At 35.9% G+C, this 72,089-nt stretch overlaps 1 non-coding gene across 1 annotated transcript; it reads left to right on the forward strand.

Moving 5' to 3' along the window:
- The first annotated feature begins 28,883 nt into the window (after nt 1-28,883).
- On the forward strand, nt 28,884-28,989 carry LOC121229952 (small nucleolar RNA R71). The gene has a single exon (XR_005927903.1). It is a non-coding gene; the product is annotated as a small nucleolar RNA R71 (small nucleolar RNA).
- The last annotated feature ends 43,100 nt before the right edge of the window (nt 28,990-72,089 follow it).

Here is a 72,089-nt window from a genome sequence, read left to right on the forward strand (position 1 = left end):
ATGCCCCCACGCCCGAGACCGTCACCGGAGTTGAGCTTGAGGTGTTACCGAACATAATCTATCAAATTAAGAACTTCGAATCATTTGTTTCTACATTCACAGCTTTCTAGTTACCTGCGTCACAGTTACAAGAAAAATCATATCTTGAGTTACGAAACTCAAAATCAAGATCCGTAAATTTTCCCTAAATCTAGACTCATATATCTATTTACTAAATTGTTTTTAGAATTTTTGGTTGGACCAATTAGTACAGTTTATTAGTTAAAATTACCCCTATTTCAGGACTTGGCTGGACTGACCTTTGTTTACTACGAACCATATATCTCTCTGTGAAAAATTTATATACTGTGCTGTTTGTTTATCCTGAAACTAGACTCAATAAGGATTCCAAGAATATAAAATACAACACCTAATTATTTTTGTACAATTTATGGTGATTTCCTAAAGTTGGAACAGGGGATCCAGAAATCACTCTAGCCCTATTTCACAAAAATTCAAATATCTTCTAACATATAATTCCTTTACCTGTTTCGTTTGTTTTATGTGAAAATAGACATATTGGGCTTCAATTTCATATTGAATCCATCACCAATTTCTATTTCTATAATTTTTAGTAAATTTTCAAACTCACGTCAGTGTTGTTGCAATGTTCTATTTATGGCAAATTTCATCTTTTCACGAGTTTTTATGGACTAAATAACCTATTAACTTTCCATGACATCAAACATGGTCTAAATTAGTCATTTCCATGACCTATCATTATCAAGCATTTTCTCAACTAAATCACCACCATATCACAAAATTATTTACACGAAATAGGTATATTGCTATACATGCCATACTTAAGTTTTACAAGCCATTTACCAAAAAATGTCCTTCGGATAGTGTGATCGAACCTTCGACCTGTCCCGATTCCCGAGCCGGCTTGTTCAAAACTACAGTGAATAAAAAGGAGGGAGTAAGCATAAATGCTTAGTAAGTTCATATGCAAATAACAACATAACAATGCAATTATACCAAACAACCTTAGCATAGTATTACCAAAACATATATCACATTTCTAAACATCATTCATCATCTTACCACCTTATCGTTGTTGTATCTATTTTCAACCCGAGGGTTAAGTACATACCTGTCCAAAGTGTCCATTTCACAACACTTACCAAAATGTCACTTGCATCTTAAGTGTTCTTCCATTTCACTAGAAATTTTTACCCATTGAACACATCGGAATATAACTCGGATACATGGATAATTTGCACATAAGTGCCACATATGTAATCAAGAAATCATGTAACCCGCCCCTAAGTGAACTTGGACTCAACTCAACAAGCTCGGGCGTTCGCATCCATAAGTGAACTCGGACACAACTCAACGAGTTCGAACATTCGCATCCGTAAGTGAACTCGGACTCAACTCAACGAGTTCGGATGCTCAACCATCCTAGTGACATGTCACTTGTATCCTAATCTATTCCTAAGGTTCAAACGGGATTTTCATTGAACACATATCCTTGCCATCTTCCGTAAAATACCGAAACCAATACTCGATAGCACTTTATATTTAACAAATAATACACATAATTTGCATTTTATTCGAAAATAACCACAAAGCATATATTTCATGATAAAAACCAGCATATCATATAATTAACATCAATAACTTATAAATAACAATTAAGCTACATTATTCACACATGAACTTACCTTGGTACCAAATATAATGATTTTGCAATTTAGTCCACAATCTTTTCTTTTCCTCGATTCCACGTCTTTCTTGATTATGAAGCTTGAAAGTTGAAGAAACCCTAGCTATGGAGAGAGGGAGCATTTGGCAGCAACTAAGGAAGATGATAACCAATTTTTTTTATTTTTCCCTTTTTATTTCATTTAATATCCAAATGACCAAAATGCCCCTCCTTACTAAACTTTCAAAAAAATTCCTTCCATGTCCTAATTTTGTCCGTGAACTTAAAATTGGTCAAAGTACCATTTAAGACCTCCTAATTAATATTTCAAAGCAATTATTCGATTTAGTCCAGAATGCAAGTTTTGCAACTTATTCGATTTAGTCCCTAACTTTAAATTAAACTCGTTATGCCAAAAATTTCTTCACGAAATTTTCACACAATTATGCAATCATATCATAAACCTCACAATAATGATAAAATAATTATTTCTATCTCGGATTTGTGGCCATGAAACCACTATTCCGATTAGGCCTTAATTCGGGATATTACAACTCTTCCCCCTTTTAAGATTTTCGTCCTCTAAAATCTTACCGGTAAATAAATGTGGGTATTGATTCTTCATAGTTTCTTCGGGTTCCCATGTAGCTTCTTCTATTCCATGCTTTTGCCACAACACTTTCACAAGTGCAATACTTTTGTTCCTTAGCTGTTTGACCTCTCGAGCTAAAATCTTAATCGATTCTTCTTCATAGGTCATGTCTGGTTGTAGTTCAATTTCTGTCGGTGAAACCACATGTGAAGGATCCGAACGATACCGACGTAACATAGACACATGGAATACATTATGAATCTTCTTCAATTGAGATGGCAATGCTAACCGTTAGGCTACCGGTCCAACTCTTTCAATTATTTCATATGGCCCGATAAAACGCGGACTTAATTTTCCCTTCCGTCCAAATCTGAGAACTTTCTTCCATGGAGACACTTTTAAAAATACTTTATCACCAACTTGAAATTCAATGTCTTTTTGTTTTAAATCTGCATAAGATTTCTGTCTATTTGAAGCAGCTTTCAAACAATCTCGAATTATCTTAACTTTTTCTTCGGTTTCTTTTATTAGATCAACTCCATAGATCTGATTTTCCTTGAGTTCAGTCCAATACAATGGCATCCGACATTTACGACCATACAATGCTTCATAAGGTGCCATCTTCAAACTCGTCTGATAACTATTATTATAAGCAAATTCTACCAACGGTAAATATCTTTCCCAACTTCCTTGAAATTCCAATACACAACATCTAAGCATATCTTCAAGAATCTGAATTACTCTCTCTGATTGCCCATCAGTTTGTGGATGGAAAGCAGTACTGAAATTTAACTTTGTACCTAACGCGTCTTGCAACTTTTGCCAAAACCGTGAGGTAAACCTTGGATCTCTATCTGAAATGATCGACAATGGTATTCCGTGTACTCTAACAATTTCTCTAACATACAGTTCAGCCAACTTGTTAAGAGAATAATCCATACGTACCGGGATAAAATGAGCCGACTTAGTTAATCTGTCAACTATTACCCAGATTGCATCTTTCTTTCCTAGAGTCAATGGCAACCCTAAAACAAAATCCATAGTAATCCGATCCCATTTCCATTCAGGAACCATAATAGGCTGAAGTAATCCCGAAGGCACTTGGTGTTCAGCTTTCACCTGTTAACAAATTAAGCATTTTGATACAAACTTGAAAATATCTCTTTTCATTCCACTCCACCAGTACATTTTCTTCAAGTCATTATACATTTTCGTACTGCCCGGATGAACCGCCAAACAACCATTATGTGCTTCATGCAAAATCTTTTGAATCAACTCATCATTTTTTGGTACACAAATCCGATTTTTAAACATCAAGCAACCATCAGAACCGATACTGAAATCTGATCCCGTATCAGCTTCACACTACTTTCTCTTGGCTTGCAAATCTTGATCATTTTTCTGAGCTTCAGAAATCTCTTGTAAAAACATCGGTCTTGCTCTTAACTCTGCTAGAATTGAACCATCATCTGACATTTTCAATTGAGTGTTCATAGCTCTCAAAGCAAACAACAACTTTCTGCTTAAAGCATCGGCAACCACATTCGCTTTTCCCGGATGATAATCAATAACAAGCTCATAATCTTTCAATAACTCTAACCATCTTCGCTGTCTCAAATTCAAGTCTTTTTGTGACATCAAGTACTTAAGACTTTTGTGGTCCGTATATACCCGGCACTTTTCACCATACAAATAATGTCGCCAAATCTTCAAAGCAAACACCACCGTAGCCAATTCCAAATCGTGAGTAGGATAATTCCTCTCATGAGGTTTTAACTGCCTCGAAGCATAAGCCACCACTTTTCCTTCTTGCATAAGTACACACCCCAAACCATTTAGAGAAGCATCACTATACACCACAAATTCTTTACCTGATTCGGGCTATACTAACACTGGTGCCTCTGTTAATAACTTTTTCAATTCTTCAAAACTCTATTGACATTCTTCCGTCCATTCAAATTTAACATTCTTTCGGAGTAGTCTAGTCATAGGAGCAGCAATTATAGAAAATCCATTTACAAACCGCCGATAATACCCAGCTAGCCCCAAGAAACTTCTAACTTCGGTTACATTTTTCGGTGGTTTCCAATCAATAATGGCTGAAATTTTACTAGGATCAACCCGTATACCATCACCTGAAACAATATGACCCAAAAATCCAACTTCCCGGAGCCAAAATTCACTTTTACTAAATTTAGCATACAGCTGCTTATTTCTCAAAGTTTGCAAAACTATCCTCAAATGCTCAGCATGCTCTGTCTCATCTTTTGAATAAATTAAAATATCATCTATAAACACCACAACAAATTTGTCCAAGTATGGCCGAAATATGCGATTCATTAAATCCATAAACATAGCAGGAGCATTTGTCAACCCGAATGGCATAACTAAAAATTCATAATGACCGTACCTTGTTCTAAAACCAGTTTTAGGCACATCCGACTCTTTTACTCGCAACTGATAATACCCAGATCTCAAGTCAATCTTTAAAAACCATGTCGCTCCTTTTAGCTAATCAAACAAATCATCAATTCTTGGCAACGGATACTTGTTTTTGATTGTCACCTTGTTTAACTGGTGATAATCAACACACAACCTCATAGAACCATCCTTCTTTTTCACAAATAACACGGGAGCACCCCAAGGTGAAAAACTCGGTCTCACAAAGCCTTTATCAGTCAAATCTTGCAACTGAGACTTTAACTCTTTTAACTCTGTCGGTGCCATTCTATATGGAGCAATCGAGATCGGAGTTGTTCTCAGTATCAAATCAATACCAAATTCTACTTCTCTGACTGGAGGCAAACCTTCTTCTGGAAATACATCCGTAAATTCACACACAACTGGCACTAATTCAACTTTCTTTTCAACTTCTTTTGTATTAATTACATACGCCAAATAAGCTTCATAACCCTTTCTCAAATATCTTTGAGCCGACATTGAAGAAATCACACTAGACAATGCCTCTGATTTATCTGATTCAACCCGCAGAGTTTCACCATTTTCACACTTTAATTCTATAACCTTTTCTTTGCAATTTATTATAGCATCATGCAACGTCAACCAATCCATACCCAAAATAACATCAAACTCATCAAATGGCAATAACCTCAAGTCGGCCGGAAAGTAATGACCCCGGATCATTAAATGACATTTCTTGTATACTTTATCAACTATCACACATTTGCCTAACGGATTCGACACTCTAATCATAAATTCTGTGTTTTCAACAGGTATATTCATGCTAGACACCAGTTTCATGCATACATATGAATGGGTAGAATCGGGATCAATCAAAGCAATAACATTAACATCATAAAGAGAACATATACCGGTAATCACATCGGGTGAGGAAGCATCTTCACGCACTTTAATAGCATAAGTTCTAGCCGGAGCCCTTCCTTCAGGTCTAACTGCTGCATCTCTGGCTACATTCTTACTGCTTGCTTCACTCCCAGCTTTTCTTGGATACCTTCCCCTCGAATTCGCACCAATTGCTTTTGTATACTGAAATTTTTCTTTCTCAGCTCTTTCTGGGCAGTCTTTAATAAAATGATCCAGAGAACCACATCGAAAACATTCATTTGCTCTGCACGGACCAAAATGATTTCTACCGCACCGCTGGCACTCGGGTTTAACAAATCTCGAGTTCCCTACACTGGCTGCCTAAGTAGTCTGGGACTTAGGACCCACATTTTGCTTCTTAAAATTCCCATATGATTGTCCAGCTGAAACTTGGGGACGAGGATTCATATTTCTTGACTTTCCGGGTTGCTGTGAGGGTGCATTACTCATTGGTCTTTTCTTCCAATTTCGTGTCTCAGATTCTACCTTTTTCTTTTCCTTAAGTAGTTCTTCAGCCTTGCAAGCTCGATTGACAAGTACCACAATTTCTTTTAGTTCAATGATCCCAACAAATACCTTGATGTCTTCGTTGAGCCCGTCTTCAAATCGTCGGCACATCTTGGCCTCTGTAGGAACATATTCTCTGGCATACTTACTCAATCGAACAAACTCTCTTTCATATTCTGTGACTGTCATATTACCTTGCTTCATCTCAAGAAACTCTTTACGTTTCTGATCAATAAATCTTTCACTAATATATTTCTTCCGAAACTCTTCTTGAAAGAATTCCCAAGTTACCCTCTCTTTCGGTACCACCGAAATCAAAGTCTTCCTCCAATTATAGGCTGAATCCCTCAACAAGGATACAACACATTTCAAACATTCTTCAGGTGTACAAGATAATTCATCAAATACCCGGATAGAATTTTCAAGCCAGAACTCTGCTTTCTCGGCATCATCATTAATATTTGCCCTAAATTCTTCGGCCCCTTATTTACGAATTCTGTCAACTGGAGTTCTATGAAATTTTATCATATCCACACCCTGAGGCATCGGGGGTATAGGTTGAGGAATTGGGGGAGGTGGGGGAGGACGTACATTTGGGTTCGTACGAACGAACTCAGTATACCATGCACTCATCATTTGGAGAAAGGCTTCCCGATCCCTTTCTCCTCCTCTCTAACCAACAGTAGGGGGTGGATTTTTAGTCGGCGCTGCTCCTTCAGCCGGAGCTGGCGCATTACTCTCTACTTCATCTGCCACATCTGGATCAGGATCCATTTACTATATAAAAAAGTCATTTAAAAAGGTCAGAAGTCGTCACACTATCACAATTTATACATATGGCATGTATAGCAAAATCCGTACATACAACACATAGTCCAAGAACCGACTAAACCTTTCCTGATACCACTAAATATAACACCCCCACGCCCGAGACCATCACCGGAGTCGAACTTGAGGTGGTACCGAACATAATCTATCAAATTAAGAACTTCGAATCATTTGTTTCTACATTCACAGATTTCTAGTTACCTGCGTCACAGTTACAAGAAAAATCATATCTCGAGTTACGAAACTCAAAATCAAGATCCATAAATTTTCCCTAAATCTAGACTCATATATCTATTTACTAAATGTTTTTTAGAATTTTTGGTTAGGCCTATTAGTACAGTTTATTAGTTAAAGTTACCCCTGTTTCAGGACTTGGCTGGACTGACCTCTATTTACTACGAACCATATATCTCTCTGTGAAAAATTTATATACTGTGCCGTTTGTTTATCCTGAAACTAGACTCAATAAGGATTCCAAGAATATAAAATACAACACCTAATTATTGTTTTACAATTTATGGTGAATTCCTAAACTTGGAACAGGGGATCCAGAAATCACTCTGGCCCTGTTTCACAAAAATTCAAATATCTTATAACATATAATTCCTTTACCTATTTCGTTTGTTTTATGTGAAAATAGACATATTGGGCTTCAATTTCATATTTAATCCATCACCAATTTCTATTTCTATGATTTTTAGTAAATTTTCAAACTCACGTCAGTGTTGCTGCAATGTTCTATTTATGGCAAATTTCATCTTTTCATGAGTTTTTATGGACTAGATAACCTATTAACTTTCCATGACATCAAACATGGTCTAAATTAGTCATTTCCATGACCTATCATTATCAAGCATTTTCTCAACCAAATCGCCGCCATATCACAAAATTATTTACACGAAATAGGTATATTGCTATACATGCCATACTTAAGTTTTACAAGCCATTTACCAAAAAATGTCCTTCGGATAGTGTGATCGAACCTTCGACCTGTCCCGATTCCTGAGCCGGCTTGTTCAAAACTACAGTGAATAAAAAGGAGGGAGTAAGCATAAATGCTTAGTAAGTTCATATGCAAATAACAACATAACAATGCAATTATACCAAACAACCTTAGCATAGTATCACCAAAACATATATCACATTTCTAAACATTATTCATCATCTTACCACCTTATCGTTGTTTTATCTATTTTCAACCCGAAGGTTAAGTACATACCTGTCCAAAGTGTCCATTTCACAACACTTACCAAAACGTCACTTGCATCTTAAGTGTTCTTCCATTTCACTAGAAATTTTTACCCGTTGAACACATTAGAATATAACTCGGATACATGGATAATTTGCACATAAGTGCCACATATGTAATCAAGAAATCATGTAACCTGCCCCTAAGTGAACTCGGACTCAACTCAACGAGCTCGGGCGTTCGCATCCATAAGTGAACTCGGACTCAACTCAACGAGTTCGGATGCCTAGTTACATCTGACGAACTCAGACTCAACTCAACGAGTTCGAACATTTGCATCCGTAAGTGAACTCGGACTCAACTCAACGAGTTCGGATGCTCAACCATTCTAGTGACATGTCACTTGTATCCTAATCTATTCCTAAGGTTCAAACGGGATTTTCATCGAACACATATCCTTGCCATCTTCCGTAAAATACCGAAACCAATACTCGGTAGCACTTTATATTTAACAAATAATACACATAATTTGCATTTTATTCGAAAATAACCACAAAGCATATATTTCATGATAAAAATTCAGCATATCATATAATTAACATCAATAACTTATAAATAACAATTATGCTACATTATTCACACATGAACTTACCTTGGTACCAAAATATAATGATTTTGCAATTTCGTCTACAATCTTTTCTTTTCCTCGATTGGGGTTGATTCCACGTCTTTCTTGATTATGAAGCTTGAAAGTTGAAGAAACCCTAGCTATGGAGAGAGGAAGCATTCGACAGCAACTAAGGAAGATGATAACCAATTTTGTGGTATTTTTCCCTTTTTATTTCATTTAATATCCAAATGACCAAAATGCCCCTCCTTACTAAACTTTCAAAAAATTCCTTCCATGTCCTAATTTTGTCCATGAACTTAAAATTGGTCAAAGTACCATTTAAGACCTCCTAATTAATATTTCAAAGCAATTTCATACTAAAAACTTCTAGAATGCAAGTTTTGCAACTTATTCGATTTAGTCCCTAACTTTAAATTAAACTCGTTATGCCAAAAATTTCTTCACGAAATTTTCACACAATTATGCAATCATATCATAAACCTCAAAATAATTATAAAATAATTATTTCTATCTCGAATTTGTGGTCACGAAACCACTATTCTTATTAGGCCTTAATTTGGGATATTACAGGTTTAGTCGATTCTTAGATTAACATAGCAAGTGTGAGAGTTTAGTTATACATGCCACAAATATGTGATATTGTGATGTCTCCCGACACTAATGAGGACCATTTTGTTTAAAATGAAGTATTCTCCAACCGAGCTACATCTGACCATTTAATAATAATATTGAAGTATTTGAATAAAGTGTAGCTATGATGTGTTAAACTCGGGAAGGTATGAATAAGAATTCGTGATATATGTATATGTGATAATATGCGAGATGAAAGTTTATATAGTGATATATTTATTCATATTTGTTTGGCCTACATATGCTGTTGCATGCTTGACTAAGTTAATTAGTAAATGTAATGCCTAAAGTTATTCAAAATTCATAGAATGTATGAGTGAGTGCACTTGTTTGAAATGAGATAATTGGAAATTTTATGTAAGACAGATATGAATAATAAATTGTTTGAAGTGGATAGTATGATTATAATGACATATGTGGATAATGAAAAAAAATGTGTCATATAGATATATGTCAGAATCGAGTTAGAGACTGTACGACCTCACCCCCTTACCGATGAGTGTATATAACGAAAATTCATGAGAATCATGTTGACTAAGTTCCTAAGTGTGGAATCAAAGAGTTCAGTGATAAAATAATTATAGATATGACTAGAGACTGAGAATGGTTGACAAGTGAAGGACAGAGTTAGAGAAATATCAGAGTTGACTGAGTTATCTTAGGATTCAAATTGATGACAGAGTGTTTCTGAAAGTATCGTCTTGAAAAAAATTAGTTAGTAATGCTAGAAATTATGAGAAAGGTACTAACTTCACTCCGGTAAGATTTTCGAGGATGAAAATCTCTAAAGGGGGGAGAGTTGTAATAGCCCAAAATTGGGTCTAGTTGGAACAGAGGTTTCGAGACCACAAAATCTGAGATAGAAATAATTATTTTATGATTATTTTGAGGTCTATGATATGATTGTATGATTGCGTGAAATTTTCGTGAAGAAATTCCATGCATAAAGTGCTCAATTTGAAGTTAGGGACTAAATTGAATAAGTTGCAAAATTTGCATTCTAGAAGTTTCTAGTATGAAATTGCTTTGAAATATTAATTAGGAGGTCTTAAATAGAAATTTGACCAATTTCTAAGTGATGGAAAAAAATTGGACATGGATGGAATTTTTGAAAGTTTAGTAAGGAAGGGCATTTTGGTCATTTGGTAATTAAAAGAAATAAAAAGGGAAAATAAAGCCAAAATTGACTCATCTTTTCATGGAGGCCAAAATTCGCATGGGGGAAGCCATGGCTAGGGTTTTCAAGCTTTCCAAGCTCAATAGTAAGTCCGTTCTAACCCCGTTTTTCAAGTTCTTTACGTTTTTGGAATCCCGGTAATTTGATTAAGCTTATTCTAGCAATAATTTAAGCTAGGGTTCATATTTGAAAAATACCCATAGGTGAAATGTGTTTATTTTTTTGTTTTATGATAGAATATGAGGTTTAAATTATGTTAGACAACTTGTGCTACTCGATTTTGAGTGAAAATGAGTAAAATGGCTTAATCAGTAAAAATACCTAATAGTCATAAGTATATGTTAGAGTGAGAATTTGATGTTTCCATAGAAGGGAAAAGTGATCAGCATGTCATAAAACATAAGAATAAGGGATGAAGCTTAATTCCCGAGCCTAGGGGAAAAAGTGTAAATATGAAAAAGTTTAGGGGCAAAATTGTAATTTTTCAAAAGTTTGAGTTAAGGAATGTTTTGAATAGTACATTAATTAAATAAGTAAAATATGATGTTTTAGATCCCGAAAAATGAGATTTGAACCTAGAATGATAGAAAAATCAAAAATTGAGAAAGTTGGTAAAATGGTCGTTTTAGTATCGAGGTAAGTTCATATGTATAACAAGCATTAATTTATGCATGTTTCAATGTAAAATTAATATATTTATTATAATTTCCGAGGTGTTGAAAGTATGTAAGTTGGTATGATAATAATACAGCAATAATGCTGTAATTTATATTTGAAAGTTAAATTTAGTGAATTAATTGAATTATGTTAAATTACATGATTATGGTGCCAAGTTTATGAATTGGTTTAAAAATATGTCTATGGTACATGAAGTGCATTGAATTCATACATAAATGTGATTTCTATGATTATGGATATTATGGAAATTGTAAGTTCATATGATTTTTAATAAGGCAATGTGTAATTTAATGTTATTGCCTGGATATTAAATGAGATGTAAGTTTATATGTAAGTAATACATCAATATTACTTGTATTATGATATTTTATAATAATATTGGAAATATGTTTGTGGATAATTACTTGATTGGTGAAATTGTTGGAAAAGAGAGAGAAATCTCGGTTGAACATTCGAAAAGATTGAATAATATAGATGGAACGTAGCTAGGTCACATGTATGGTGCTGAGTGCACATCATGTGTATAAGGGAGCTACAAACATTATAATGTAGCTAGGTCGCATGGGTGATGCTATGTATACACCATGTAGACAAGAGAGCTACGGGATATATGTAGCTAGGTCACATGATGGTTCCAGGTGAAGGACAGCATGTAGACAAGGGAGCTACGAGATAAATTGGCTAGGTCACATGGGTGGTACTGAGTGTTCACCATGTGTACAAGAGAGCCGAACTATATGATGGGTGGACCTATGTGCTGAAACCACCAAGTATCAAGGATTGATTCGAAGTGTTCAACGGGAGACTCTCTATGTATTGCCTTGTGAGTTTTGTGATGAATAAGTGCAGGAACTTGGTTATGTGAATGATGTGTTCACTAAGTGACCAGGATGTGGTAAGGTTATAAACAAGTAAGTTATACATAAGGATGATTTTATGCTGACCTTGTGATCATGGGCCTATACTTGTGATGTATGAAATGTGGTGAAAATGATTTGTGATATGTATGTTAAAATGAGGTTAATACAAAGAAAGTGTGAAGGAGTGAATTAGCAATAAAACTGTTTTGGACAGTAGCAGTAATGTGATTTTGAAAAATCACCAAAAATAGACTCATTAGACAGTAGTAATAAGTTCTATATTTTGAGATATTTTTGTTTTTGTGAGACTGGTTCAGAATGACTACGTGATCCCCTATTCTGACTTTGGAAAATTACAAAAATTTGGATAAAACTAATTAGAGGCTTAAAATTATATTTTTAAAATCCATAATAAGTCTATTTTAAAGATAAATCAACAAGAACATTATCCGAGTTTTTTACTGTGAGATAATTAATTTTTAGTGATGAGAGGTCAGAACTATCAGAAAGTGAAACAGGGGAAATTTTAATGAATAAACTGTACTAATTGGCTAAACCAAAAATTATGAAAATTTTATGGTGGAAAGATATGTGAGTGTAACTTCAGGTGAAATTTACGGATCTTAATTTGGAGCTCTATAGCTCAAATTATAAATAAGTAAGTGACTATGACTCGTGTGGACAGTTTGATGTGAGCATTTATTAGTAAATTGTGGAATCGTACTTACAAGAATGCTATATACATTAAGGATGTGGAATGGAGAGGAGGAGGAGGAAAATAAATATATGTGGAATACATGGAAACTATGGTATATGAAATATTGATATAATGAAATAAATGATATGTGTTTATAAGAAAACAGAAAGAGAATGATATGTATCATGACATGTATATATATATATATGACTAGTCTCAATGTAATGCTTGTTGGGTATGGAGTTGAATTGAAATGTTTCAAGCAAACATGTTATTTTGCACATCTGAATTGTGGTATTTTATAAAGATATGATCTAGTTTTAAGTATGAATGCTTGATGATTAAGCTGAAGATATTTGGTAAGATGATAATCTTGGTATAAATGTATAAGTGGTACTATAATAAACAAGGTAAAATGAGTATGAGAGACACATGTATGATGACATACAAATGCTATGTTTGTGGTTTAATTGAGAATATTTAATTATTAAATGAATACCATTTTATATGCTTTTGATTTTGTATAAGTGTGTAAGAGATTAAGGTTGACCAAAGCTTGGAAAATAGCCTAGGTATATTCCACACAGGCAGAGACACGACCATGTGTCTCAGCCGTGTATGGAACACGACTTTGGGACACGGGCGTGTGGAGCCTTAAAGCATGAAATTTCTAAGATTTTCGTAAGTTCTCGGTTTAGTCCCGAACCCTTTCTAAAGTATGTTTTGGGCTTTGTAGACTCAAATAAGGGACTATGTGTAAGTGAATGAACGTTTTGAAATATGAATGAAATTTTATGGCCATTATTTTAGTTTAATGTTTTTATGTTTGTCCGGTAACGCCTCGTACCTTATCCCGGCCTCGGGTACGGGTAAGGGGTGTTACAGATAAGGCCTACAGACACAGGGCAGGTAATTAGAGACCTTGCCCTCGAAAGAAGTAGGTCACTTTAGGTCTTTTTTGAGCAATAAATTAAGTACGATTCTACTGAAGCATTACTGAAAGTCAGTATGGATTCTTAGTAATCGCAGCCTTCCAATCAACATCGTAGATCTTTAATTCGTTGTCGCAACATATTTTCCATAGCATTCTTAGTTATTTATTTGTTTGCTCGATTATTTTCATAATTGCCACTGCATTTTTATTCTTGCTTTGCCTTAGCATTTTCTAATATTAGTCAGTATATATTTCATACTCATATTTATTATTTTAATTTATCACTATGTACTTAACTTGACTTTACCATAACATTAATCACAATTTATTATAGTAACTTGGCCACTCTTATACCTAATCCGATCCTTGTGGAGACGATCTCACTTATCACTTTATTACTTGATTCGATCTGTATGCTTGCACAAGTCGCATATCATATTCACAGGCAATAGAGAATAGTTCTCTTCTCTTACCCTGTCAACTAGATATTTCCTATGGTTCCAGTGGATGCTTGATACGTGTATTAATCCCTATGATCATTGTTTAAATTCACAAAAACTGTAAAGACTTGCACAAGAAAATCACATTCGTGACTTAACTCTGGAACTTAGCCCATCCATTATCCTTATTTCATTAAAGTGTATCGGATGGCGTACCAATTCATGCTTCAGTACATCACACCTCATTTGCAGCGACTCCTTTATCTAAGTCTTCTCGTTACCTCATTAGGTGTCCTTTCCTTTTTATACTTCCTTAAAGAGATCTCGTCATGTATGGACTTATGCATTCGCATACATGCCAAGAGTCTTGCCAGAGCATTAAACGTTTTACTTACTTATAACTACAAATCTCGCCAGTCATTAGACGTTATACTTAACTTAAGGGAAGTCTCCCTATCTTCCTTTAGTCCTGCTCTCCCTAGAAGAGATATTTTCTTATTTTAAAATCTTTGACCAGATCTATGCCCTTATTGATACTTGATAAATGTCACATCAATCATTCAATGGTCTTATTCAAATCTTACCAATTTAAAGACTACTAATCAAGTACTTTTCCTTTGGTTCTCAACTATTTCAGTTTAATTTTAGTTAAGCTCTAACCATTGTTTTCCTACCGGCTTAAAGTCATCACTACTAAGAGCACTTATGGCAAACTTAGTCTTTTTAGCACACAGTTTATTTCCTCATTGCCTATAATAGACTTCGTCCATTCTACTTACGCCAATCCAAGGCTTCTAGGGTGAATCCTTTCTCATTACTCATAACTCTTAATTGTCAATCCAGTGTCTGCCAACATTAAGGCGTCATAGGCATATCCACAAGGTTCTTATCTTTTAGATTAACTTTAGTTCTATTTCCTTCTAGACTGACTCTATATGTCTTATTGATATAAATAATATTCAGATCTTATTCAGATCATAAGATTCCATTGGGTAGGATGTTATATGCCATACTAAATATCAAATATTTTTATATAAATACATGTACATATAGGATGTGGAGTGGAGCGAAGGAGAAAAATAATAGAAGAGTTATAACATTAAGAAATTGTCGCAAATGACAGATTTATTAATACATAAAAGAAGTTCAAATGAATTGTTGAAATACTAAGTGGGTGATTGTTATAAAATAAATTAAGGGCGTCCTAATTGATAAATTGATTGGTAAAGGTTGGCAATAGTGACGGTATGTAGAAAGAGTAAACTATTTTTGTAAATTGTGAATCCTTTAATGAACTTATTTGTAAAACTTCAATTATTGTGATTATTTTATAAATTTGATATAAACAACATTTACATGGGATTCTTTAAGACAATGTCATATGTTTTGGAAATAAGTTAATGATTAATGAATTTTCATAACAAATTATATATATATAAGGTTAATTGTAGTAATTATGAGAAGTTAAATTGTAATATGCAAATGTCCTAAAATGAATTTTCTCTTAAATTTAGAACATCGAACCATATTTTGGTATCGATACCAAGGGCATAGTAACGATACTTTGAGAAAGGTATTGATACTTCAAGTAGAGCATCGATACTTATAATTAAATTCTGAACATTGAAGCTTAAACTTGTATCGAAACTAGGTACGGGTATCGATACCTGAGTCTAGGTACTGATATTATATAAAGGGTATCGATACTTGGCTCTTGTGGAACTAGTATTTTACTTTATAAAATATTTGAGACAAAATAGTTATCTGTCCCTGAAGTTTAAAAAGTTTTCAAATAAGTCCTAAATGGTCTATAAGCTGTTGACTGAACTAACGAAAGCTCAACTAAAACTTAGAATGGAAATGAAAACCTTACGTTTATTGTAAATTATTCTGTAAACTTGACTAGAAGGAGTATTTAAGCTATATTTCTCTAAAGTTGCTTCGGTAACAAACGTAACATTCCGATGTCTTGACCCAGTGAACGAATCGGGTATGGGGGTTTTACATTAATGGTGAGATAGGAATGAAAAATCTAATGGTAAAAATGTAACTTTTTGTTAGTAATTTTTCTTAGTATGTTTAGTTTGGGAGTCTGTGTATCTGATTTTATGTTACTAGAGTTTATTATGGAAGAAAATTAATTAAAATGTTGATAATAAGTTTTAAATGTGAATATAGATGGCCTTAAAAAAAACAATGTGTTATGAACTAAAGAATTTCTAACCAAGCTAATAGATAACTTGATATGATAATGTACTTTAAAGATGCAAGGCATAGTGAATTTACCATAAAAGACATGAAGGTAATTGATAAATCACTTATGCCCAAGTTAATGAAATGAAACAAAATGAATAGTCCTAATAGAACTTAGATGTCATAAGTAACAACTTGTTTTTCAGTGGTACCAATAACGATGATTTTGGAACCCTGTATGTAACGCCCTGAATAATTTAAGTCTGCTTTTGGTGAAATTTGGCAAAAATATGTATCTGTTTCAGTGGTTAAGTGTTCTGGGTGTGTGTGTGTAAGGTCTTGGGTTCAAGTCCCACTTTTGGCAATTCTATTATTTTTTATCCTGGCTTTATCCCTGTTGGGTAGGCTTTTGTAATATTGTTTGTAAACTCATATCCAAATGAGTTTCCTAGTTCAAGTGGTAAGAAGTTAGTGTGTTGGAGGTCAAGGTCCTATGTTTGAATCCCTGCGTGAGCATGGGTGATAATTTTTGCTTTGGTTGTGTGATAGAGGTTCGGTTAGTTAGTGGGATAATAGGGGGAGTTGAGATATTATTTTATTATCTTATTTTATTTTATTTTTTCTCTTTCTTTCTAATTTTCCCTTTAATTCAGATGTTCCCTTTCTTCCTTCTCTACTTTCTTTTGTTTTCTCTCAAATTTTGCTTTTCATCTGTTGAATTCTCATCATTGTATCTATGAAATTATTGCTTCCCGTTCAGTTTAAGTGAGTAAGGCTTTATTGATAGTTGTTTCGACTTTAGTGTGATCGTCTCTTTCTTTTCGGAATTGGCATGGTGGTGTGGTTGGAAGTTTTTGATTGTTAAGGATTTTTTTTTGTCAGAAGAGGCGTTGAATCAGTGAATTTTGCTTCAACGGCTTAAACCATGTCTGTAGCTATTTTCGTTGGTGCTAAGTTTTGTTGTGCTACTCGATTTTTGCGTTAATGATATCATAAATTGGTTGCTAATAGATCATTGGAATGCTATCTTTAGGTTCTGGGCGGCTCAGGGTTGTAGTAGCATCGAAACCGTACAAGGTGTGTGCCCTAAACACAAAAAATGAGGTTCGAAGAAAGCCAAAAAAAGGCACTATTGATGCCACACAAACGTGTGCCCAGCTGTGTGGCTCGCCGTGTGCAAGACATAGGTGTGTAAATGTTGTAGGTGTGGTCATGCCCGAGACCGCAACCATGTGACGGTGTGAATGTGGCCGTGTGGGCTACAAGGGCTAGGCCAAGTTGGATGTGTGGTCCCACACATAAGCATGCATACAGGCAAGCCACACTGGCATATGGGTTTTGGGCCAGGCCGTGTAGGCTACACGGACAAGGCCAGTCTGGGTGTGTGGGCCACACAGGTATGTGGGCCCAGAATTTTGAAATTTTCCCTAAGGTTGCATGGGTCATTCCGATCAACTGTGGGCCTACTGTAGGTCGATAAGGGCTAACCAAACCCTAATTCATGTGATCTGATAATATGATTATCTGATCCAAGTAGGAGACCGATAGGTATGTCTGACTGTCCTGTTTGAGTATATATGATATCTATATTCGAACATGTTAAGCATGCTAATTATATATTTTGTATCTATGTTTGGGGTGAGACTTGCATATATGGAGGAAGTGATCTGTACGACTACTTTTCGCCTAAATTCTGGCAGCTTGACTATATTTTATTCTATTATGTGTCGCATCGACACTATATGGTGTGTTGGGATGAGTGGGTGTTTTTAACCCGACATGGTGTGATGGGATGGTCGGAGATGGTGTGTAAAGGATAAGGGTAGGATTTTGTATATCGTTCTATTTATCTGATTTTGATATCTGTATTTGTTATGGACTTAGGTTCGAATCTGTATCTGACTGTACATGAAATTCTGTGTATCTTGCATGACTATTTCTATTGAGTTACACACTAAGTTTATGAAAACTCACATCTGTTTGTCTGTTCTTTTCAGGTAATGCACAGACTTAGGCGGTTGGGTGCGATAGAGGCTCAGCGGTGACCACTCGACAGAAAACTGTATTTATTTAGTAATAATAGTTTTATTTTAAAATCTGGTTTTTCTTGAGAGTTTGTAATTTTTCAGACTCTCGGGACTGTATGGTTTTAACTTTTGGATTTGGATTTTATTTTTCTTTCTTTTCCACAATGTTGACAAAAACACTTTACGAAATCAAATGGTTTTAACAAATGGTTTTTGGAAACGCGAGCTTGGTTTCGAATAAAACGATTTTCAAACTCCAACTGCAACTTCTTAATAACTTAAAATGGTTTCAAATAAGATTATAAACTCAATTTTTTTTGGATATTAAGACTCCGATTGGTAAGCTAATAAAACTATACGTTTTAACTTAAAAGATATAATTTAAAATCCTTCTTCCTAACAAAACCAGATTCGGCCATAACGTCTAGGCCGGGTTAGGGGTGTTAGACCGTATTTTGATGATCGAATCAGTAAATATTATTTAATAGTATTTATGAGTTTGTTATAATGTTTTGTTGAATTTTGATCTAATAATTTTTATTAATTGGTTAGTTAGTCAAGCTACAAGTGGTGTGTACTGAAAGTCAAGTGGTTTTGGAAAAATAAGCTATTGGGACCTCATTTTTGTAAATTGAGCCCATAAATATTTAATAAAATTTTTTACGGAGTTGTTATATAAGTTATATTAAATCTTGGTCCGATAATTTAATTGATTTAATAGTTAATTAAGGAAAAAGGACTAAATCGTAAAAGCTAATTGATATTGATTTTTATTTATTAAAAGGATAAATTAATTAATGTTAACAGTTTTATGCTGAAAATTATCATTTTTCATATTAGTGGTCGGTGATTATAGGCTTTATTTAAATTTTATAATCAAAATGATTAGTTAAACTAATATGAAAAGTTATAATAATAAAATCATAAGTTATCATCCATTATCATTTTTCATTTCCCACTTTCTTCTTCACTGAACTTAGAAAGAAAACAAGAAATCCATAGCCATTCTTTATCCAAGCTCGACTGTCTACTGCATGTAAGTCTCTCAGGTGCTTTTTTGTAGTAATTTTTATGTTTTTGAGATAGTTGCAATTAGGTCCAGCTAATTTGTAACCCTATTTTCAAAATTGCTAAAGTTTTAAAATGTTATCATTGATGAAAAATGAAGATTTTGGTGTTTAATGGTATGTTTGTGAGCTTAGTTGTGAATAAGGGCTAATTTGTTAAGTAAATTTTGTTAGTTTTGTGTATAAGGACCAAATTGTAATAATTTAAGAATTGCTATTATATTTCTAAAAATTATGTTTTATAGGGTTGTACAATGATGAATATATAATTGGAATGAAAATCAAAGCTTGGATTTGAAAGATATAATAGTTTTGGTTTCAGGGATTAAAATGAATAAAATACAAAATTTTAGGGCACATTTGAAAAACTAAATTGAATTATTATATGATTACAATAGGTTGTTTTGAGATGTTTGGATATAACGCCCCGAATTTTGGGCCTAGAAGTATTAGGTCTTGAGCATGGGAACAGTTAGGAGGCTGTTCATAAATATTTAGTTCTGCAAGAAAGTGACACAATTGTATGTTTGGCTTAGTGGTTATGTGTTTTGGGAAATGTCTCAGAAGTGGTTATGTCTTTAACCCTATTCTTGGCCTAGACTAACTATTATCACGACAAAAAGGCAAGCGCACCTATCGAACAATAGTATAGTAATGGCAAGACCGGGATATCGTACCCAAAGGAACCAAAAGTACTAGTAATAACTAACTTTTTATTATCTAACCTAGAAATAAAGAGGGGTTGTTTATTAAACTAGTTAACTAAATTAAGAATGCGTAGAGAAAAGAATTGGGGGATTGCTTTTGGGAAAATCGATTAACTTGAGACAATACCTAAGGAAAAATCCACCTAGACTTTACTTGTTATTTTGGCTCCGAACCGGACAATGTATTCATTCAACTTGTTCCGTAGAGATCCCTAAGTTATGTTATTATCCCTATTCAAGACTAATAACGTCTAATCCCTAAATTGAATAACCAAGACTTTTCTCTAATTAACACTCTAGGGTTGCATTAACTCAATCTATGGATCCCCTTATTAGGTTTCACCCTAATCCGACAAAATCTTGTCACCCTATTTTTAGGCGCGCAATCAACTTCGCTTAATTATGACAAAAGTACTCTTGGACAGGGTCTATTCCTCCTCTGAATAAGAGCATGTCTTGAATCAGTATCCTGCGATATCAAAATAAGAATTAAGTACACATAACAAGTTAAATATTTATCATACGATTCAGAAAATAATAACAAGATTCGTATTAGGTTTCATTCCCCTTAGGTATTTAGGGGATTTAGTTCAAAACTAAATAAGAAAACATCTCAGAAGAATAAAGAATACAAAACATAAAGAAAATCCAAAACTCCTGAAGGGAAATTGAGGAGAGATCTTCAGTCTTGATGATGAATCCGGCTTCTGAGATGGATCAATCGGCTTCCTTGGGGTAATTCCTTACCTCCCCTTCTTTTTCTCCTTTTTCCTCCTCCTCTAGTGTGTATATATAGGCTTTGGAATGCCTAGAAACCCTCCAAAGTGGCCTTTTCCAAATTGGGCTTAGCTTGAGCTCTGCAGGGACACGCCGGTGTGACACGGTCGTGTGATGTGATTGCCAAGCCGTGTTCGATCCGTTAAATTGCACACGGCCGTGTGGGTCAATGGCCAAGCCGTGTGAATCGTGAAAGCCTTGTTCGACACCCTTGAAAGACACGGGCATATGAGCTGCCCGTGTGGCAAGGCTTAGGCCGTGTCATCTTCTCGATTTGGTCTGTTTTGTCCCTTTTTGGCTCCTTTTGACTCTTGGTGCTCTCCTGAGTGCAAAACATGAAATTAAAGCATTAGGAGTATCGAATTCACCAATTCAAATGAGAAATCATCTATAAAATGCATTAAACATGGGGTAAAAATATGTATAATTTACGGTTTATCAAATACCCCCACACTTAAACATTTGCTTGTCCTCAAGCAAAATCCTCAATTCATAATTAAAATAAATTATCCTCAACTTATAATTCTTATCGATAATATCTCAAAATAATCCATAGGTAATCATACAGTGAGATTCCAACTAAAAGAACATAAAAGTTTCAAACATTCCAAGTTGAATATTTAATCATGCAAACATAGGTGTCTCTCCGCATCTAAGTAATTACCTTTGATTCAGAATATCACAGAGTTTCGCATCCTCACTAAAGATTCACTCAAATCACTTGAGGTGTTTAAGGACAATAAATAAAGCACTCAATAGTCAATAATGAAAAGTCATTACCATAGGCTTGTATGAAAATCAAATCTCCACCACTGTAATTTAAGATGATACATCAATCAAAAGGTCTTTAGAAGGTTGTAATGAGGCTTGGTTAGGGGGTGTGGTCACAAGCTGAAAGAAAGCGTTAGAATTGAGATTGACTTAAAAAGTTGCCTTAACTAGAAAAAAGAGTTAATCTTCACTTGCGTGCAACAGAGCTTTTCTCAGAATATGAAATTACAGATATGTATACATAGTTTTTTTTTCTTTTTTTTAAGAACAAGTTAAGTAATATAGACTAAATATCAAGACAAAACATAGCTAGGCAATCCATTCAACTCAAATCTTGACAAAAATAGGGATTAATTTAGGGGATTTCAACAATAATGGGTTAAAGGTTAATATTAAGAGTAATACAAGAATTGGTTTGTTGGGCTCAAGGGCGTTTACTAGTGGTTAATCGTGGAGGTAGGATTTTCATGGCATGAGTGGGTTAATCCTAAGTGCCTTAATCATTTTGATATATCAAATCAAATGGTGTGGTCTCGACATGCATAATCAAGCAAGTTCTAGAATAACAGTTCAATACAGACGCACCCAAAGCAATAATAAAAGTGAGCATGAAAGGATGAATAGATGCTCAAAAGGCTAAAAAATCTCACAAAAAATTATGGATTTTTGATGTTTAGACTCGTGAATTCTAATTCAAAGTAATACCTAGAATTGGGGAAACAACCTATAATTTTAATTTCTTAAAAATCAACTTATCATGCTTGATTCTCTAATGTCTTAAAGTTTAAATAATCAATGCATAAATCCTTATGTTTTAATTCAAGATATATCAATCAAAATCATAAATCAATTAAAATTTATCCTAAAGATATGAGAGTTTTTCATGAGAACAAGGTGATTATTCAGGGATTTTTCTGATAGTGAAATGAATACCTCCCCACACTTAAGATGTACATTGCCCTCAATGTACAAAGATAGATGTTAGAGAATAAAAATAAGATACGGAGAGAAGTGAAACTTCCTTTATGATGAATTCCTTGAACTAGATTTTTGGAGAGTGATCGGTTTGAGAGTGGAAGAGGATACTCTTGCGGTCGTAGGGGTTCATTAGGCCATAAGTCCTACGCCAAACGAATATTTTATCTAGTGGTAGCTATGGTCGTGGTCGAACAGGACATGGCAGTCGTGGAGAACCTTTCCCGGTGGAGTTGTAGTTCCTATGTGATGATGAGCTTAAGAGCTCTATATAATTGTGATAAAATCAGGAACTTTTTAGAAGATATTAGGAAGAATAAGGACTCAAAATGAAATAACTGAAATTAATAATAATAATAAAATAATATAAAATTCTAAAATCTAACAAAAATAAAAATTAGTTTGATAAAAATTAAAAATATAAAATAATAAATAAATATTTCTAAACATCTTCATCGTTGGATGGTTCGTAAGGTGGGACCGGCGATGAGATGTGGTTGTGCTGACAAATCTGCTGTAGAGTAGCTGCAATGTTGTCAAATCAATGAAAGCACTACTGCTCGAATCGGGTGAGGCGCTCAGAGATGTCAGCATATGAAGCCGCCGCATGAACTGGACGAGAGGGTGGTGGTGGCTAAGTCGGTGGGTCCTCGTGCTGTGGAGAGGTTCCTCTGCGATCGGGCCCGAAGTATTTGGAAGAGCTCTTTTTGGAGGCCTCATGGAAACTGTAGGAGAGGGAAAAGAGATGGGGAAATGATGAATAATGCAGGGGAAGTGGATTCTAAGATCGTTTGGGGGTTGGGAAATGAGAAGCTAGGAAGTGGTGGCCGGGATAGGGATTAGGAAGTGGAGAAGGGTAGATTTTGGCTAGGGTTTTGAAAGGAAAAAGAGAAGGAAAAGTGATTTGCTAATATAGGGGAGGTGTACACGGGCTAGGGCCATGCCCGTGTACTCTGAAGGTGAGCCCGTTTTTTTTGAATTTTTGCAATTTAGATTGTGCCTGGCTACTATCCCACACCCATGTGTCTTGGCCGTGTGTGGCATATGGCCATGTCGTATGGTCGGGCCTAGCTTTTTTGGCTTCTCCCATGCCCGTGTGTTAGGGTACGACGCTCATGTATTGTTGTCCACGACTTAATGGCACAGGCGTGTCTCGCACCTGTATCGAAGAAACAGAATTGAGCCTTGCCCCTGGCACGCCCGTGTTTTTCCATTCCCATGCCCGTGTTCACCTATCAAGTTCACCCACGACCATGTCGCACGGCCGTGGGGATTTATCGCATCCCATGTTTTGGGGAAATCATGTACCTTATTTTTACACGGCCGTACCGCACGGCCGTGTTTCCCTCTGTGTTGGGCACACGGACTTAAGCATGGCCGTGTTATCAACCATGTAGAGCTGAGGACCTGTTCTTCAAATACTCTGTTAGTGACCTAAATGTTTAAAACTTGAATTTAAAATAATTTAAAATCGTTAGTACTCGGGTTGCCTCTCGAGAAGCGCTTGTTTATAGTCTAAGCTCAACTGTTACCTTGTTAGTATACTCAGGGCGGTTTGTGGAGTCATAGCTCCTCTCCATCGACTTTAAAATCCTCACCATTATAAAGTTTGAGACGGTGTCCATTTACTTTGAAAGTACCGTATGATGGGTGACTTACCTCTATTGTGCCATATGGATGAACAGATTGAATTACGAAGGGTCCTGACCATCGTGATTTTAGTTTCCCGGGAAATAATTTGAGTCTTGAGTTGTATAGTAAGACGAGATCTCCAACTTCAAATTGTTTCCGTTGCTTTAAATGAACGTCATGGCATTGCTTTGTTGCTTCCTTGTATAGGCATGAATTTTCGTATGCATTGGCTCCCCATTCATCTAGCTCATTCAGCTGCATCAACCTGTTTTTTCCTGCAAGTTCAAGATCAAGGTTTAAAAATTTTAATAGCCCAAAAAGCTTTATGCTCTAGTTCGAATGGTAGATGACAACTTTATCCATAAACAAGTCTGTAAGGTGATGTCCCTATAGGAGTCTTAAAAGCAATTCTGTAAGCCCATAAGGCATCGTCTACTTTTGTTGCCCAGTCTTTTCTGTTTGATTCTACTATTTTTTCAAGGATCCATTTGAGTTCTCGGTTTGCTACTTCAACTTGTCCATTAGTTTGAGGATGGTATGGGGTGGCTGTTCTATGATGAACTCCATATTTCTTAAGGGTTTTTTCAAATTGGGTATTACAAAAACAAGTGCCCCTGTCACTGATAATTGCTCTAGGTGTTCCAAATCTCAAAAAGAGTTTTTTAAGGAAACGTACAACCACTCTAGCATCATTAGTAGGTAGAGCTTGAGCTTCTACCTATTTGGACATGTAGTCAACTGCTACTAAGATGTATTTATTTCCAAATGAGCTGGGGAATGGGCCCATGAAATCGATACCCCAAACATCAAATATTTCACAAGAAAGTATATATTTTTGAGCCATTTCATCACGTTTAGATATGTTACCTGTCCGTTGGCATTTGTCACATAAAGTAACGTACCCGATAGCATCTTTGAATAACAAAGGCCAAAAAAAACCTGATTCAAGTATTTTGTGTGCGGTCTTAGTTCCACTATAGTGTCCTCCGGCTGGCCCTGAGTGGCAGTGTTCCAATATTTTTTATATTTCTAGTCCTGTAACGTATTTTCTGATGACTTGATATGCACATCTGCGAAACAGAAATGGATCGTCCCAAAAGTAGTTTTTCACATCATTAAAGAATCACTACTTTTGCTGGTGTGTTAACCCTTTTGGGATAATGTTGCAGTTAAAAAATTCACAATGTCTGCAAACCAAGGTACCTCGGAGTTAGATATAGAAAAAAATTATTCTTTAGGGAACGAATCATTTATTTCCATGTCATCTAGTTCTCTGGTATTGGATTTCTCGAACCTGGACAGATGATCCGTCGCGAGATTTTCAGCTCCTTTCTTGTCCTGAATTTCCAAGTCGAATTCCTACAAAAGGAGAATCCATCGAATGAGTCGAGGTTTTGAATCGGTTTTAGTTAAAAGATAGCGAAGGGCGGAATGGTTAGTGTGAACAACAACTTTAGACAATATGAGATAGGATCGAAATTTATCAAATGCAAAAACCACAGCTAGTAGCTCTTTTTCTGTAGTAGTATAGTTTTCTTGTGCAGCCGTTAAGGTTTTACTGGCGTAATAGATAGGTTGAAAATGCTTGTCTCTTCGCTGTCCCAGTATTGCACCTACTGTAAATCACTCGCATCACACATTAGTTCAAATGGCAAGTTCCAATCAGGTGTAATTATGATTGGAGCATTAATTAATTTATCCTTTAAAGTATTAAACGCTTCTAAACATTCTTGATCAAAGTTAAAAGGTATATCTTTTTCTAGCAATTTGTTAAAGGCTTAGCTATTTTAGAAAAATCCTTAATAAATCTTCTATAAAAAATAGCATGTCCTAAAAAGCTTCTAATAGCCTTAACTAAACTAGGGGTGGTAATTTTTCGATTGTTTCTATTTTAGATTTATCCACCTCAATCCCTTTACTAGAAATTTTATGCCCTAGTACAATACCTTCTTGAACCATGAAGTGACATTTCTCCCAGTTAAGCACAAGGTTTGTTTCCTCACATCTTATTAAAACTCGTTTTAAATTTTTAAGGCAAAGATGGAAAGAGTTACCGAATACCGAAAAATCATCCATGAAGACTTCCATGATATCTTCCATGATTTCGTTGAATATGGCTATCATACAGCACTGAAAAGTAGCAGGGCATTACATAATCCAAAAGGCACTCTATGATAAGCAAACGTACCATATGGGCATGTGAATGACGTCTTTTCTTGATCTTCAGGAGCTATTAGGATTTGAAAGTAACTAGAGAGTCCGTCTAGGAAGCAGTAATACATGTTTCCGGATAATCTTTCTAACATTTGGTCAATGAATGGCAAGGGGAAGTGATCTTTTCTTGTGGCGTCATTCAGTTTCCTGTAGTCTATGCAAACTCTCCATCCTGTAACCGTTCTTGTTGGGATTAATTCATTCTTCTCATTGGTCACAACCATCATGCCTCCTTTCTTGGGGACAACCTGGACTGGAGTTACCCAAGAACTATCAGAAATAGGATAAATAATTCCAGCATCTAGAAGTTTAATTACCTCGGCTTTTACAACTTCCTTCATGTTGGGGTTCAGAAGTCTTTAAGCTTGCACACATGGTTTGCATTCATCTTCCATTAAAATTTTATGGATTCAAAAAGAAGGACTGATTCCTTTAACGTCAGAAATTTTCCATGCTATGGCCTTCTTATGTTCTTTTAATACTTGGATTAATTCCTCTTTCTCCTTGGGTTGCAAATTAGAAGCAATGATAACTGTTAATGTAGAATTATTTTCAAGGAATGCATATTCTAAATGGTTTGGTAATTGTTTAAGTTCCAGCTTGAGAGGCTCCTCAATCGAGGGTTTTTGCTTAAGTTTATCGTTTATCTTAATACCCTCATATTCTACTTGTCTTGACGGATGGTCATTAGGTTTTTCACCTATCTTTTCGTCTTGAGCTGGATACAGTTTTGTCGTCTCCTCTTGTACAATTTCCTGAAAAGAGTCTTGAGTAATATGATCAATAGAGTCAATGAAATAACATGAATCATCCTGTTCCCTAGAGAATCTCATAGCATCGTAAATTTTAAAGATCATTTCCTCGTCACCTACTCTAAGTACCAATTTATCGTCAGCCACGTCAATCACAGCTTTAGCAATGGCTAGGAATGGGTGCCCTAAAATTAACGGTACTTCCACATCTTCATCCATTCAAGCACAACAAAATCAATAGGGAATATAAATTTATCTACTTTTACGAGTACGTCTTCTATAATACCCCTAGGATATTTAACAGATCTATCGGCTAATTGAATACTTATCCTAGTGGGTTTAGGTTCCCCAAGACCAAGTTGTTTGAACATTTTATAGGGCATCAAATTAATATTAGCGCCTAAATCAGCTAGTGCTTTTTCAATATTCAGATTACCCATTAATTAAGGGATAGTAAAACTTCTTGGATCTTTTAGTTTGGTTGGTAGCTTATTTAGAGTATGGCGGAGCACTCCTCGTTGAGTTCGACTATAGATAAGTCCTCGAACTTCCTTTTATTTGTTAAAAGCTCCTTCAAAAATTTTGCGTATGTAGGCATCTGTGAGATAACTTCAACAAAAGGTAAGTTTATATGTAATTGCTTAAAAAGTTCAAGAAACTTACCGAATTGTGCATCAATGCGATCTTTTTTTAATTTTGCTGGATATGGAATCGGTGGTGTGTATTCCTCCAGCACTGGTTTGTCACTATTTTCGAGTTTTTCTTCCCTCCTTTCGCTTTCCATGGCTTCTTATGCTAACTTATTTTCAGATTCCGCTAACACTTTCCCACTCCTTAGTGTAACACCTTTGACATGCTCTCTTGATTTGGTATTACAAAGTAAATTTCCTGGTGGTCTTTACGAGATTAGTTTGGAAAGCTGGCTTATCTGAGTTTCGAGTCATTAGATTGATGCTTGTTGATTTTTAATTGCTGTCTCGGTATTTTGGAAATGGGTTTCTGACACTGAGATGAATTTGAAAGCATCTCTTCAAGGATTGGTTTCTTCTCTTGTTGATAAGGTGGCTGTTGAAAACCCTGAGGATTTTTTGGCTTTTGATTCTCTTGACCACCTAGGAGAAATTTGGGTGTTTCCTCCAACCTGCATTATAAGTATTACTATATGGGTTATTTTGAGATCGGAAGTTATTGTTACCTATATAATTGACTTGTTCTTCTTCGATTGTAGGATTGAAGGATTGGTATTCTGTATGCACACCTCCACCACTTGAGTCACACCTCATTACTGGATGTACCTGCGTAGAACCAAGTAAATCGTTAATATTTTTATTAAGAAGTTCTACATGATTAGAGAGCATGCTGATCGAATAGATGTTATAAACGCCGGCTATTTTCGTTGGCTTTGTCCTCATAACTTGCCATTGATAGTTATTCAGTGACATCTCCTCTATAAATGCATAGGCATCTTCCAGTGTTTTATTGTTGATGGTTTTGTCAGTAGCTGCGTCAAACCATTTGCCGAGTCGAGGGATTCATACCATTGTGGAATGTTTGTACTTGCAGCCAAAATGGTAACCCATAGTGAGGGCACCTTCTGAGTAAGTCCTTGTATCTCTCTCATGCATCGTAAAGTGTTTCTAAATCCATCTGCACAAAAGAAGAGATATCATTATGTAATTTAGCTGTTTTAGCTGGCAGAAAATATTTTAGTAAAAATTTCTCGGTCATTTGTTCCCAAGTAGTGATAGACCCTCGTGGTAACGAGTTCAACCACTGTTTAGCTTTGTTTCTCAGTGAAAAGGGAAACAACCGAAGACGTATGACATCATCAGAAATGCCATTGATTTTGAATGTACCACAAAATTCTAGGAAATTTGCTAAGTGAGCGTTGGGATCTTCATCCTGCAAACTATCAAACTGAACGAATTACTGTATCATCTGAATAGTGTTAGGTTTTAGCTCAAAAGTATTTGCAGCTAAGCTGGTCTAACTATGCTAGATTCAGTTCTTGTTAAAGAAGGTTTGGCATAATCATACATAGTACGTAGAGCAGGATTTTGATTAGCCGCAATTACAGGAGGTAGCTGATTGCCTTGGTTTTCAGCCATCTTGTCGGTTGGAGGTTGAGTATTGTCTTCTTGCTCGTTCTCAGTGTATCTTAAGCTGCGCCTTATTTCTCTTTGATTTTTGCGAATTGTACGATCAATTTCTTCGTTAAAAACTAATGGTCTCGACGGGTTTCTTTTAATCATAAACTATAAAAACCTGCCAAGAGAGAAAAAAATAAATTAATAAATAATAAAATAAAATAAAATTGCAAGAAAAATAAATGGCTAAAGTAATAAAAATTTAGCATTCCTAATATTTCAGTTCCCCGGCAACGACACTAAAAACTTGATCACGTGATTCGTAACAAGTAATAAATATTTATAATGAAGATCAAACCTAGACTAACCATGATCACAACAAAAAGGCAAGCTCACCTATCGAACAATAGTATAGTAATGGCAAGACCGAGATATCGTACCCAAAGGAACCAAAAGTACTAGTAATAACTAACTTTTTATTATCTAACCTAGAAATAAAGAGGGGTTGTTTATTAAACTAATTAACTAAACTAAAAATGCACAGTGAAAATAATTGGGCAATTGCTTTTGGGAAAATCGATTAACTTGAGACAATACCTAAGGAAAAATCCATCTAGACTTTACTTGTTATTCTGGCTCCGAACTGAATGATGTATTCATTCAACTTGTTCCGTAGAGATCCCTAAGTTATGTTATTATCCCTATTCAAGACTAATAATGTCTAATCCCTAAATTGAATAACCGAGACTTTTCTCTAATTAACACTCTAGGGTTGCATTAACTCGATCTATGGATCCCCTTATTAGGTTTCACCCTAATCCGGCAAAATCTTGTCACCCTATTTCTAGGCGCGCAATCAACTCCGCTTAATTTTGACAAAAGTAATCTTGGACAGGGTCTATTCCTCCTCTGAATAAGAGCATGTCTTGAATCAGTATCCTGGGATATCAAAACAAGAATTAAGTATACATAATTAAGAACAAGTTAAATATTTATCATACGATTCAGAAACTAATAACAAGGTTCATCTTAGGTTTCATTCCCCTTAGGTATTTAGGGGATTTAGTTCATAACTAAATAAGAAAACATCTCAGAAGAATAAAGAATACAAAACATAAAGAAAATCCAAAACTCCTGAAGGGAAATTAAGGAGAGATCTTCAGTCTTGATGATGAATCTGGCTTCTGAGATCGATTAATCGGCTTCCTTGGGGTAATTCCTTACCTCCCCTTCTCTGTCTCCCTTTTCCTCCTCCTTTAGTGTGTATTTATAGGCTCTGGAATGCCTAGAAACCTTCTAAAGTGGCCTTTTTTGAATTGGACTTAACTTGAGTTCGGCAGGGACATGCCCGCGTGACACGGCCGTGTGACGTGATTTCCAGGCCATGTTCGATCCGTTAAATTGCACACGGTCGTGTGGGTCAATGGCCAAGCCGTGTGAATCATGAAAGCCTTGGTCGACACCCTCGAAAGACAGGGGCGTGTGAGCTACCCGGGTGGCAAGGCTTAGGCTGTGTCATCTTCTCGATTTGGTCTGTTTTGTCCTTTTTGGCTTGCTTTTAGCTCCTTTTGACTCTTGGTGCTCTCCTGAGTACAAAACATGAAATTAAAGCATTAGGAGTATCGAATTCACCAATTCTATTGAGAAATCATCTATAAAATGCATTAAACATGAGGTAAAAATATGTATAATTTATAGTTTATCAATTTCCCTTGGTCGAATACTTGGTCTTTCCATCCTTCCACTTCTATCGACTTTTCTTCTCCTAGCAATTGGTTCTATCCAACGTGAGTTGCTTTTGGTTGGTAAGTATTGCAGTAAGGGCAGAAGTTATGTCTCAAGCGTTGTAAGTAGTGTTGTTACTATTAAATGGATTAGGTTATTAAGTCTCGAATGTATTGCACGATATCTCTAAAAAGGTTTGTGGTCTGTCGCTTGTAACGGATTAAGTGTGCGATCTTTTGTCGATCGACCAAGGCAAGTGATTAGAATCTCTTTGATAAGTATTACAACAAAAAGGATTATTGATTTTGTTATTAAAAAAGGACTGATGGCAGATTGTGTTTGAATCTAGGGTTAGAGCTCCAGTGGTTTATTTGCACGTTTTCACAATCAGCTGTGTGACAACACTGCCATAATCGTAGATCAGCAAAAGCTGAAATAAGTGACTGTCGACGCTACACGAGCGTGCGATCGCTCGTGTGAAGATCCGAATGCCTAAATATGGGCGTAAGATCATTAAGGTTGGCCATGAGCGATTTCATGGTCTGAGGTCGATTTGGGCCATAGTGGGCCAGAATGGGTCGTGTAGGCCCCATGGGCATGTGGGCCCCACACTAGTAAACCACGCGAACATGTGGAGAATATTGGGCCAGGCTGTGTAATCATATGGCCAAGGCCATTTCTGGGCTATGTGAGCCCACATGGGCTCACAATACAGGCCTTTGGCCCATTTTCTCTGTTTGACTTTAAGGTTGCACATGTCGCCCGAAACGACTATGGACCTTCTGTTACGTTGGTAAGCATACCTGGACCATTAATCGATAAAATGATTACTTTGCCCTTATGGGGTAAAATGACTGTTCTTCCCTTATGAGGTAAAATGACTATTTTGCCCTTATAGGTAAAATGACTATTTTGCCCTTATGAGGTAAACTGACTGTTTCGCCTTTATGGGGTAAAATGACTGTTTTGCCCTTGTAGGGTAAAATGACAGTTTTGCTCTTATAAGGTAAAATAACTGTTTTGCCCTTATGAGGTAAAATGACTGTTTTGCCCTTTTGGGGTAAAATGATTATTTTGCTCTTATGAGGTAAAATGATTATTTTGCCCTTATGAGGTAAAATGACTGTTTTGCCCTTATGTGGTAAAATGATTATTTTTCCCTTTTATGGTAAAATGAATATTTTACCCATATGTGATGTATATTTATATTTTAGCATGCTATTGTAACTGGATTGAATATTGATAAATCGTAATTTATACATATTTTTACCCCATGCTTAACACATTTTATTGATGATTTCTGCTTAGATTTGGTGAATTAGATACTCCTAATCCTTTAATTTCATGTTTTATACTTAGGTGAGCATAGAAGAGTAAAAGGATCGAGAAACAGGACAAAAACGAAAAAAAAGGGGCCAACGTGGGAAATCAGCACGGCCTAGAGTTTACCAGACGGGTAGACCACATGCCTGTGTAGGTTTAATAGGTTCTGGCACGACCTGAACCTCTTCACACGGGTTAACTGCACGGTCGTGTCCCTTTGGCAAGGTTGAAGCATGATTTACACGGGTAGATCACACGCCTGTGCCCATTTAACAGCCTTAACCACGACCTTAAGTAATCGTACACGGGCGTGTCCCTGCCGAGCCCAAGTTTAGTCCAATTTAGAAAAGGCCAATTTTAAGGGCTCTTAGGCATTCAAAAGCCTATTTAAACACCCGATGAGGCACTTAAATGGGGGACGGAGGTTAGGAAGCAAGGAATTACTCAAGGGAAGCCGATTGATCCATCTCAACAGCCAGATTCATCATCAAGACTGAAGATCTCCCTTCATGTTCCTTCAGGAGTTTTGGGTTTTCTTATGTTTTGTTATCTTTATGCTTTTGAGATGTTTTCTTTCATAAGTATGAACTAAACCCCCTTAAATACCTAAGAGGAATGAAACCTAAGACTGATCTTGTTATTATTATCTGAATTGTATGATAAATATTTGACTTGTTCTTAATTATGTGCTCTTAATTCTTGTTTTGATATTCCAGGATATTGATTCAAGTTAAGCTCTCATTCAGAAGAGGAATAGACCCTGTCTAAGAGTAAATTTGTCATAATTAAGCAGAGTTGATTGCACGCCTAGAGATAGGGTGATAAGGTTTTACCAGATTAGGGTGAAACCTAATAAGGGAATCCATAGATCGAGTTAATGCAATTCTAGGGTGTTAATTAGAAAGAGATTTTAATTATTCAACCTAGGGTTAGACGTTATTAATCTCGAGAGAGATAATAATATAACTTAGGGATTTCTACGGATCAAGTCAAATAAATAAATCGTCTAATTCAGGCTTAAATAACAAGTGAAGCCTAGGTGGATTTTTCCTTAGGTATTGTCTTAATCAATCGAATTTTCCCAAAAGTATTTTCCCAATTTTTCTCTTTGTGCATTCTTAGTTTGGAATTAGTTTAGATAACCAAACCTCTTAATTTTTAGGCTAGATAATAAAAATGAAGTAAATACTAGTACTCGTAGTTCCTTTGGGTTCGACAATCTGATCTTGCTGAACTATACTACTGTTCAATAGGTACACTTGCCTTAATCGTGATAATAAGTTAGTCTCAAGAACGATTCATTTATAAATATTTAAAATCTGTTATGAATATCGCACAATCAAGTTTTTGGCGCCATTTTCGGGGAACTAGGATATTAGGAACACTCGATTTTTATTACTTTAGCCATTTTACTTTTATTGCAATTCAATTTGAGAAAAAAGGACTTAATCGTGTAAAATGCAAAAGTTGCATTCTATTTGATAAAGGTCTCTATTTGCTATGGCTTATTAAATGTGAAGTCCTTATGTTGTAAAGAAACCATTGATAGTGGGAATGGAAATAAATTGTCTTATATTTGATGTTTTAAAATGGTTTTAACTAAGGTTAAATTGGTAATTTAGTTATTAATGTTATTATTAATAAAAGAAAACAAAAATTTGGCTTCATTATCACCATATTCAACTAAAAATAAGCAAAAGAAATAAGGTTTTGAGCTTTCAACCATTCGACCATTGCTCATCTTGATTGAGGTATGAAATTTGTTTCGTTTTTGATGATTTTTACGTTTTTGTGATCGTTGCTTTCAGTACTAGCTAGCTCATGCCTCAAGTTTTGAAAATGTTGATGATTTTGAAAGTTTCCATTGATGAATTCATGTGTTGTTGAATGTTTAATGATGGAAAATGAGTATTTTTTGATAGATTATCATGTTTTGTAAAGTGATTTTTAGTGAAATTGCATAAAAGGGACTACTTTGTGAAAAGTGTAAAATGTGCGGTTAAATGTGTGAAATATTGATAAATATGGGCTGCTACGGAGCCTATAGATATTTCGGCTAGAATGGGTTTAGTTGAAATTGTTGTAAATTATGTTTTTATGAAATAGGGACTAAATTGAAAAAATGTGAAATTATAGGGATTAATGTGTTAAATGTCCCAAATTACGTGTTTTGGATGAAATTGAATGAATTGAGGAGTAAAAGAGTTAATTTTGAATTTATATAGATCAAGAATGAAAGAAATCAGATTTAGATCGAGGGAAATTGAAAGTTATCGAATAGTCGATCCATTTCCTCTATTCTGACTATGAGGTAAGTTCGTATGCAAATAAATATCTTTAAATTGAATTATACGTGTTTAATTGTCATTGAATTGTTATGAATGTTGAACGAGTAAATATGAGCAAGAATCGACAGAGTTATGACATCTGAAAGTCCCGTACAAACCTTAGGAATAGTACAGGATACAAATGTCATGACATTAGGTTATTGAAATGTGATTACATGTAAGACCATGTCTGGGAAATTGCCATTGTATTGTGATTACAAGTAAGACCATGTTCGGGACATTGGTATCATATTTGATTTCGTGTAAAACCCTGTTTGGGAAAGTGGCATCAATATGTGATAACATGTAAGACCATATCTGGGATATGGCATTGTACGAGCTTTATGTGATTTCTGAGTATCCTTAACAATTTCGAATGGTTCAACGGGAAAAGTCAAGTCGAGAAATAATATGTGAATGAGCTAAGTGACTCAAGTACATATGAAATTCATATGAGAATTGAAAAGGAAAAGTATTTGATGAACTTGATTAAGACATTGAATTTATATTCAATGAGAAAGGTTTGTAAATTTGAATGTGATTAGCTATGTTTAACATATTGAATTGATATTGTGACAGCCCTAAATTGACCCTAGTCGGAAAGTGGTTTCGGGACCACTAAACCGAGTCACAAAAATAATTGACCGTCATATTTGATGTTTATTATATGTATATATGCATGTGTGAAAATTTCATGGTTGAATTTTGTAAATTGTAAGTGAATTTTATTAAATAGGACTTATGTGAGAAAATTTAGAAATGTGCTAGGCTAATGTAAAATGGCCCATTTATGCATGTTGCAAATAATTGTACTTGCATGTCAAATACCCCTTTTATTTTAAGTGGTGGCCGGCCATGATGGTCATATGTATATAATATGTACTAAATCTTAATTAAATGGCCATTATTTTATGCAAAAGAAAGGAAATAAATTAAAGAAAGAATAAAAAGAAAAGTAATGAAGACAAAGCTTCATCTTTGTCTTCTTGGCCGAATTGAAAGAAAGAATTGGGGCAAAAACATTCGGTCACTTGAAGCTTGAGAAGGTTAGTAAAAATTTTGTTAGTTTTTGAAATTTTAAGCTTAGTTTAAGTCAATTAGCTAGTTCCATATTAGCCCATTTGAAAACTTGGAATTTTAGATGTTGGTTTGAGCTTTAGGTTGTGGTTGTCAAGGGAGGAAATGAGATTTTGTTTGTCTTCAACAATTGATGGGTATATAAGTGTTAAATGTGAGAAAATTTCGTTTGGGTAATTGAAATAAATAATTAGAGGCTTAATTATTAAAAGTTTTCGGTTTTGATATTATTTTTATAAGCATAATTAGTTCAATTTGATAATAAGGTATGAGGTGATAAGTAAAACTTTCATGGTGGTTTAGGTTTAATGACATTCGGCTATGGATTATAAGTGTTAGCTAATTCGGCATAAGAGTATAAATGTTAATTACTTTATATTTGAAGCCTTGAAGAATAGGTTGTGGAATATTAAAGTGTTGAAGGTTAAATCTTTAAGCTTGGTTAATTTGGACATTCGGCTATTCTTATGACATTAGATATAAGGGTATGAAAGGTTAAGTCTAAGTAGTTGGGAGTTAAAATGTTGGTGATTTACGTACGGTCTTTGCATGAAAATATACTTATGGAAATGGTTATTATATTTTTTTTAAAATGTCACTAAATGCCTTTATGTTAAGGAATATTCAGCTATGTTATATATATATATAAGTTTAATTTATTCATGGTAACTTGGCATGTGGATTGGATATATGTTAGTTAATACATGCATTTGGAGGTGATGTGTTTAAAAATTAGGTATACGGTTTGGTTTCATTATTGAGTATAAGGGTTAAGTGTTTTAAATTGCCTTTGATGTATACGTGTTTATATTGAAATATTAAGGCTATGTTAGCCAATTGAGGGTTTCGGCCAAAATATTAAAATAAATTGGTGTGAATGTTTGAGTGATGAATTTGACTCTTGTGTCGAGTTGGGATGATATGTGTATTTTTATAAAACTAAATGATGCTAAATAAATTCGATTATGCATGGTATTAAGCTAGTATTATGTTCTTTAGTACTTGAGTAGAGCATATGTATGATGTTTAATATCTAGTTAATAACATCATTTGTACTTAATTGTATGGTATACATGTATTAAATCGAATCACTAAATTGATAAGTTATTTAATAAAATCTATTTATTGAATCAAGCTCAAGAGCCAAGAGGGTCAAAATCTGATAAAGGAAAAGAAAAAGCGATCGAGTAGTCTATCCACAACTATTTAAAATATCCGAGGTAAGTCTTCGAGTAATGACCCTACTTGAATTATATTGAAATGATTAGTCATACTATGACGGATAGCCGAATGTGCATAGAGACTATGTTATAAAGCCAATTGAAATCATGCTCTTTGTGTGTGGCTATTGAGCCGAAATTGGAAAGGTTTAATAAATGTTTTGTGTTTGAGCCTTAGTAACGAAAATGAAATATGGATGTGCCAAGACTGTTGATTTATGTGTGCATGAGCATTTGAATGAGATCCGGGCTAAGTCCCGAAGGCATTTGTGCTAGTGATTTGATCCGGGCTAAGTCCCAAAGGCATTTGTGCTAGTGATTTGATCCGGGCTAAGACCCGAAGGCATTTGTGCGAGTTGATATATCCGGGCTAAGACCCGAAGGCATTCGTTCGAGTTGCTATGCCCGGGTTAAGACCCGAAGGCAATTGTGCTTGTGGTAATATCCGGCTAAATTCCGAAGAAACTTGGGTATGAATGTGAGCGTTTTGTGCTGTAATAAATTCAATTAATACGCTCGACAAACCCAAACGATAAGGTATGTTTGCATGTGCTTCGGAAAGTCGATTCGTTTTAAATAGTATTCGTTCAATCGACTAACGAACTTTTGGGCTTTTAGATGGGTTGATACCTTGTGTGTGTATATATGTTGATGAAGTGTGAAGTAAGCATGATTATGAGAATGTGTATTAATAAAGTGATTCATTTAGCTATGTGAATGTAATACTTTAGTCAAAGCTGATTTCATTACTTGAAACTTACTAAGCTTTAAAATGCTTACCCCGTTGCTTTGGCTCTCTGTTTTATAGATTTTGTTCGTTAGATATCGGATTCGGGATCATCGAAGTCGAAGTCATCCACACCATCAAAGCCCTTTTGGTACTCTTTTAGTTGAACTCTGGATATGGCATGTATAGGACTACCCATTGTTGTTGTTCAAGTACTTTTTGTGATGTATGTGTGTACAGCCATGCGAAAATGGCTTGTAGAAGTGGAGTATGGCATTAGACCATTTGTGTTTATGTATGTATATATGGTTTCATGATGTGACTATGGTTTGGAATGGAAGTGTTGAGCAAATGATCAGCCATTGGAATGGCTAAATATGATCATATGCGGACCTATGTATGACAAAACCCTAGTTGGTCCGTGGTAACCACGAAATAGGTAAAGTTTACCTTGAAAACAGATGCTGACAGCAGCAGTGGTTTGGATTTGAAAAATCACAAAAATTTGTAGGAATGGAATTAAATAGTGAATAAATTATGTAATCGAACCTTGATGAATCTATTTTCATATGAAAGTAACGAAACAATTATATGAACAGTATATTAAGAGATATTCAGGTTCTCGTGAGACAGGGCCAGAACGGTTTCTGGATTTCCTGTTCCGACTTTGGAAATTCATTACAAATTAACCAGAGACAATTAGGAGTCAAGCCATATATGTATGGATTCCTCTATGAGTCTAGTTTCTATAGAAACAAACGGCATTAGTATTGAAGCTCTGTACAGGGAGATATCCAGGTCGTAATGCGCAAAGGTCAGTGTAGTCGACCCCAGTAACATGGGAGACTTTGACTAATAAACTGTACTAATTGGCCTGACCAAAAATTCTAGAAAAAAATATGTAGAAGGGCATATGAGTCTAGTTTCAGGGAAAATTCACGGAACTGGATTTCGAGTTCCAGAGCTCAAGATATGATTTTTAAAGTGACTAGTACGCAGATTGGTAGCTTGTCTGGAAAAATTTTAATAAGTGGTTTGAAGTCTGTTAACACCTCGTGTTCGACTCCGGCGACGGTCTCGGGTTCGGGGGTGTTACAGATATGCAAATATTCATGTGATGAATTTATTTGTATATGGCTTACGAAGCTTTTAAAGTTTACTTTGTGTGTTCTTCCCATGTTTTATAGATTATCGAAGCTAGCTTGGACTCGAGAATCATCGGGAAACATCATCACACTATCGATCATCTAGTTGGTACTTTTGGAGCTTTGTATATATGATATATGGCATGTTTGTCTTCGTATGTTTTGAGTTATGACTGTAGCCATGAGATTTGGCTTGTAAATGTTGGAATATGGCCATTTAAGTTGGCTTGAATTATATGTTTGATAAATGATATATGTGATGTATATAATGTCCTAAGTGTTGGCTTGTTTGGAATGGTTGTATGGATGCTCTTTTGGATAGTTAAATATTGTGGTATTATTACTTGGAATTTTATGATTTGAGGATGATGAATTGATATGTTTGTGAAGCATGATCTAGTTGATGGAAATGTATTATACAAGTATTTATAAGTTATTTGAGTTTGATGATTTTGGTACAATGATTTGGTATGTTTTGAATATGAAATTGAGTAATTGTAATGGTTGTGGATAGATGGCATGATATGTGTATGAAATGACATGTTTTCGGTTGCTTATTTATGTGTTAAAATGATACCATTTTAATGGTTAGGTGAGCATGAGAAAAGGGTGGCAAATTGGCTTTGCAAATGGCCTATTTTTGTCCACGCGGGCAAAGACACGGGCGTGTGTGACACACGGTCATGCTACACGATTGTGTGTCCCCTAGGGTACCCTTCGAAATAAAGTCAGTATTGTAACACCCCTCGCCCATATCCAACGCCAGAATAGGGTTCGAGGTGCTACCTAACTTAAACTCAATCAATGTTAGGAAATGAGGTCATAAAATCTTCATCAAATTAAAACTTTTCGTTTCATAAGCAATCTGTCCCTAAATGGCTTACGAGGCCCAAAACATACATTCAAGATGGTTCAGGACCAAACCAAGGACTTAAATAAACTTGGAAAAACTTTATGCTTTAGGCTCCACACGCCTGTGTGGCTTGGGCACGCCCATGTCCTTAGCCCGTGTGCAACATTGACTTCAACACACAGCCATAGCACATGCCCGTGTGACATGCTCGTGTACGATACTGACTTTAAGACACGACCATGGCACACGCCCGTGTGGCCTGCCCGTGTACAACACTGACTAAAAAGTTTAAGTGCAGGGGTCGCACGACCAAGACACACACCTATGGGAGTGAGCCATGTGTCACACACGGCCTAGACACACGCTCATGTGTCATGCCCATGTGGACAAAAGGAGGCCATTTCCAAGCCATTTTGTCACCCATGCTGCACAACCTACACAAGATCATTCCAACATTCTAATTTTCACCATAATGGATGCCAATTCATTCATAGAAAGAATATTATAAGCATTTGCAAAATGAATAATAGCCATTATTCTAGGCTTGATACAAAATGAAGGGCTTTTAACTTAAGCCAAAATACACAACCAATTTCACATTAAATCAACATCCTAGTCTAGCCCTATACATGCCATACTCAAAAGAAGATTTTTACTATACCAAGTGCTTTGATTGATAGTGTGATCGATATCTCCGACTTCAAAGGATCCTTAGATATTAAGCGGCATTGAAAGAAAAGAGAAAGGAAAGACAGTAAGCATAAAGCTTAGTAAGTTGCATATAAATAAATATACAATGACAATTTCATCATTAGTCATCATGCTCATAACTCAATGGTAAATTTAAACTTAACTTACTCATTACCGTCTATTCAATACACAATTCCTAATTTGAGCTCATTGCTCATGCATACCAAATACGAACCTGTACCACTCAAAACAGTATTATACTTTCCTTCTTAAGTCACTTTCATAACCTTTAAAATTGAACCTTTCAGAAAACTACCAGATATTCTATAAGCCTCAAACATGGGATAAGTTGCCGATGCCATGTCCCAGACATTGTCTTACACTGGCTAGCATCATCGAGGCGGATGCCATGTCCTAGACATGGTCTTATACTAGCTCTCGTATATACGTGCTGATGCATGTCCTAGACATATCTTACACTAGCACAACTCTTAGTCGATACGTGTCCCAGACACGTCTTACACTGGCTATCATCATCGAGGCCGATGCATGTCCTAGACATGTCTTACACTGGCACTCATCTCTACACCGATGCCATGTCCCAGACATGGTCTTACACTGGCACTCATCTCTACATCGATGCCATGTCCCAGACATGGTCCTACATTGGCACTCATAATGTGGCTGATGCATGTCCACAACATGGAAATATCGAGCATGGATAACGAGCAATTAAAATACCAACCTTATGGCCACAACATGGATAATGAGCAATTAAATTACATGGGTAATAATCCTCGACCTCAAAACAATCCATATAGTAACATTTACAATGCAGGTTGGAGGAACCCTCCCAATTTCTCATGGAGAGTCCAAGGAAATCAGAGACCACCTTTAGGCTACCAACAGCGACCTTACCAACAGGAAAAGAAGCCGAACCTTGAAGAGATGCTCTCAAAGTTGATTTCAGTGTTAGAAACTCGTTTCCAGAACACCGAGACAGCACTTAAAAATCAACAAGCGTCGATCCAAGGGCTCGAAACTCAGATAGGCCAGCTATCCAAACTGATTTTAGAAAGACCATTAGGAAGTTTACCTAGTAACACCAAATCAAAAGAGCATGTGAAAGTAGTTACGCTAAGGAGTGGGAAAGTGTTAGTGGAAACTGAAAAGAAGCTAACACAAGAAGCCGTGGTAAGTGAAAGGGGGGAACAAAACCCAAAAATAGTGACGAACTAGTGCCGAAGGAATATAAACCTCAGTTCCATACCCAGCAAAATTGAAAAAAGACTGCATTGATGCACAATTCGGTAAATTTCTTGAACTTTTTAAGCAATTACATATCAACTTACCTTTTGTTGAAGCCATCTCGCAGATGCCTACATACGCAAAATTTTTGAAGGAGCTTCTAACAAATAAAAGGAAATTCGAGGACTTGTCTACAGTAGAACTCAACAAGGAGTGCTCAGCCATACTCCAAAACAAGCTGCCAACCAAACTAAAAGATCGAGGGAGTTTTACTATCCCTTGCTTAATTTGTAGTCTGAATGTTAAGAAACCACTAGCTAATTTAGGCGCTAGCATTAATTTGATGCCATATAAAATGTTCAAACAACTTGGTCTAGGGAAACCTAAACCTACTAGGATGAGTATTCAATTAGCCGATAGATTTGTTAAATATCCAAGAGGCATTATAGAAGACGTACTTGTGAAAGTAGATAAATTCATATTTCTTGTTGACTTTGTTGGCTTGACATGGATGAAGATGTGGAAGTGCCCTTAATTTTGGGGCACCCATTTTTAGCTACTGCTAGGGCTATAATCGATGTGAGTGATGGTAAATTGGTACTTAGAGTAGGTGACGAGGAGATCATCTTTAAAATTTATGATACTATGAAGTTTTCTAGGGAACAGGATGACTCATGTCATTTTATTGACTCTATTGATCATACTACTCAAGATTTTTTTAGGAAACTTTATAAAAGGACACGACAGAACTGTATCTAGCTCAAAAAGAGGAAACAGATGATGAATCTAATGAGCATTTTTCAAGATGAGTAGAAAATGAGGGGATTAAGATTAACAATGAACTTAAGCAAAAACCCTCTATTGAAGAGCCTCCTAAACTGGAACTTAAACAATTACCAAAACCACTTGGAATATGCATTCCTTGGAAATAATTCTACATTACCAGTTATCATTGCCTCTAACTTGTAACCCAAGGAGAAAGAGGAATTAATCCAAGTATTAAAAGAACATAAGAAGGCCATAGCTTGGAAAATTTCTGACATTAAAGGAATCAGCACTTTTTTTTGCACCCACAAAATTTTGATGGAAGATGAATACAAACCGTGTGTGTAAGCTCAAAGACGACTGAACCCCAACATGAAGGAAGTTGTAAAAGCCGAGGTAATTAAACTTCTAGACGCTGGAATTGTTTATCCTATTTCTGATAGTTCTTGGGTAAGTCCAGTGCAGGTTGTCCCTAAGAAAGGAGGCATGACGGTTGTGACCAATGAGAAGAATGAATTAATCCCAACAATGACAGTCTCAAGATGGAAAGTTTGCATAGACTACAGGAAATTGAATGATGCCACAAGAAAAGATCACTTCCCCTTGCCATTCATTGACCAAATGTTGGAAAGATTATCCAGACACATGTATTACTACTTTCTAGACGGACTCTCTGGTTACTTCCAAATCCCAATAGCTCCTGAAGATCAAGAAAAGACAACATTCACATGCCCATATGGTACGTTCGCTTATTGTAGAATGCCTTTTGGATTATGTAATGCTCCTACCACTTTTCAGCCCTGTATGATGGCCATCTTTGACGAACTCGTGGAAGATATCATGGAAGTATTTATGGTTGATTTCTCGGTATTCGGTAACTCTTTCCATCTCTGTCTTAAAAAATTAAAATGAGTTTTAATAATATGTGAGGAAACGAACCTTGTGCTTAACTGGGAGAAATGTCACTTCATGGTTCAAGAAGGTATTGTATTAGGGCACAAAATTTCTAGTAAAGGGATTGAGGTGGACAAATCTAAAATAGAAATAATCGAAAAATTACCCCTTCCTAGTTTGGTTAAGGCTATTAGAAGCTTTTTAGGACATGCTGGTTTTTATAGAAGATTTATTAAAGATTTTTCTAAAATAGCTAAGCCTTTGACTAAACTGCTAGAAAAAGATATACCTTTTAATTTCAATCAAGAGTGCTTAGAAGCATTCAATACTCTAAAGAATAAATTAATTAATGCTCCAATTATAATTGCACCTGATTGAAATTTACCATTTGAATTAATGTGTGATGCGAGTGACTTTCCAGTAGGTGAACTACTAGGACAACGGCGAGACAAGCATTTTCAACCTATCTATTATGCTAGCAAGACTTTGACATCTGCACAAGAGAATTATACTACTACGGAAAAAGAGTTGCTAGCTATGGTTTTTGCGTTTGATAAATTTCAATCATATCTCATATTATCTAAAGTTGTTGTTTACACTGACCATTCTTCCCTTCACTACCTTTTAACTAAAATTGATGCAAAAGCTCGACTTATTCGATGGATTCTCTTATTGTAGGAATTCGACTTGGAAATTCAGGATAAGAAAGGAGCTGAAAATCTCGCGGCTGATCATCTGTCCAAGCTCGAGAACTCCAATACCAGAGAACTAGATGAAGTTGAAATAAATGATTCGTTCCTCGAAGAACAATTTTTTAGCTGCTAACATTATCCCAAAAGGGTTAACATACCAGCAAAAGAAGCGATTCTTGAATGATGTGAAAAACTACTTTTGGGACGACCCCTTTCTGTTTCGTAGATCTGGAGATCACGTCATTAGAAGATGCAATACAAGATCACAAAAATAAAAAATATTGGAACATTGCCACTCAGGGCCAACCGGAGGACACTGTAGTGGAACTAAGATCGCACACAAAATACTTGAATTAGGTTTTTATTGGTCCTCGTTATTCAAAGACGCTATAGGTACGTTACCTCATATGACAAATGGCAACAGACAGGTAACATATCTAGACGTGATGAAATGCCTCAAAACTATATGCTTTCATGTGAAAATTTGACGTTTGGGGTATTGATTTCATGGGCCCATTCCCCTGTTCATTTGGGAATAAATACATCTTAGTAGCAGTTGATTACATGTCCCAATGTGTGGAAGCCCAAACTCTACCTACTAATGATGCTAAAGTGGTAGTATGTTTCCTTAAGAAACTCTTCTCGAGATTCGGAACACCTAGAGCAATTATCAGTGACAGGGGCACTCATTTTTGTAATACCCAATTTGAAAAAACCCTTAAAAAATACGGAGTTCATCATAGAACAACCACCCCATAACATCCTCAAACTACTGGACAAGTTGAAGTAACAAACTGAGAAATCAAACGGATCCTTGAAAAACTGTAGAATCAAATAGAAAAGATTGGGCAATGAAAGTAGACGACGCCTTATGGGCTTACAGAACTACTTTTAAGACCCCCATAGGAACATCACCTTACAGTGTTTATGGAAAAAGTTGTCATTTACCATTCGAACTAGAGCATAAAGCTTTTTGGGCTATTAAATTTCTAAACCTTGATCCCGAAATTGCAGGAAAAAACAGGTTGATGTAGCTGAACGAGATTGATGAGTGGCAAGCCAATGCATACGAAAACTCACGCTTATACAAGGAAGCAACAAAGCAGCGCCATGACACTCGTTTAAAGCAATGAAAATAATTTGAAGTTGGAGATCTTGTCTTACTATACAACTCAAGACTCAAATTGTTTCCTGGGAAACTTAAATCACAATGGTCAGGACCTTTTGTAATTCAAACTATTTTCCCATATGGCACAATAGAGGTAAGTCACCCATCGTACGGCACTTTCAAAGTAAATGGACAACGTCTCAAACTTTATAATGGTGAGAATTTTAAAGACAATGAAAAGGAGCTACGACTCCACAAACTGCCATGAATAAACCAACAAGGTAACAGTCAAGCTTCGACTATAAACAAGTGCTTCTCGGGAGGCAACCCGAGTACTAACGGTTTTAAATTATTTAAATTTCAAGTTTTAAACATTTAGGTCACTAACATAGTATTTGAAGCACAGGTTCCCAACACCACACGACCGATCACACGGCCGTGCTTAAGGTCGTGTGACCAACACGGACGGAAACACGGTAGTGCAAGACGCCCGTGCGAAAATAGGGTAAAAGTTATCTTCCCTGACACGGGATGCGATAAGTGGCCACGGGCGTGCGACCTGGCCGTGGTCAAATCTACCAATTTCACACAGGCATGCGACACGCCCGTGTCTATCACCCGTGGACAAAACTGTCAAACTAAAACGGGTGTGAACAGATCTACATGACTGTGGGAAAAAGAAAACCACATCACCCATGGGCGTGCCCGAAGGCCGTGTGACGACATCTCACTTCACGACAAACACAGGCAGGACATGATCCACAAGGGTGTGTGAACCGGCCATGCCACTTAAAAAAATTAGAAATTAGATTATCGATTTTATTTATTTCTTTTTGAAGATTTGTTTGCTTTTAAAACAACTTATCTTTATGATTACTATCAAATTATTCCCCCAATTATCCTTTTGTCCTTCAGAATCATGTTTGTCTTCCAGTTGTATTCCCAGCAACTCGCTCTCGCTAATCCAGGAATTTCATCCATTTTCAACTCAGGAAGTTTCTCTCCTCTCCCTATCTTATTTTTATATTCTAATATCTATCTTTGTACATTGAGGGCAATGTACATCTTAAGTGTGGGGGGCATTTATTTCATTATTAGAAAAATCCCTGAATGACTGTCTTGTTCTCTTCAAAAGCTCTCATATCATATTTAGGATAAATTTTGATTGATTTATGATTTTGATTGATATATCTTGAATTAAAACATAGGAATTTATGCATTGATTGTTTAAACTTTAAGACATTAGAGAATTAAGCATGATAAGTTGATTCCTAAAAATTTAAAATTTTAGGTTGTTTCCCCAAAATTTAGTTATTACTTTGATTTGGGATTCACAAGTTTTAAACATCAAAAAACCATAATTTTTGTGAGATTTTTGAGCCTTTTGAGCAACTATTGATTCTTTCATGCTCACTTTCATTATTGCTTTGAGTGCGTCTGTATTGAACTGTTATTCTAGAACTTGCTTGATTATGCATGTCGAGACCACACCATTTGATTTGATATGTTAGAATGATTAAAGCACTTAGGATTAACCTACTCATGCCATGAAAAGTCTACCTCCATGATTAACCCCTAGTAAACCCCCTTGAGCCTAACAAGTCATTTCTTGTATTACCCTTAATATTAACCCTTAACCATTATTGTTGAAATTCCCTGAATTAATCCCTATTTTTGTCAAGATTTGGTTGAATGGATTGCTTAGCTATGTTTTGTTCTTAATAGTTAGTCTATGTTATTTGACTTGTTCTTAAAAAAAATATGTATATATATTAGTAATTCCATATTCTAAGAAGAAGCTTTGTTGTACGCAAGTGAAGATTAACTCTTTTTCTAGTTGGGAAATTTTTCAATTCAATCTCGATTCTAACTCTTTCTTTCAGCTTGTGACCACACCCCCTAACCAAGCCTCATTACAACCCTCTAAAGACCTTTTGATTGACGTATCATCTTAAATTATAGTGGTGAAGATTTGATTTTCATGTAAGCCTATGGTAATGACTTTTTATTATTGGCTGTTGAGTGCTTCATTTATTGCCCTTAAACACCTCGAGTGATTCTTTAGTAAGGATGTGAAACTCTGTGATATTCTGAATCAAAGATAATTACTTAGATGAAGGGAGACACCTATGTTTTCGGAATAAAATGCTCAACTTGGAATGTTTAAAACTTTGATGTTCTTTTAGTTGAATTCTCAATGTATGATTACTTATGGATTAATTTGAGATATTATCAATAGAAATTATAAGTTGAGAAAAATTTATTTTGATTATGAGTTGAGAATGTTTCTTGAGGACAAGCAAATGCTTAAGTGTGGGGGTATTTGATAAACCGTAAATTATACATATTTTTACCCCATGTTTAATGCATTTTATGGATGATTTCCCTTTAGAATTGGTGAATTCGATGCTCCTAATGCTTTAATTTCATGTTCTATACTTAGGAGAGCATATGAGACCGAAAGGAACGAGAAAAGGGCCAAAAACGGAGAAAATGGGACAAAGTACGAAATCAACATGGCCTGGACCTCCTCACATGGGCAGACCACACGGCCGTGTCAATTTGGCAGACTCGAGCACGGCCTGAAGTAATCGCACAAGGGCGTGTCACACGGGCATGTCCCTGCCGAGCCCAAGTTGAGTCCAATTCGAAAAAGGCTAATTTTGTGGGCTCTTAGGCATTCCAAAGCCTATAAATACACACTAGAGGAGGAAGAAAAAGGAGACTAAGGATAGGGGGTAAGGAATTACTCCAAGAAAGCTGATTGATTCATCTCAGAAGCTAGATTCATCATCAAGACTGAAGATCTCTCTTCAATTCCCCTTCAGGAGTTTTGGGTTTTCTTTATGTTTTGTATTCTTTATTATTCTGAGATGTTTTCTTATTTAGTTTTGAACTAAATCCCCTAAATACGTAAAGGGAATGAAACCTAAGATGAATCTTGTTATTATTTTCTGAATTGTATGATAAATATTTGACTTGTTCTTAATTATGTATTCTTAATTCTTGTTTTGATATCCCAGGATACTGATTCAAGATAAGATCTTATTCAGAGGAGGAATAGACCCTATCTAAGAGTACTTTTTTCGTAATTAAGTGAAGTTGATTGCGCGCCTAGACATAGGGTGACAAGATTTTGCCGGATTAAGGTGAAACCTAATAAGGGAACCCATAGATCGAGTTAATGCAACCCTAAAGTGTTAATTAGAGAAAAGTCTCAGTTATTCAATCTAGGGATTAGACGTTATTAGTCTTGAATAGGGATAATAACATAACTTAGGGATCTCTACAGAACAAGTTAAATGAATAAATCGTCGGATTCGGAGCCAGAATAACAAGTACAGTCTAGGTGGATTTTTCCTTAGGTATTGTCTTCATTCAATCGATTTTTTCAAAAGCAATTCCCCAATTCCATTCTTTGTGTGTTCTTAGTTTAGATAATTAGTTAGTTAAAACAAAAACCTCTTTATTCTTAGGGTAGATAATAAAAAGACAGTCATTACTAGTACTTTTAGCTCCTTTGGGTTCGACAATCCGGTCTTGGTAAAACTATACTATTGTTCGATAGGTACACTTGCCTACATCGCAATAATAGTTAGTTCAAGAACGAGTAATTATAAATATTTAAAACCTATCACGAAATCACACAATCACTTATGCTCTAAAGATGATCGAGCCTATAGCTGATATGTTGGGTACATGTAACAGCCCGGTTTTAGCTAAATCAAAACAGTGGTTTTGGAACCATAAATCCGATGTTGGAAAATTATTTTAATATTATTTTTGGTGTTTAAAACATGTTATTTTATATGTGTGAAAATTTAGTGAGCTAAATTTATAGTTTAATTGCTCAATTAAATAAAAAGGACTAAATCGTGTAAACTATAAAACTTGAGTTTTAATGGTTAAAAGTGTTAAATAGTTATAAAACCTTAAACTTTAAGTCTTATGAGGTAAATAGTCCAATTGTGAGTTAGTGGATGATATTTGGTTTGGCATTTGTGTAAATATGCATTATTTTTAATAGTAAATTGGTAATAAGACAAATAAAGGTTAATAAAATAAAAACAAATGAAAATTTTTTCATCTTTCTCACTTGGATAGCCAAATTTTAAGAGAAAAAAAGCCAAAGCTTTAGGTTTTCATTCGGCTAGGTTAATTCAAGCAATTAAGGTATGGTTTTTTATTCAATTTTGATGATTTTTACGTTTTTGAGATCGTTGTTTTGTATTCTAGCTAGCCCCTACCTTAGATTTTGAAAATTTTAAAGGTTTAACATATTTCCATTGTTGAATGCTTGAGTAGTTTGATGATTGATGATAGATTATGAAGGTTTAATTGATAGATTAATAGTTTTTGTAAAGTGATTTTTGACAAAAATGTCAAATAGGGGTTAAATTGAAAAATATGCAAATTGAGTGGTTGAAATGTGAAATAAAAGAAATTTTTGGGCTACTAGGGACTTATATGCAATTCATCCAAGTATGGGTTGAGTGAAATTATGTGAATTTTGTGTATTTATGAAATAGGGACTAAATTATGAAAATGTGGATGTTTAGGGGCTAATATGCAAATTTACTTAACTACGTGTTATGGACTAAATTGAAAGAATTTGTGATTGAATAAGTTAATTTTGAATATATTTAGATCAAGAAAAGAGGAATCCGGAATTAGATCGGGGAAAGGAAAGATTATCGAGTAATTGACTCATTTCACTATTTTCATACTTGAGGTAAGTTTGTATGTAACGAGCTCTTTTATAATTGTATTTAAATGCTTTGATATTGCATAATTTGTAAATTTTAGACTATGAACTTGTTCGACCATGATCCGAAAGTGATTCGACAGAGATTTGAAAAGATTCGACTATGATTTGGTATTGGAAATTCCTGGTTGAACCTTAGGAATAGTCTAGGATATTAATGACATGTCATTAAGGTATTAAGTTGGCTTCAGGCCATGATATCGGCACTTCGGGTGCGAGTAATACCTTGATTTGGCTATGGGCTATGGTATAAGTATTTTGGAGAAGAGTTACCTTGATTTGGCTATAGGGCCATGGTATAGGTACTTATCGATTGATATCTTTAAATATCCAACTTCTTTTCTGGATAGTTCAACGGGAAATTGAAAAATGCGGATTAGAATGAGATTGGTACGAGTTAGTACAGGTACGTACGTAAAGTTTATAAACATTGAATCCATGAAATGGATGAATTTTTTGGTAAGCTATTAAATGAATGATTGAATGGTTTAAAATTTAATGTATTTTGGTATGTTTGATGGATATGTATTTTGGCCATTTGAGTTGGCATAAGATTAAACTTTATGATGTTTAATGAATGTGCATTGGTTTTATTTTAATATTTGGTAATAGATCTATCTTGAATGAATGTGGTTAAAGTGATTATGTATGTTTGGAATGGTTGTAACACCCTAAACCTGGCCTAGACGTTATGGTCAAATCTATGATGTCACATTGGAGTGTTTTTCTAAAACACAAGTTGTCGAAAGATCTGTTATTTGTAAAAACTTCTTTAGGTTCTTAATAAAAGGTTAGGATTTCTAGTTCATTGTCAAAACTCAAGTTATTTAAGCAAAACATTAATTATACTAGTTTCTCAAGTTTTAAGTCAGTGTTTGTTGTGGAAGCTTTTAAAATGTATCGCGCAAGCGTGATGTTTTAAAAAAAAACATTGGTTTGAGCTTTCTTGAAAATACGAGTCCTATTACTAATACATAGAATTAAGGAATAAATCCCGAAATTAAAATAAACTTTAAAAGGCCTTATTACATAATGAAAACCCAATATCAAATAAAATCTAAATTATAGTATTTTAAATAAATTAATTACGTCATGTGGCCACATTTGAGTCCTCCATTGCCTTGATCCATATAAACCTGGGGATTTCCTGTACAGATAACAAATGGGTGAGTTTACGAAAACACAATGTGTGAAATCCCATAATAGTAAACAATCAGAGAAAACGCAATCTGGGCCTAAGCCCTTTTGTTTCAGTTAGGGGCCTTAGCCCCTTTTTTAATAGTAGTAGCAGTCTTGGCCTTAGCCCATTATAGTACAGTATGCAAAAAAGGAATCCTAACAAACCCATCCACTACACACCAACTCCGTACTAGCCCTACACATCATGTGGGGATAAAATCGACCCACCCAACCCTACACACCAAATCGTACCGATTTCGGTACTAAAACTCTGTTAGTAATAGGCTTATAGCCTTTCAGTACACTTCATCCAAAACATATATATATCCTACCCCATGTAATGCAACATAATATCATACATGTATGCAAAAATGTCATGCTCAAAAACAGTCATACATAAAACAAGGGTATTTCAGTCATTTTACCTCACAATGGTATAATGGTCATTTCATCAATATAGGATCTAAGTATACTTACCAACCAAACAGTAGGTCCATAGTCGTTTTAGGTGACCCGCGCAACCTTAACAGTCTATCAGTCATAATGGGCCTATAGCCTATAATACGGCCTATGTGGGCCCACAAGCTTGTATGGCCCATAAGCCCAAAAAATGGCCTTAGCCATGTGGTCTACACAGCCTCGCCCAATATGTACCACACTTCTGTGCGATTTTCTAGAGTGGGGCCCACAGGCCCATTGGGCCTACATGACCCAATTTGGCCCAAAATGGCCCAATATCATTTTGGTCCATGAAAACACTCATGGCCATCTTATCGACTACACAGCCATGTTTTGTTACATGGCCTGCCACATGGGCGGCCTCACGCCCATATGGTGTCGACATCCCAACTTCCAGCTTTTCGGCTTTTCGGTTTTTGCTATTACACATCTATAGGTAGTGTTCACACAACTGTGATGGAGTTGTAGCTGAAAATGCTTCCGAGATCAAGAACTTATGGTCAACCACAAACCCCTCATTAGTCTCAAACCCTCGTTAATCCAACACCATAATATTGAAAACGCTTTAGCCAAATCGTCGCTACTTACCAATCAATAATCGCAACCTTCTCTTGCTCCAACTCCACGTACACCTTCCAATGCTTTTACCTTTACAAGAATAAATATCCGATTCATAAGAATCCACAACCCCACATGAAAATACAATGCTTAAAGTACTTACCACGAATAAAAGATTCATTGTAAGGGAAAGGCAAACGACCCACACCTTGGTTAAGCAAAACGAGCCCCTAGCAACATGCAAACGAAAAAGAAGAAGATGTTAGATGAACATATTCCCATGATAGACAAAGAGAAAATAGCTTTTCAGTCTAAGTGACCCAAAAGCCAAACCTAGAGAAAGAAGACAAATAAGATTTGGCTAGAGTAACCAAACCGCAGACACTTACCAATAAAACGAAGAGATTTTGTCAGTACCTATGCTATAAACGGCTAGGGAAGAAGAGAAGAAGATGTTTAGGCCTTAACAAATTCGGCCAACATAAGAAGAATAAAAGTTTTGAGAGAGGGAGAAGAGAAGTAAACGATCACAAGCAAGGCTAAAACTGAAAAGGGTTTGTGAGAGAAAGAACAAGTAGTATTCAGCCAAAGTACCCAAACAAGAAAAGATGATTAAAGTAACCGACTGAGGGAGAGAATGATATTCGACTAAGAGCAAGAAGAGAAGTCAATCAAAATAGATTCGGTCAGAATGAGCAATCTGCGAAAGACCCGAAATGCCACATACCCGAGTGGTCAACAAAAAGGTTTCGACTAGTAACAACCACACAATTGAAAAGTGAAAACAAAGAGCAAAAGGGGTAGTAGCTTTCGAACAACTAGAGAGCAAAGTTTCGGTCACTAAGTGCCTAAGACTGATATGGCACCAAGAGTCCCACTTTTGGCAGTGAACTACCACTCCCCTCACTCCTTGATCCACCCCCAAAATCTCTCCTCTATTTCCTGAATTGACCGATTCAAACTCCCTCAACTACACCTAAAATTCGACTCCATGATCCCTTACTTCCCTTAACAACCCAACTGACCAAGTAGAAGAGTTCTAGTGATACTTAACCATCCACACGACAACAGGCCAAAATGAAACACACATGGACGTGGCAGGTCTTGAACTCAAGACCTCTACACAACCCAACATGCTACATACCACCAGATAGCAGGAACTTCATGTCAAGCCTTACCCGTAAAAATTTAAGAAGCCTACTATCAGACAACCAGGGTTTACTCAAGTAAGAGAAAAAATTTGCCCAAGCCAGGGCTGGAACCCATGACTCCTAGACACTCCTAGTGCACTAAACCACTAAGGCACAAAACATAATTTTTAGCAGGGTTTTTGGGATTTGGGGCGTTACAATTCTACCCTCCCTAAAGAAAATTTCGGCCTCGATATTTACCTTTTCAGAATAGGTGAGGGCATTGTTGCTGCATCACCTCCTTGGGTTCCCACGTAGTCTCTTCCGAACTGTGGTTCCGCCATAGAACATTTACTAATGGGATTGATTTCCTTCTCAAGGCTTTCACCTCACGAGCCAAAATCTGGACTGGCTCCTCCTCGAAGGTCAAATCTGGTCTAACCTTAATCTCCTCAATCGGTACTGCATGCGTAGGATCAGAGCGGTAGCGTCTCAGCATAGAGACATGGGATACATCATGAATCTGATCTAACTCTGGAGGTAATTGAAGTTGATAGGCAACCGGTCCCACATGTTTCAATATACGATAAGGCGCAATAAACTTTGGGCTCAACTTGCCCTTACACCCAAATCTTAGTACCTTTTTCCATGGCGAGACTTTCAGAAAGACAAAATCTCCCACAAAATACTTAATTTCCTTACCCTTCAAATCCGCATATGACTTATGTCTGTCTGACGCTGCCTTCAATCTATCTCAAATTAATCTGACCTTATCCTTGATATCAGATACTAGCTCAGGTCCCAAAACACACCGCTCACCCAACTCAGTCCAACACGAAGGAGTACGATACCTACGACCATATAGTGCTTCGTAAGGTGCCATCTGTATGCTAGACTGGTAGCTATTGTTGTACGCAAACTCTGCTAGCGGCAAGTGATCCTCCCAACTACCTCCGTCAATCACACAACTCCTTAACATGTCTTCCAGTATCTGAATTACCCTCTCTGACTGTCCATCTGTCTGAGGATGGAACGTAGTACTTAAGTCCAATCGTGTACCCAGAGCTTCATGTAACTTCTTCTAGAATTGAGACGTGAAGCGAGGATCTCTATCAGATATTATGAAAACTGGTACCCCATCCAGTCCCACTATCTCGGATACATACATCTTAGCCAGTTTCTGCAACGAATAATCTGTGCGAACTGGTATAAAATGGGCAATTTTGGTTAACTGATCTACATAACCCATACTGAATCTTTCTTAGAAGGCATTAGAGGTAACCCACTCACAAAATCCATAGTTACTCTTTCCCACTTCCACATCAGTATTTAACCGGCTGAAGCAAACCAGAAGGCAATTGATGTTCTGCTTTAACCTGTTGGCAAGTCAAACATTTCCCCATAAAGTCGGTAATCTCACGCTTAAGACCCAGCCACCAATATATCTCACAAAGATCTCTGTACATTTTATTTCCACCTGGGTGCATAGCATAAGGGCTACTATGCGCCTTTCGTAGAATTGCCTGCCTCAAATCAACATCATTTGGTACAAAAATTTTGCCCCAAAAATAGAGTACCCCTTCACTGTTCAACCGAAAATCCGTAGTATTACCATTTTCTATCTGACAGAACTGAGGACCCAATGCTTCATCTTTCAAATGTTTACCCTTAATCTGCTCAATCCACACGGGTTTAACTTGGAGTTCCGCAAACAAACTACCATCATCAAATAAGCTAAGACGAGTAAACATTGCTCTTAGATCAGTTATAACCCTACGGCTTAGTGCATCGGCCACTACATTGGCATTTCCAGGGTGGTATTCAATCGAACAGTCATAATCTTTAAGCAGCTCAATCCATCTATGCTGCCTAAGATTTAACTCCTTCTGAGTGAGGAGATACTTGAGGCTCTTGTGATCCGTGTAAATAATACACTTCTCACAGTACAAGTAGTGCCTCCAAATTTTTAATGTGAATACTACCGCAGCCAACTCCAAGTCATGCGTTGGATAGTTCACCTCGTGAGTCTTAAGTTGGCGTGACGCATAAGCTACCACCTTACCCTTTTGCATCAACACACAACCCAAACTAACGTGTGATGCATCACTGTAAACAGTAAATTCCTTTCTAGACTCTAGCTGAATCAAGACAGAGGCCTCAGTCAAAACTTTCTTGAGCTTCTCAAAGCTCTCTTACTGCTCATCAGTCTAGTTAAATGGTACACCCTTTCATAGCAGCTTAGTTAAGGGAGCGACAATTAGCGAGAACCCCTCTACAAATCTCCGACAGTACCCAGCCAATCCCAAAAAAACTATGAATTTCTGATACCGACTTAGGCTACTTCCAATCTAAAATAGCCTTGATTTTTCCAAGATCAACCCTAATCCTTCAGCAGATACCAAATGACCAAGAAACGTTACCTCACGTAACCAGAATTCACACTTGCTGACCTTGGCGAACAGTTGCTTCTCCCTCAAAATTTGCAGAGCTACCCTGAGACGATCATCATGTTCATCTTCGGTCCTTGAATACACTAATATGTCATCGATAAATACTACAACAAATTGGTCCAGATAGGGTTGAAACACTTTGTTTATCAGATCTATAAAAGCTGCCGGTGCATTTGTCAATCCAAAAGGCATTACTAGGAACTCGTAATGACCATATCTAGTCCTAAACGTCGTTTTGTGCACATCAACCTCTTTAACTCTCAGTTGATGATACCCTGACTGGAGATCTATTTTATAGAAAATCGACGCTCCTTGTAGTTGATTGAACATATCATCAATTCTTGGCAGAGGGTATTTATTCTTAATGGTCAGCTTATTCAATTATCTATAGTCGATGTACATATGCATGGATCCACCTTTCTTTTTTACAAACAACACTGGTGCTCCCAACGGAGACATATTCGGTCGGATAAACCCACGATCCAATAGCTCTGATATTTAGGCCTTAAGCTCTACAAGCTCTTTCGGTGCCATTTTATAAGGGGCGATGGACACTAGAGCTATACCAGGGAAGATCTCAATCCCAAACTCCACTTCACGTTCTGGAGGTAACCTTGGTAACTCTTCAGGAAAAACGTCTGAAAAATCCTTAACAGTCCTGATATCCTTTATCGAAGAGTCCCCAACATCCAAAACACTGACGTAGGCCAAGAACGCCTCACAACCTTTGCGAACCAATTTCTCGGCCCTTAGTGCAAAAATTACATTACTCAAATAATTCTGTTGTTCCCTAATTATCACTATCTCCTCATCGGCTTCAGTTCTCAGTGCAACTCATTTAGCAGCACAATCTAAGCTTAATCAATGTTTAACTAACCAATCCATGCCCAGTATTAGGTCGAATTCTCTGAAAGGCAACTCCATGGGATTGGCCGGAAAGACAACTTCTTGTATTTCTAAAGGAACATCTCTAAACAACTTATTTACCCGAATAGACTGTCCTAGTGGACTTAGAACAGTAATTCCACTCGAAGTATTCTCAATTGGGACCCCCAATTTCTCAGCAACAGTACAAGCAACATAGGAATGGGTAGATCCTACATCTATTAATGCAATATACGGGACATTATGGATAAAGAATGTACCCGTTATAACTTTTGGAGCATCACCATCCTCACGGTGACGTGAAGTATAAACTAGTGTCGGTTGTCTTCCCTCAGCATGATCAGCACCTCTGCCCAGTGCTCTACGACCATGGCCATACCACTTTCACCCCTGGCCTGACCACGAGCTCTCGGTGGCTACTAAAAACCTCTTGGCGGCTGACCAGTACCCATACCAGTAGCTTGCATCTGATCGGGCCTCTATGGGTAATCCTTAATATGGTGCTCCAATGATCCATATCTCAGACATGCACCCAACTTTATCCAACATTCGCCCTGATGGCGTTTTCCACAATCAACACAAAACTGCGGTCCAGAAGTAGCAGCAGCAGGGGTCTTAACTCTGATTTGCCCATCAGTTTTGGGCTTTTTTTTAAACCTCTAAAATGAATTTGAGGGCTCAGCATCCTTTTTACCTCTGCCTTTCTCCCTGCTCTGGCGCTCAGCACGTGTCACATCCTCTGCAAATTTTACCTTGTCTACAAGTGATGCAAAATCCCGCTCCCTCTGAGGAGCTATCAGAACCCTTAGACCATCCTGGAGGCCATCCTCAAATCAAACACACCGCTCATATTCTGTTGCCACCATCACACGAGCATAGTGACTCAGTCGTAAAAATTCGGCCTCATATTCAACCACTGTCCTATCTTCTTGAGTTAAGTTCAAAAATTCCCTTCTACAAGCATCCACATAGCTGGCACCCACATACTTAGCCTGAAAAGTAGTCTTGAAAAACTCCTAGGTCAATCGATCAGCTTGAGTGCCCTCTTTGACAGTAAGCCACCACTAGTAAGCCTCGTCTCTCAACAGTGATACTGCACCTTTTAGCTTCTGATCAGGGCTGCAGTCAAGGTCATCCATGACCCTTTCTATGGCCTCAACCTAATATTCAGCCACATTAGAGGCAACTCCATCAATACCCCTGAATATCTCTGCCCCATTAGACCTGAGTCGTTCCGTAACCGACCCATGGCCTCCAATACCAACACTTGGCCCAACGACCCTTTCCAGAATCCTCAACATTGCTTAGGACAGTGCGTTGTCCCCAGTTGCTCGATTTTGATACATTGCCTCAGCCATAGGTGAAGCTGGTGCCTCTCTAACCTCCTCATTAGGCTGATGTCTAGAACATGAAGACCTAGCCCGAGTACTTCCACGACTTCTGCTGTGACCTCTGCCACGAATACACCTAGTGCTCATTATCCAATCGTGTTTTTATCTGTATTAACAATTTTATGCCAGTTAGTTTATTGTTCCAGTGTTTATTACAGATATTTTATGAAACGTATTATCTTAGAGTTTGTTTTCGCAGTTCCCAATCTTGTTACGGTTTGAAGTTTACTCTAACTAAAGAGTTTTCGTACAATTTTACTAACTAAAGTAGTCTTAGAAATAATATTTCAAATATAACTTTTTCAGTATAAAAAGTCAAAAGACTTACAGGATCGGTGCAGAGACTCAGTGTACCACTCTTTCAGTAAAACATTTCCAAGTTATACCAATCACTTTAAACCGTTTGAAAACAATTCTGTTGAAATTTCTACGTTTTTGAAAACCCAAATCTACAGTTGAGTTTTGCCACTTGGCTCTGATACCACTAAATGTAACACCCCAAACCCGACCTAGACGTTATAGTTGAATCTGTGATGTCACATTGGAGTGTTTTTCCAAAACACAAGTTGTCGAAAGATTCGTTCTTTGTAAAAACTTCTTTAGGTTCTTAATAAGAGGTTAGGATTTCTAGTTCATTGTCAAAACTCAAGTTATTTAAGCAAAACATTAATTATACTAGTTTCTCAAGTTTTAAGACTGTGTTTGTTGCAGAAGCTTTTAAAATGTATTGCGCAAGCGTGATGTTTTCAGAAAAACATTGGTTTGAGCTTTCTCGAAAATACGAGTCCTATTACTAACAGATAAAATTAAGTTAAATAAATCCCCAAATTAAAATAAATTTTAAAAAGACTTATTACATAATGAAAACCCAATATCAAATAAAATCTAAATTATAGTATTTTAAATAAATTAATTACGTCGTGTGGCCATCTTTGAGTCCTCCGTTGCCTCAATCCATCTAAGCCTGAGGATTTTCTGTACAAATAACAAATGGGTGAGTTTACAAAAACTTAGTGTGTGAAATCCCATAATAGAAAATAATTAGAGAAAATGCAATCTGGGCCTAAGCCTTTTTGTTTCCTTACCCCTTTTTTAGTAGTAGTAGCAATATGGGCCGTAGCCCATTATAGTACAGTATGCAAACAAGGAATCCTACCCAATCCATACGCTACACACCAACTCCGTACCAGCCTTACACACCATGTGGGGACACCTAACCCTACACACCAAATCGTACCAATTTCAGTACTAAAATAGTATTTGTAGCAAAGCTGCCAGTAATAGGCTTATAGCCTTTCAGTACACTTCCTCCAAAATATATATATCCCACCCCATGTAATGCAACATAATATCACACGTGTATGCAGAAATGTTATGCTAAAAAACAGTCATACATAAAACAGAGGTATTTCAGTCATTTACCTCAGAGGGGTATAATGGTCATTTCATCAGTATAGGATCTAAGTGTACTTATCGACCAAACAATAGGTCCACAGTCGCTTTAGGTGACCTGTGCAACCTTAACATTCTATCAGTCATAATAGGCCTATGGCCCATAATACGACCCATGTGGGCCCACAAGCCCAAAAACAATGGCCTTAACCATGTGGTCTACACAGCCTCCCCCAATATGTACCACACTTCTGTGCGATTTTCTAGAGTGGGGCCCACAGACCCATTAGGCCTACACGGCCCAGTTTGGCCCAAAATAACCCAATATCGTTTTGGTCCATGAAAACACTCATGGCCATCTCATCAACTACACGACCATGTTTTGTTACACGGCCTACCACACGAGTGGCCTCACGCCCGTGTGGTGTCAACATCTGAAATTTCGGCATTTTGGCTTTTACTATTACATATCTATAGGTAGTGTTCACACACCTGTGATGGAGTTGTAGCCGAAAATGCTTCCAAGATCAAGAACCTATGATCAACCACAAACCCCTCGTTAGTCTCAAACCCTCGTTAATCCAACACCATAATATTAAAAATGCTTTAGCCAAATCGTCCCTACTTACCAATCAATAATCACAACCTTTTCTTGCTCCAACTCCACGTACTCCTTCCAATGCTTTTACCTTCACAAGAATAGATAACCGGTTCATAAGAATCTACAACCCCCACATGAAAATACAATGCTTAAAGTACTTACCATGAATAAAAGACTCCCTGTAGGGGAAAGGCAAACAACCCACACCTTGGTTAAGGAAAATAGCCCTTAGCAACATGCAAACAAAAAAGAAAAAGATGTTAGATGATCATATTCCCGTGATAGACAAAGAGAAAATAGCCTTTCAGTCTAAGAGACCCAAAACTCGAACCTAAAGAAAGAAGCCAAGTAAGATTCGGCTAGAATAACCAAACCGCAAAGACTTACCAATAAATCGAAGAGATTTCGTCAGTACCTCCGCTATAAAAGACTATGGAAGAAGAGAAGAAGATGTTTAGGCCTTAACAAATTCATCCAACACAAGAAGAATAAAAGTTTTAAGAGAGGGGGAAGAGAAGCAAACGATCACAAGCAAGGCTAAAACTGAAAAGGATTTGTAAGAGAAAGAACAAGTAGTATTTGACAAAAGTACCTAAACAAGAAAAGATGATTGAAGAAACCAGCTGAGGGAGAGAATAATATTCGGCTAAGATCAAGAAGAGAAGTCAATCAAAATAGATTCGGTCAGAATGAGCTGTAATAGTCCGATTTAGACCCTAATCGAAACAGTGGTTTCGGGACCACTAATATGAGTTAGAAAAATATTTAAATTTTTTATTGTGTTTATTATGTGTGAATTTATGTGTGTGAAAATCTCGTTTGAAAATTTTACTGTTTGGATGTTCAAATTAATAAAAATGCTTAATCGCGTAAATTGAAAACTTGATAGTTTAAAGCATAAGGGCTAAATTTTTAGTGGCTTTTTAATATGGAGTATTTAAGTTGTAATTTGTCCATGATAGCATGTAGTGGACGGTAGTAACCTTAAATTATAATTTTTTTATATTTATGTTTAAAGGTTAATATGGTAATTTATGAAATAACATATATTATAATAAAACATAAAAAATATTAAATAAGCATGCATAATTCTTTGTTCTTGTCGAAACTTGAGAAAGAATGACAGAAAATATAGCTTTGTGATATTCGACCATTCTAAATCTTGATTCAAGGTTAGTTTGGTTTCGGTTTTTGATAATTTTTACGTTTTTGAGATTGTTGCTTCGAATACTATTCGACACATGCTAGAATTTCTGATTTTGATGAATATTTTGAGTTATGCCATTGATGAATATTTTTGTTTTGTGATGTTTGATGATGAAATATTAAAGATATGTTTTAGATTAACATGTTTTGTATTGGAGTTTTTGAAGATTTTGAGTAATTAGGACTAAATTGAAAAAATAATAAATTGAGGGACTAAAATGCAAAATAAATGAAATGTGTGTATTTATATGTGTTAGATGAACATTCAGCCAAAGCATGTTGAATGAAGATTTTTTGTATTTTGTGTTTTATGCAATTAGGACTAAATTGTAAAAGCATGAAATATCAGGGGTAAAATAGTAATTTGCCCATTTATGTGTTGTTGGATTAAATTGAATGAAATTGTGTTTAAATGAGGTTAATTTGAAATTATATAGATCAAGAACAAAAGAAATCAGACATAGATCAGGGAAAAGAAAAAATAGCCAAATAGCAGATTTATAATGTTCGTCAATATCCGATGTAAGTCTTTAAGCAATTAAATATCATTTATATTGAATGTAACTTGGTTTGATATGCTGTTTTGGAATCTATACATTCATAAAAGAGCTAGCCGAATGTGTTTAAGAATAGAAATATTGTATTTGAGTTTAATTCGATTGAGTTATATCATTTGAAAGTACGTATAATCTATATGGAATATCTGGAGTTTTTGTTATATGAATTGTGTGTGAGGCAGCTTTATAATAGTGATATTCGGGCTTTGAGCCTAGCAACCCTTGTGCTGGTGAATTTGATTGGGCTTTATGCCTAGCAGGCTTATTGTCGGTGAATAAAAAAATCAGACTTTTAGTCTAGCAGGCCTTGTGCGGGTGTGTGATTTAGGCTTATGCCTAGCATGTTTTATACCGGTGATTTATTTTCAAGCCTATGCCTATAAGATTTCAAGTTGATGTGGGAATTGAGCAGGTAAAATTGAGCTAAATGACCTTGTATATTCGGCCACATAGGTATGTACATATGTGATGTTGTATTGGATCTTGAATATTCGGCCATGAAGGTATGCACAAATGTGATATTATATTTGAATTTGTATATTCTGCCATATAAGTAAGTACATATGTGATGTTAAATTTGATCTTGCATATTCGACCATATAGGTAAGCACATATGTGATATTAAATTTGATCTTGCATATTCAGCCATATAGGTAAGCTCATATTTGATATTATATTTGATCTTGTATAATTGGCCAAATAAGAGATGTTGGTATATGAAGTTTAATTTTGTTTTGTGAGTTTGTGTAAATGTGTGGAAGTATATTTGGATATATAATGATATTTGGTTTGGTTTAATTAAGTTGATAATATTATTGAAATGTTTATTTGCTTATGACTTACTAAGCTAAGTTAGCTTACTCTGTGTGTTATGTTTATTCTGTTTTATAGATTTTGGATTCAAGTTACAAGCTCGGGGATCATCAGCAAAGTCTTTCACACTATCGACTATCTTTGGTATTTTGATCAGCGAATTTTTGAACCTATGGCATGTATAGACTAGATTATTTTTTGGAATATTGTATTTTGGTCTATGTTAAATGTGAGCCATGTGAAAATGGCGTAATGGCTATGCTTGAGTTCGATGTTGGTTAAATTATAGTTTATGTTTATTTTGATTATTATGCCAAGTACCATGGTTGATTATAAGTTATGTTATGTGCTTGTATTCGGAAATGATATGGATAAATAGGTTATGTTATGTTTTAATGAATGAAACTTGGTTTGATTATGAATGGTTTAAAAATGTTAATGAGATACGTGGATGTTCGAATATGAATTGATTTTGTTAGTATGGTTTGCATGGTAAATATATGTGTACTTAAAGTGATTTAATGTTTTATGAAAGTTGTATAATGTATACGTTAGTACTTTAATTACGATTATAAAAATTGATTGTACATGATATAATGTACAAATGTCGAATATAAGTTGATCAAATTGACTGATTATGTGTAAATGGTTTGTGGGTTCTGTTAATGTATAATTTTGGTATTCTTTTGTGCATGGCGTGGCAATGATATATATATATAAGTGCATGACTTCTAGATATATATGTATATAATATTCTTTGAACATATGTTTTGGTTATAAAATAAAAATATGCTTAATTATGTGGCTTGTTAATTAATCGAAATCAATAACTTTGTATAGGTAATTTGGGCAGTTGAATAAGTAAAAGATTAATGTGGTTGTTGTTTAGTTTAAAATACTACATTATGTGTAAATTTTGTTTTAATCATTGAATAGTTTAATTAGTTAATTTAATGATATATCTATGCATATATATATATGAATATGAACTGTGTTAACATGAGAATGTTCAGAACTGTACTTATGTTCTACAATGCCTCGTTACCCTAGTCCGGCGACGGATACGGGTTAGGGGTGTTGCATTTTATTGGTAGTAGAGCTACGGTTTAGTCAGTTCTAGGACTAATGTTGCATGTGTGAGTCTAGCTATCCATGCCATATTATATACTGCGATAGTGTGATGACTTCTGACAATTGAAAATGTGTTTTCGTATAGTAAATGGATCTCGACAGAGCTGTAGCTGATGATGTCGATAGTGTAGCGCCTGCTTTCGCGCATGGGACAGCGCCAGTTGAATCTCGGCCTATCTCGAGTAGTCATGAGGAGGAGGCTAAACAAGCCTTCTATCAAATGATGAACGAGTGATTTACTCAATATATTCAAACTAACCCGGCTACACAACAACCTCCACCCCTAATAATCCATCTCCGATACCTGTGGTACCTTCGATGATTGATCCAATAAGATTTAACTAGCCTCTTATAGATAAAATCAGAAAACACGGGGCCGAAGAGTTTAAAGTTAATGATGATGATGATGATACTGAGCGGGTTGAATTGTGGCTTGATAATACTATCTGTGTGTTTGATGAGCTATCTTGTACTCCGGATGAATGTTTAAAGTGTGCCATATCTTTATTACGAGACACCACATATCACTGGTGGAATACACTAGTATCGGTGGTTCTGAAAGAGCGAGTAACCTGGGAATTCTTTCAGACTGAGTTTCGTAAGAAATACATCAGCCAAAGATTTATCGATTAGAAATTCAAAGAATTTCTAGAATTGAAATAGGGTCGTATGACCGTAACTGAGTATGAATGGAAATTTGTGAGACTAAGGCGATATGCTCGTGAATGTGTTTCAACTGAAGCTATCATGTGTAAAAGATTTGAAGACGGTTTGAATGAAGACATTAAATTGCTGGTTGATATACTTGGAATCAAAGAGTTCGTGGTACTTGATGAATGAGCTTGCAAAGCCGAAGAGCTCGGGAAAGAGAAAAGAAAAGCTGATTTTGAAGCCAGAGATTCCCGTAAAAGATCAATGAGTAAGACTTTTCATTCAGCATTGAAGAAGTTTAGAGATGATTCTAGTAGATTTCAAGCTACTTTGGACCTTTCTAGACGAGACTGAGATCGGCCTCCTGTGGTTTCACGAGCCACTTCGATTGCTAGTGTTGGCAATGATTGACAGAACAGACTCTAATGTAAGCATTATGGTAAATGGCATTCCAAAAATTGTAGATTGCATGATCAGTCTTGTTTTAAATGTGGATCGATGAATCATTTCATCGAGATTACCCAATATTAGCTGAGCAAAACACTGTTCAGAGCGCGAGACTGAATAACATGTCAGTACGAGGCAGACCACCAAGGCATTTGGGTAATACCAGTGGCAATCAGAGAGGGACGAAAGATTCAGCAGTTCGATCTGAGGCTCTGCATCTGCCAGAGCATATGCTATACGAGCTTGTGAAGAGGCTTCTTCCCCAGATGTTATTACCGGTACTTTCACTTTTTATGATACTAGTGTTATTGCATTGATTGATCCTGGTTCGACTCATTCTTATGTGTGCGAAACATTATTATCCAGTAAGACTTTTCCTGTTGAGTCTATTGAGTTTGTGATTCGAGTATCAAACCCCCTGGGACGGTGTGTTCTGATTGATAAAGTATGTAAACATTGCCCGTTGATGATTCGAGATTCATGCTTTCTAGCTAATTTAATGTTGTTACCTTTCGACGAGTTCGATATAATTTTGGGTATGGATTGGTTGACTTTGCACGATGCTGTTGTTAATTGCAAAAGAAAGACCATTGATTTGAGATGTTCAAACAACGAGATTATTTGGATTGAATCTAATGATCTGAATGGTTTACCAGCAGTAATATCTTTGGTGTTAGCTCGGAAATATGTGAGAAAAGGTTGTGAAGCTTACCTTGCTTATCTGCTTGATAGTAAAGTAACTGAAAAGAAGATTGAATCTATACCAGTTGTGTGCGAGTATCCGGATGTGTTTCCTAAAGAATTGTCGTGTTTGTCACCTATCCGAGAGGTAGAGTTTGGTATTGAGTTAGTACCGAGGACAACTCCGATTTCAATAGCTCCGTATCGGATGACACCTACTGAATTAAAAGAGTTGAAAGCACAGTTGCAAGAGTTAACAGATAGTGGTTTTGCACGACCGAGTTTCTCTCCCTGGGGTGTGCCAGTACTATTTTTGAAAAAGAAAGACAGAACTATGAGAATGTGTATTGATTACCGCCAGCTAAATAAGGTGACTATAAAGAATAAATATCTGTTGCCACGGATTGACGACCTGTTCGATCAGTTGGAAGGGGCTTCAGTGTTTTTGAAGATAGATTTGAGATCGGGTTATTATCAGTTGCGAGTCAAAGACTCTAATGTGCCAAAAACTACTTTTGGAACAAGGTACGAACATTATGAGTTTCTGGTTATGCCTTTCGAACTTACTAATGCACATGCTATTTTTATGGATTTGATGAATCGAATCTTCAGCCAGTATTTAGATCGATTTGTGGTTGTGTTCATTGATGATATATTGATATACTCCCGTGATGAAACCGAACATGCCAAGCATTTGAGACTTGTGTTACAAACTTTGAGAGAAAAATAGTTGTATGCGAAGTTTAGTAAATGTGAGTTCTGGTTATGCGGAGTTATCTTTCTGGGACATGTGGTTTCAGCATCAGGTATTCGAGTTGATCCGAGCAAAATTTTAGCAATACTTGACTAGAAACCTCCGAGAAACATTTCTGAAGTTAGAAGTTTTCTGGGACTTGCTGGTTACTATAGACGGTTTGTGAAAGGTTTCTCTATGATTGCAACCCCGATGACGAAGCTGCTACAGAAAGATGTTAAGTTTAAGTGGTCAGAAAAGTGCCAGAAAAGTTTTGATCAGTTGAAGGCCCTTTTGACCGAAGCTCCAGTGTTAGTTCAGCCGGAAGCGGATAAAGAATTTGATATCTATAGTGATGCATCTTGAAATGGCTTGTACAGTGTTTTAATGCAGGAAGGCAATGTCATAGCTTATGCCTCGAGACAGTTAAAACCACATGAAAAGAATTATCCGACGCGCAATCTAGAATTGGTAGCTATTATGTTTGCATTGAAGATATGGCGCCATTATCTGTTCGGGGAGAAATGTCATGTTTACTCTAATCACAAAAGCATGAAATATTTGATAACTCAAAAAGATCTGAATTTGAGACAATGCCGATGGTTAGAATCGTTAAAAGACTATGAACTTGTGATTGACTACCGCCCACGAAAGGCTAATGCTGTTGCTGATGCTCTAAGTCGAAAATCCCTATTTGCTTTGTGTGCAATGAATGCACATATGGTTATATCAGATGATGGTGTGATAATAGCCAAGTTAAAAGCAAGATCGTCATTTATTCAACAGACTTGCGAAGCTCAGAAGGTTGATAATGATTTGATGGCAAAACGAGCTCAATATGATTCGAACATTGATTCAAAATTTCAAGTGGATACTGAGGGATGTTTGCGGTTCAGAAACTGAATATGCTTTCCAAGATATACAGAGTTGATTTAGATGATTTTGAATGAAGCTCATAATAGTCGGCTATCTATACACCTAGGTAGTACGAAGATGTATAATGATCTGAAACAACACTATTGGTGGCAGAGTATGAAATGAGACATTTCTAACTTTGTATCTAAATGTTTAGTCTGTCAGCAAGTAAAAGCTGAACTGTAATATCCCGAATTAGGGCCTAATCGGAATAGTGGTTTTGTGACCACAAATTCGAGATAGAAATAATTATTTTATGATTATTTTGAGGTCTATGATATGATTACATGATTGTGTGAAAATTTCGTGAAGAAATTCTATGCATAAAGTGCTTAATTTGAAGTTAGGGACTAAATTGAATAAGTTGCAAAACTTGCATTCTAGAAGTTTTTAGTATGAAATTGCTTTGAAATATTAATTAGGAGGTCTTAAATAGCAATTTGACCAATTTCAAAGTTTATGGACAAATATTGGACATGAATGGAATTTTTGGAAAGTTTAGTAGTAAGGGCATTTTGGTCATTTAGGGGTAAAATGAATTAAAATACAAAATTTAAAAGCCAATTTTGCTCATCTTCTTCACCATGGACCTGTATACCAAGGGAGACTCCATGGCTAGGGTTTCCAAGCTTCCAAGCTCGATTGTAAGTCCATTCTAGCCTCGTTTTTAATGATTTTTACGTTTTTGGAGTCCCGGTAACTTAATTTAGCTTATGCTAGCAATAATTCAACCTAGGTTTCATATTTGGAAAAATACTCATAGGTGAAATTTGTGTATTTTGGTGTTTTATGATAGAATATAAGGTTTTAAATTATGTTAGACAACTTGTGCTACTCGGTTTTAAGTGAAAACGAGCAAAAGGGCTTAATCGGTAAAAATACCTAATAGTCATAAGAAAATAGGATGAAGTTTAATTTCCAAACCTTGGGAAAAAAGTGCAAATATGCAAAAGTTTAAGGGTCAAAATGAAAATTTTTAAAAATATGATTTTTGGACCCGTATGAATAGTGTGACTAATTATTAGGCTAAATGTGATATTATAGATGAAGGAAATCGAGATTTGGGCTTAAATCGGGAAAATACAAGGTTATGGACTAAAATGGTAAATTGTTGTTACTAGATCGAGGTAAGTTCGTACGATAATAATAATGAAATGTTATGTTTGAATTATATTTCTTGCTATTATTGCATATATTGTATGATTTAATATATTGGAAAAGTTGATGGAATGGTGTTTATGATGTGGAAATATGACATGAAAGAATGTTACATGAAATGCAAGAAAATGATGATACATGACAAGTGATATATGAAATATGTGATATATGTTATGTAAATTCTTAAAAGCTGATTTGATATTTGAGTTGTGTCTTATTATACTATGAATGGACAATTGGTACTATGGATAGTGAGATCGACACTTCGATTAAATTCGTACATAAATAATCTATCGATTCTTTTTATGTTATTATATTTTGATATCATATGAAATGTGGCTGCCTATCAAATGGTTATTTGATGTAAATTATGAATTTAAATTGATTACGGACAATTTAGTAAAATGTTGAAAAGTGAGGAATTTCCCGATTGAACCTTCAGAATAAAAATGATACAAATGATCTATTGTGAGGTCGCATGTGTAGTACTAAGTGCAGGCTACTACGTGTATTAGATGGTGAGGTCACGTGTGTAGTACTAAGTGCAGGCTACTACGTGTACCAGACTGTTGGTCGCAGGTGTAGTACTAAGTGCAGGCTACTATGCGTACCAGATAGCTTCAGCTACAACTGTGGAAATGAGAAAATGTCCAGGCAATTGTGTATCTGTTATTATTCCGATGAGTTCAACGAGAAATCGATTAAATGAAAATACATGTGAAAGTGATTATGTGATGAACAAGTGCAAGTATATGTTTATTTGAATTTATGAGCAATATGCTCAATATTTGAGCGAACCTCGGTAAAATGGAATGGATTAAGTGAAATTGTGTAAAAGTTAACTTTAGTAGTAAAATAGTATTAGACAGCAGCAGTGCATGAGTTTGAAAATTCACCAAAAATTGTGTAAGTTGAATTAAATTTAAAAAAATTATGGAAATAAATCTTAATGAGTCTATTTTCACATGAAAGAAACAGGGGAAGCAAAAGAATTCTATATTGTGTGATATTTGAATTCTTGTAAAATAGGGTCTGAATTAATTCGAGATCCCCTATTGTGAATTTAGAAATTCACCATAAATTGTAAAAAAATTATTGAGAGTCATACCTTACATGAATGGGTTCATTACTGAATCTAATTTTAAGGGAAACAAACGGCATGGTCGTTGGAATTCTGTACAGGGAGAAATTCGGCTCGTAGTGCACAGGGGTCAGAGTAGTCATACCCTAAAATAGGGGAGACTTTTACTAATAAACTGTACTAAATGACCCGACCAAAAATTCTATAAAAAATTAGTAAGTAGACATATGAGTCTAGTTTCATAGAAAATTTACAGAATTGGATTTCGAGTTTTGTAACTTGATATATGATTTTTTTAACACTGGGACTCCAGAAAACAGCCTTTCCTAAATATGTGTAATTGTACAATTATAGTGTTTTATCTTGAAAAGCATGGTAGTAATTGCTTATTATTTTCATATGAACTTACTAAACATAAAGCTTACCCATCCTCTCCAGTTCTTTAGTATTGGCAGATCGGCTCGGGGTTGGAGATCGTCGGAGGTAAAATCACACTATCAAACTATCATTTTGGGGAAAATTAATTCAAATATTAGAAATATCAAGTGAGTGGCATGTATAGGAAGTTGGTTTGTGATATGTATTTTTATTATGATTTTGACCATACGTATCAGTCTGCATTGAGTTATCGTATAAAATCATGAGATGTGGTCCCTATCCATTATGGTTTATAAGTTTAATTAATCGTGCCATGTCCTATGTTTTGATGTAATGATATAGTTAGCTTTGTTTGTTATGCATGTGTTCGAAAAGTTTTGAATTAAATGAAATTTTATGGCCCGATTTTCGTCTATGTGTATTGTTAAGTCTGGTAATGCCTCGTACTCTGTTCCGGCCTAAGATACGGGTAAAGGGTGTTACATGAACATCACGTACCTTCTAGATTGCTTCAGCCGATCATGATACCTGAATGGAAATGGGATAGAGTCACGATGGATTTTGTATCCGGTTTACCGATGACATCAAATAAGAAAGATGCAATCTGGGTTATTGTGGATAGATTGACTAAGTTAGCTCACTTTGTTCCGGTTCGTACAGATTATTCACTCGATAAACTTGCTAAATTGTATGTTTCTCAGATTGTGATACTACATAGAGTACCTATTTCTATTGTGTCAGATAGAGATATGAGATTTATATCACGGTTTTGGAAGAAAATCCAAGATGCATTAGGTACTAAACTTTATTTTAGTACTTGCTTTCATCCCCAGACAGATGGTCAGTTCGAGCGAATCATTCAGATACTTGAGGATATGTTGAGATGTTGCATTCTTGAGTTCGAAGGTATGTGGGAATGATATTTACCTTTGGTTGAATTTACGTACAATAAGAGCTTTCAATCGAGTATCAAAATGGCACCTTACGATGTTTTGTACGGTCGTAAATGTCGTACACCATTTTACTCAGTGAAAATAAAATACACAAGGTCGATTTGATCAGAGAAACTGGACAGAAAGTGAAAGTGATCTGTGAAAGTTTGGAAGTAGCATCCAATCGTCAGAAATCATATGCTGATTTGAAATGGAAAGATACAAAGTTTTAGATTGGAGATAAAGTTTTCTAGAAAGTCTCATCGTGGAAGAAAATACTCAGATTTGGTCGTAAAGGTAAATTGAGTCCGAGATTTATTGGGCCATATGAGATTATTGAATGAATTGGACCGGTTGCTTATAGACTATTGTTGCCATCTGAACTAGAAAAAGATCCACAATGTATTCCATGTTTCGATGCTTCGGTGATATAGATCCAACCCCTCGCATGTGATTAGTCCATCAGAGATTGAGATTCAGTCAGATTTGACTTACGAGGAAGAACTGATTCGTATTCTGGCTCATGAGATTAAAGAGTTATGAAATAAGAAAATTCTGTTGGTTAAAGTATTGTGGCATAAACATGGAGTTGAGGAAGCAACGTGGGAGCTAGAGGATACAATGAAAGAGCGTTATCCGAACCTATTCATCGGTAAGATTTTCGGGGAGGAAAATCCCTAAGGGGGGAGAGTTGTAACAGTCTGATTTAGACCCTAATCAGAACGGTGGTTTCGGGACCGCGAATCTGAGTCAAAAATATTTTAAATTTTTTTATTGTGTTTATTGTGTGTGAATTTATGTGTGTGAAAATCTTGTTTGAAAATTTTACTGTTTGGATGTTCAAATTAACAAAAGGACTTAATTGCCTAAATTGAAAACTTGATAGTTTAAAGCATAAGGGCTAAATTGTTAGTGGCTTTTTAATATGGAGTATTTAAGTTGTAATTTGTCCATGATAGCATGTAGTGGACGGTAGTAACCTTAAGTTATAATTGTTTTATATTTATGTTTAAAGGTTAATATGGTAATTTATGAAATAACACATATTATAATAAAACATAAAAAAATTAAATAAGCATGCATAATTCTTTGTTCTTGCCGAAACATGAGAAAGAAAGAAAGAAAACATAGCTTTGTGATATTCGACCATTCTAAAGCTTGATTCAAGGTTAGTTTAGTTTCAGTTTTTTTTATAATTTTTACGTTTTTGAGATCATTGTTTCGAATACTATCTGACCCATGCTAGAATTTCTGATTTTGATGAATATTTTGAGTTATGCCATTGATGAATATTTGTGTTTTTTGATGTTTGATGATGAAATATTAAAGATATATTTTAGATTAACATGTTTTGTATTGGAGTTTTTGAAGATTTTGAGTAATTAAGACTAAATTGCAAAAATAA

The sequence above is a fragment of the Gossypium hirsutum genome, chromosome A05 (genome assembly GCF_007990345.1).
Source record: "Gossypium hirsutum isolate 1008001.06 chromosome A05, Gossypium_hirsutum_v2.1, whole genome shotgun sequence".
Classification (NCBI taxonomy): domain Eukaryota; kingdom Viridiplantae; phylum Streptophyta; class Magnoliopsida; order Malvales; family Malvaceae; genus Gossypium; species Gossypium hirsutum.